Here is a 72,089-nt window from a genome sequence, read left to right on the forward strand (position 1 = left end):
GAAGAACGGATAAGTGACCTGGAAGACAAAATGGTGGAATTCACTGCTGCGGAACAGAATAAAGAAAAAAGAATGAAAAGAAATGAAGACAGCCTAAGAGACCTCTGGGACAACATTAAACACAACAACATTCATATTATAGGGGTTCCAGAAGGAGAAGAGAGAGAGAAAGGACCCGAGAAAATATTTGAAGAGATTATAGTCGAAAACTTCCCTAACATGGGAAAGGAAATAGCCACCCAAGTCCAGGAAGCACAGCGAGTCCCATACAGGATAAACCCAAGGAGAAACACACCGAGACACACAGTAATCAACTTGGCAAAAATTAAACAGAAAGGAAAATTATTGAAAGCAGCAAGGGAAAAACAACAAATAACATACAAGGGAACTCCCACATGGTTAACAGCTGATTTCTCAGCAGAAACTCTACAAGCCAGAAGGGAGGGGCATGATATACTTAAAGTGATGAAAGGGAAGAACCTACAACCAAGGTTACTCTACCCGGCAAGGATCTCATTCAGATTCGATGGAAAAATCAAAAGCTTTACAGAAAAGCAAAAGCTAACAGAATTCAGCACCACCGAACCAGCTCTACAACAAATGCTAAAGGGACTTCTCTAAGTGGGAAACACAAGAGAAGAAAAGGACCTACAGAAACAAATTCATAACAATTAAGAAAATGGTCATAGGAACATACATATCGATAATTACCTTAAACGTGAATGGATTAAATGCTCCAACCAAAAGACACAGGCTTGCTGAATGGATTCAAAAACAAGACCCATATATATGCTGTCTACAAGAGACCAACTTCAGATCTAGGGACACATACAGACTGAAAGTGAGGGGATGGAAAAAGATATTTCATGCAAATGGAAATCACAAGAAAGCTGGAGTAGCAATACTCATATCAGATAAAATAGACTTTAAAATAAAGAATGTTACAAGAGACAAGGGAGGACACTATATAATGATCAAGGGATCAATCTAAGAAGAAGATATAGCAATTGTAAATATCTATGCACCCAACAAAGGAGCACCTCAATACATAAGACAACTGCTAATAGCTATAAAAGAGGAAATTGACAGTAAAACAATTATAGTGTGGGACTTTAACACCTCACTTACACCAATGGACAGATCATCCAAACAGAAAATTAATAAGGAAACACAAGCTTTAAATGACACAATAGACCAGATAGATTTAATTGATATTTATAGGACATTCCATCCAAAAACAGCACATTACAACTTTCTTCTCAAGTGCGCATGTAACATTCTCCAGGATAGATCACATCTTGGGTCACATATCAAGCCTCAGTAAATTTAAGAAAATTGAAATCATATCAAGCATCTTTTCTGACAACAACACTATGAGATTAGAAATGAATTACAGGGAAAAAAACACAAACACATGGAGGCTAAACAATACGTTACTAAATAAAAAACACAAACACATGGAGGCTAAACAATACGTTACTAAATAAAAAACACAAACACATGGAGGCTAAACAATACGTTACTAAATAAGCAAGAGATCACTGAAGAAATCAAAGAGGAAATCAAAAAATACCTAGAGACAAATCAGTAAAAACACAATGATACAAAACCTATAGGCTGCAGCAAAAGCAGTTCTAAGAGGGAAGTTTATACAAATACAAGCCTACCTCAAGAAACAAGAAAAATCTCAAATAAACAATCTAACCTTACACCTAAAGGAACTAGAGAAAGAAGAACAAACAAAACCCAAAGTTAGCAGAAGAAAAGAAATCATAAAGATCACAGCAGAAATAAATGAAATAGAAACAAAGAAAACAATAGCAAAGATCAATGAAACTAAAAGCTGGTTCTTTGAGAAGAGAAACAAAATTGATAAACCATTAGCCAGACTCATCAAGAAGAAGAGGGACAGGACTCAAATCAATAAAATTAGAAATGAAAAAGAAGTTACAATAGACACTGCAGAAATATAAAGCATCCTAAGAGACTACTATAAGCAACTCTATGCCAATAAAATGGACAACCTGGAAGAAATGGACAAATTCTTAGAAAGGTATAACCTTCCAAGACTGAACCAGGAAGAAACAGAAAATATGAACAGACCAATCACAAGTAATGAAATTGAAACTGTGATTAGAAATCTTCCAGCAAACAAAAGTCCAGGACCAGATGGCTTCACAGGTGAATTCTATCAAACATTTAGAGAAGAGCTAACACCCATCGTTCTCAAACTCTTCCAAAAAATTGCAGAGGAAGAAACACTCCGAAACTCATTCTATGAGGCCACCATCACCCTGATACCAAAACCAGACAAAGATACTACAAAAAAAGAAAATTACAGACCAATATCACCGATGAATATAGATGCAAAAATCCTGAACAAAATACTAGCAAACAGGATCCAGCAACATATTAAAAGGATCATACACCATGATCAAGTGGGATTTATCCCAGGGATGCGAGGATTCTTCAGTATACGCAAATCAATCAATATGATATACCATATTAACAAATTGAAGAATAAAAACCATATGATCATCTCAATAGATTCAGAAAAAACTTTTGACAAAATTCAACACCCATTTATGATAAAACTCTCCAGAAAGTGGGCATAGAGGGAACCTACCTCAGCATAATAAAGGCCATATATGACAAACCCACAGCAAACATCACTCTCAATGGTGAAAAACTGAAAGCATTTCCTCTAAGATCAGGAACAAGACAGAGATGTCCACTCTCACCACTATTATTCAACATAGTGTTGGAAGTCCTAGTCACGGCAATCAGAGAAGAAAAAGAAAAGGAAGACAAATTGGAAAAGAAGAAGTAAAACTGTCACTGTTTGCAGATGACATGATACTATGCATAGAGAATCCTAAAGGTGCCACCAGAAAACTACTAGAGCTAATCAATGAATTTGGTAAAGTTGCAGGATACAAAATTAATGCACAGAAATCTCTTGCATTCCTATACACTAATGATGAAAAATCTGAAAGAGAAATTAAGGAAACAATGCCATTTACCATTGCAACAAAAAGAATAAAATACCTAGGAATAAACCTACCTACGGAGACAAAAGACCTGTATGCAGAAAACTATAAGACACTATAAGATGAAAGAAATTAAAGATGATACAAACAGATGGAGGGATAGACCATGTTCTTGGATTGGAAGAATCAATATTGTGAAAATGACTATACTCTCCAGAACAATCTACAGATTCAGTGCAATCTCTATCAAATTACCAATGGCATTTTTTACAGAATTAGAACAAAAAATCTTAAAATTTATATGGAGACACAAAAGACCCCGAATAGCCAAAGCAGTCTTGAGGGAAAAAAACAGAGCTGGAGGAATCAGACTCCCTGACTTGAGACTATACTACAAAGCTACAGTAATCAAGACAATATGATACTGGCACAAAAACAGAAATATAGATCAATGGAACAGGATAGAAAGCCCAGAAATAAACCCCTGTACCTATGGTCAACTAATCTATGACAAAGGAGGCAAGGATATACAATGGAGAAAAGACAGTCTCTTCAATAAGTGGTGCTGAGAAAACTGGACAGCTACATGTAAAAGAATGAAATTAGAACACTCCTTAACACCATCCACAAAAATAAACTCAAAATCGATTAGAGACCTAAATGTAAGACCAGACACTATAAAACTCTTAGAGGAAACATAGGAATAACACTCTTTGACATAAATCACAGCGAGATCTTTTTTCATCCCCCTCCTGGAGTAATGGAAATAAAAACAAAAATAAACAAATGAGACCTAATGAAACTTAAGAGCTTTTGCAAAGCAAAGGAAACTACAAACAAGACGAAAAGACAACCCTCAGAATGGGAGAAAATATCTGCAAACGAATCAACGGACAAAGGATTAATCTCTAAAATGTATAAACAGCTCATGCAGCTCAATATTAAAAAAACAAACAACCCAATCAAAAAATGGGCAGAAGATCTAAATAGACATTTCTCCAAAGAAGACATACAGATGGCCAAGTAGCACATGAAAAGCTGCTCAACATCACTAATTATTAGAGAAGTGCAAATCAAAACCACAATGAGGTATAACCTCACACCAGTTAGAATGGGCTTCATCAGAAAATCTACAAACAACAAATGCTGGAGAGGGTGTGGAGAAAAGGGAACCCTCTTGCACTGTTGGCAGGAATGTAAATTGATAACAGCCACTATGGAGAAGTATGGGGGTTCCTTAAAAAACGTAAAGTAGAATTACCATATGACCAGGCAACCCCACTACTGGGCATACACCTAGAGAAAACCATAATTCAAAAAGACACATGCACCCCAATGTTCATTGCAGCACTATTTACGATAGCCAGGTCATGGAAGCAACCTAAATGCCCATCGACAGATGAATGAATAAAGAAGATGTGGTATATATATACAATGGAATATTACTCAGCCATATAAAGGAATGAAATGGGGTTATTTGTAGAGACGTGGATGGATCTAGAGACTGTCATACAGAGTGAAGTAAGTCAGAAAGAGAAAAACAAATATATTAACGCTTGTATGTGGAACCTAGAAAAATGGTACAGATGAACCAGTTTGCAGGGCAGAAACTGAGACACAGATGTAGAGAACAAATGTACAGACACCAAGGGGGGAAAGCCGCAGAGGACAGCTGTGATGAACTGGGAGATTGGGATTGACATATATACACTAATATGTATAAAATGGAATACTAATAGGAACCTGCTGTATAAAAAAAAAAAAAAAAGAACCTTCATCTGAGGGCAGCCGTGGAAGCTACAATAGTTTTATATGTTAACTTGGCTAGGCTGTTATTCAACCAAACACTAATCTCCGTGTTGCTGTGGATGTATTTTATAGATGTGGATAATACCTCCAATCAGTTGACTTTAAGTAAAGGATATCACCCTAGACAATGTGAGTGAGCCTCATCCAGTCAATTGAAAGACCTTAAGAGCTAAAGTGAAGTTTCCCTGAGGAAGTAGAAATTCTGCCTCAAGACTGCAACACCAGCTCCTGCCTGAGTTTCCAGCCTGCCAGCCAGCCCTACAGGTTTCAGACTTGCTAGTGCGCACAATTGCATACGCCTATTCCTTGTTGTTTCTCTGAAGAACGCTGACTGATACAGAAGCCAAGGTGGGGTCAGAACTGATGGATCCATTCTGCACCTTTATGCGTTGGCTTTGGCATACATGAGTGAAAAAAAGAGGTCACTCCACACCCATGATGAGAACTCGGGAGAGGAGAAATTGAGAAAAGAGAGAAGAGGTCTGGGAGAGAGAGCACAGGAAGATTTCGAAAATGTGTGCCTGCCTGTGGAAATGAGGAGGGGCCAGGATAGGGGAAAATGGACAGACCAAGTCAGGATACAGGTGCCCAGCTGTCCCATGCTATCCCTGCTACCATTTGTGGACACTCAACACACCTTCAGTGTCATGTGAAGCAGTTTACACTCATTAACCCTCACCACAAATCTTCTGGAGGGAGCTTTCATCTTTATTTTACAAATGTGGCAACTGGATCTAAGAGGCACTAATTATACTAGATCCTTCACTAGTACACAGGGGAGCCCAGATCCAAACTCAGGCCCCTGTGGTTCCACAGTTCTGCTATTGACCACCAAGCTGTTATTTTGCAAGCTACTTGATGGAAATGTTAGGAGTATAGAAAATGGAGTTCTAATGCTGACTCTGCCCTGACTGGCTATAGGGCATCGACAAGCAGGTGGTGGGGCCTGGGAGTCGTCTGCTGCGATGGAACAGCCCAGCCTTTGGCATCAGACACCTGGGTCTGGATCTCAAGTCTACCATTTATTGGTTGGGTGGCCTTGGGCAGGTTTCTTACCCTCCCATGATTTAGCCTCATCTTGAAAACAAAGATTAGGGCTTCCCTGGTGGTGCCCTGGTTGAGAGTCCGCCTGCCGATGCAGGGGACACGGGTTCGAACCCTGGTCCGGGAAGATCCCACATGCCACGGAGCGGCTGGGCCCATGAGCCATGGCCGCTGAGCCTGCGCGTCCAGAGCCTGTGCTCCTCAACGGGAGAGGCCACAACAGTGAGAGGCCCGCGTACCACAAAAAAAAAAAGATTAATGATACCTACCTTTAAAAGACTGTAATTTCTGAGACAGCATACATAAAGCACATAGCACATAGTAAGTATTCAAGAAATGGGAGTTCCATTTCATTCTCAATCTTTCTCTGGTCCTCAGTTTTCTCACCCATTCCACCTCCTACAGGGGTTTGGGGCTGGTCAAATGAGATAACAAATGCAAATGTCCTTGATAAATTCAGGGCATCATCATTATGGGAGGACAGGATGAGAGCACTGCCCTTTGTACAAAACTCAACCACCAATTGTATTACCCTAGTAAGTCATGTAAACCCCCTGTACCTCAGTTTCCCCATTTTAAATGCAGGCATGGTGAACATTTAGGCTTATGAGGACAAATGAGTGCAATCTGTAATTATTTTAAATTGGATTTCAGGCCATATGGTTGTTTTGGACTTCTAAACAACCAGATGACATCCCCAGCTTCCCCCACCAATATACACGCCTCCCCTATCCTACGACGGAACAGCATCCCCCTCACACCAGCTCATTTGTCTCCTCAAGGACACGCTACCTCAAACTTCACAGAATTTTCTTTTTTTCCTTCAGCTCCTGACTCCATGCACATCTCATGCCTTGCTCTCCCAGAGTTGACACATGGCTGAGCCGATATCCTTCCTCTGTTTCCTTTCTTGTTACTACATGTCCAGTAGTATTGCATAAAAGTGCTCAACGGGAAGGGTCAAGCTCAGTTTCAAGACTGAGGTCTGGGATTACATCAAATCCGTAACGTTTATCTGCCCTTGCCATCAGCCAAATACTTCCCAATTTAGGTCTCACTCACATCAAGAGAAAACTGAATTGTCTGGGCTACAGCATGCCCTGCTCTCGCGTCCATTTTTCTTACTTAATTCCAAGGGTACAGCTTCCAAACCCACTTAGGCCTGTGTAATGGTCACAGACATTGTGGCTATTCGGGGCCAGGCAGCACTTCTACCTGAGGCAGCTGCAGGGCCTACCGTCAGAATGAAAGGACCACCTCTGTCGGGCTGGAGGGGGGGAAGGCCCACACAAAGGGCTTTTTGTTTCAATTAAGTAAGAAGTCAATTTGAGCCCCATTTCCAAAGTGCCTCGCTCTCCCTTGCCTTGGGCACACACTCAATGTTATTCTTCTGTGACAAAACTCCCCCATTATACCATGCACAGTCCTAACTTAGGGCTGGGGGGATACTGACTTGCCCCAAAAACCAGCATTTTTGTGGAATTCCACCTAGAAGATGCCCCTGCCAGCAGATGTGGTGTCTTCCTGTTCTCTCGCCTCTTTGTTCATAAATTCATTTTATTGCCACTATCTACAAGGAATAATTGGGTACATCCTCAGTGCCTAGGGTAGTGCCTGAAACCCAAAAGGCACTTTATAAATATTTGTGTAGTGAATAAACGCATGAATGATGCACAAATAAAAGGTTCAAGTGGGGGTGAGAAGGGAAAACAGAGTTTGGGGTTTGGTTTCCTTTTGGTTTCATTTTGTATTTAAATGAAAGAGGAGAGGAAAGAACTATAATTTGGGTTCTAAATTAGAAGGCAATTAAGCCCAGGAAAAAGTAAGTCATTTGTTTGACCATCTGGGGGCCTAATGGTAGACCAGCAGGTACCTGCTATTGACAGCTCAAGGTATGGCTCTAGAAATCTTCCGGGTGCAAGAAGTTCCATCCACCAGATTGGGGGCGTCGTCCCTGCAGCCTCTGGGCCGCACTTCTGCCTTGTTTTGCTCATCCTGCTCCATGTACACCACCTGAATGAGGTTCCTTAACCCTGACAGCTTTATCTAGAGAGCCATTAGAGCCTTTAAGATCTTACCCGTGTTTCACCAGAAGTCTTCTCATTAGTTACTTTAAATGTTCCCAGGGCCTAAGACATTAAGATTTAAAGGAAACAACTGACTGCTTTTTTCCATGCCAAATCAGACCATTGTTTAACATGGTGAGAGCTACCACTGAGGTTACTGAAGTAGAAAAAGGCGGGCATATGCTGCTGGAGAAAAGGAACTTAGCAGGGAAATTCAAACCAAGAAAGGCTCAGGGACCAAATGAGTCAATGCGATGTCTTTAAGAATCAGGCTTTGCAGGAGTCCTGCAGCCTGAAAGTCAGACCTGAACTGGCCTCTGGGACTCCCAGAGCATCTCTGTACTGTATCTCACCTCACAAAACAGTCAGACTGGAGCTACCAGAGAGGTGCATGCCATGGGCAGGAGGCTTCATGGAGAAGGAGGTCCTGGCCTGCCTTAAAGGATGTCAGGCCTAGCAGGGTCGGGAAGCAGAAAACAAAGCATAGTGCTATGTACAAGGCGGTGAGCGACAGCTGGGCTGGAAGCTTGTTTTGAAGCAGAAGATGAAGGTCTCCCTTCTGACCATGCCCCACCCTGCCGAGAGAATCTCGCCCTTCGTGGGAAAGTGCTTTGGAAAACACCAAAGTTATCTTTGTCTGAGTTATGTGGGGAATTCATTATTGAGTCATCTTGGAGTTCTGACTTGTGATAGTGGTTCCAATTTATTAAAAATTTATTCAAAATTTCTAAATGGGATTAGGTCAAATCAGAAAATGGAGGTGGATGTCATCCCCTTCAAACCTGAAATATATTAACTCAGGACAGAAAGAGGCCTTCTAAGTGGGCAGGGAAAGACCAACTCATCTGTTTGGCGTCCAGCTCAGGATAAATGGAAAACATCCCTGGATTCCTCTAAACACTTATGGGCTTCTATTTACCAGAACTTTCTCAGAAAGAATCTTCACTTTTCTGAGCTGTGAGTTTATGCAGGCATCAGGATAACTCAGTAATTAAGTCCCCATGCAAACCAAACTCAGATGATTTTTTGCTTTCCCATCATTTCCCATGAAGGCCTTTTTCTCTTTGCAGGGTAGGGTGCTGTCAGAAAGACCAAGGCAACATAAGCTTGCCTTGGGCTCCTTCCAGTTCCCAAGTGGCTGCTTCCATGCTCATGAGGACCCCACACCCAGCAGGCCCCACTGCCATGCCCTAGTAGACGCTGCCATCCTTGGTGATTACTCCATGACAAAGGCCACCTTCCTGGGCATCGTTCTTCCCAGGGGCCCAATAAGGTCATCTAGGCCTTTTGTTCTAAGTAAGATTCTAAATTTTAATAAGGGTCTTATGCAGACATTGCCTGCAGGAACACTGACCATATCTTTATCAATCCTTTCTATATCTGAAGAAATTCCCATGATATCACTCCTGCCTCCTCACTATCGTCACAACTCAAACTCCCACTTCCTTTTGCAACTGAGAGGCAGGCCTGTGACCTAGCTCAGTCATTATACACATCCACATAAGATTTTGTTCTAGAAATGAAGAAGAGAGCAACACAAGGAACCAGGCTCTGTCAAGGGCATCCCTTTGGCTGACTCCATTAGCAGCAGGGGCATCAGGCCTTGGGGCACCAGGTACGGATCCAGACACAGAAGCTGCCCTAATGCTAGAAACAGCAGTGCATGCAGTTGAGTTGAGATGATGGGTTCCTGGCATTGAGTTCTCAGCAGTTGCAATGGTGGTTTCATCTTCAAACTAACTTTACAGTGCTGGGGCACTTTTCCTGGAAGCTTAACCTTGAATCTGCTTCTCCCGCAACTCCCAATGATTTTGGGGGGTGGGAGGGAACGAAATATCATTTAATAAATACATTTTCTTCTTGAAACAGTCCAAGAGGTTTCTGTTGCCTACAATTAAGAACACTGACAATATGCATTTCAGAAGCCAAGGAGCAGGAGCCTGGGGCACACAGACATTTGACACCTGTCCATGCTCTAGGGGGGCACTCTCTTCCACTGGTGACAGGGTAGAGGAAAGGGGTCATCCCTTCCTGGGGATACAGGGAACTAATTCTTTCAGTGCAAGGCAACCTCCTAAGGTAAGGCAGTCCTTCCTTTGAATCAGTGATATCTGCAGATGTAAGTTCCTTTGACACCCACCTAAAGCTATGTGACACAGAAGAGCTTCAAAATGTGACCTCAGGCCAAGTTAAGCTTTGATGATCTCCCCTTTCCTGCCCTTCCCCAGTCCTAGCTTCATCTTTATTTCACCTCTTTCCAGACTCCCAGTTACCTCCTTTCTCAAAGCCCTCTCTTCCCACCAACCTCAGTCAAACTTGCAATCAACCCCTTTACAGTGTAACCACTAAAAATAGCTTAGAATATTATCCTTCGCCTGAAGTATTTGCATGATATAGGTATCAGAGCCTTAGACGAAAAGAGCAAGACCTCCTGGTGAAATTCCAAGCATCAGCCCAGTCAATAAGGGAAGTTTGTGTTTGACTTGCTTCCATTTTTATTTATTTGTTTGTTTGTTTGTTTTTACACTGAAGACTTCCTAGGATGACTAGAAAGCCATTAGAGAGGAAGGAAAGGGTCTAACATTTATTAAAAGTTCCCATGCTGGATGCTTTTCCCAGCAGTACCACATCTACCCCTTGCCTTCATGGCTTCAGCTACACTAACCACCTCCTGGCTCCTCCAACATTCCAAGCAGTCTCCAGCCTCAGGCCTGTGCATTCACCAGTCCCTCTGCCTGAAGCACACTTTGCCCAGATACCCAACAGGCTCACTCCCTACCTTGAGGTCTCTGCTCAAGTGTCCTTAATTAGAAACACCTTCTCTGACCACCTGCCCCTAACCCCCTTACTCCTGGTATTCTCACCTCCCCCTTACCATTTTATAAGTTCTCCATATCACTGATCACCATAGGACACGCTTACTAATTTACTGTCTAACCCCCTTCCCCGCCACCACCACCAGAAGGTAAGTTCATAAAGGCAAGGATTTTTTTCTTTGTTCCCAGCAACTAGAATAATCATTGGCGTGTAGTAAGTGCTCAATAAAATTTTTTGAATGAATTAAATTCATACAGAATGATGTAACCATCATTCTCATTTTCAGAAAAAAAAAAGGGCTATGTTCAGAAAAATTAAATCAATTGCTCAAGGTCTCCCAGCTAATCCATGGTGAAGCCTGCACCCAAGCCTAACTCTGTGCAACAACAAAGACCAAGCTTGCTCACCTCTACCATGCTAGGCAGGTTAATCATGGAAACCACAGGATCAAGGTCCACTCCCTCAGTTCCTTAGTGACTTCCCAACCCCTTCCTGGAGACTTATACTTGCATTGCTTAAGGTAACACTGGCTGTTTCATCCAATAAACCTTCATTTCTAAGGGGGTTAACACAATAAAAGAGTCTGACAACCGTGTTCCTTGTAGGAATGTTCTCCAACTGGTGAATCAGGGACCCAGGCTCTTTCTAACTTGTGGGTCCACCATCTTTGTGCCATGGCTAGCACTCAGTCACATGACTAACACAAATGCAAAGGAGTCTGGGAAATTTAGTGTGGTTGTGAGCCCAGGAAGAGGAGAAAAGCGTTATGGTGATCAATTACCAGCTTTAAGAAGGTCCAAGTGTCATCTTTTATTAGCAACTCAGGTTTTCGAATGCCCAACCACTGAGTGCAGACGCACCATGCTAAGAGGTGAACCACCTAGACCTAGAATTCAGGCAGCCTTGGGTTCAAATCCCAGGCCCACCACTGACCACTTGCTTGACCTTAGTGAGGTTACTTAGCTCTTTAAGTCTCAAGTTCCTCCATGATAAAATGGGAACAGTAATCTGTCTACTTCATCAGATTGTAGAGAGGAAAAGCTGAGATAATGCTGGGTATGTAGCACAGTCCTGACACATGGCTATTATTAGGGAGAAGATGTTCAGAAGAGGGGTCTCCAGCTTCTTTTCCCAGTACTTTTACCTCCAAGCTAGCCTGTGGTCCAGAGAGCTATTCTAGGTCTCAAAGCTTAAATGAGACAAGCTTTGTCTCCACTTGACAAGTGACCTGTGAGTCCTCTCTGTTGCATCCTACTCGTGGTTTCTGACAAATCTCCCAGTATGTGTTTGCATAAGTCAGTTTGAAATGCCCTTTCCATTAACAGAGGAGCTCTGCTATTAACTAATTACACTTTGGCTTTTCCTGTGTTTGCCTCTGTGCCAGGGAGAAGAGGCCAAGTGTGAAGTGGCCTCTGGCATGGAGAGAAGGCTTCTGCAGATTAGGATGGGTAGGGGCTGGGGTGGGTGACGGGGCTGCTGTTTTCTCTCCTTTCTTTTCTACAAATCCAGTTGTTGGGAGAGAGGCCTGCTGAAAAGAGGACCCCTGGAGGAGCTGCTCTGAATTCCCCAAAAGAATTGGGGAAACTCAGATTTTTAGAAAAATACTGATGTTCAAAAAAAATAGATTAAGTGCTCAAGGTCACCCATCAGATACAAGGTTTGCTTATAGTGGGGTCCTAATGGGAAAAGCTGGGTCTCGGACACTAGACCCCCACTGCTGGTTCTGATCCCGTGACCAACATCTGCAGGAGTGGTCTGCCCAGTCCCACCTTCTGCTGTGCCTTCCTCCATATTGGTAAAGAAAAATAAAAGCCTTGGTTTTGGAATGAGACAGTTGTGAGTTCAAATCCCAGCTCTGCCACTTAGGCAAGTTGTATAACATCTCTGAATCTCAGCTTCCCTAGGTGTAAAGTGAAAATATCTATCTCAAGGGGACACCACAGGATTAACTGTGAAAAAGGGTGACTCAAAGTAGATACTAATAGGTAAGAGTTTCCTACTGTGACCCCTACCCTTAGATCTCTCTCATGGCTGTAGAACTTGATGTCACCATCCTGAAAATGTTCTTAAGTTGTTGCCCCTCTTGAGGTATTCTCACTTTAACACAATGCAGTGTATAGCTGAGGGGTGGGGAAGTTTGTCACACTTTGAATGGTGAGATGCAAATACCTCTGTTACACTGATGGGGTGGGCCCAACAGAAACCCACTTAATGGGGTCTGAAGAGACTTTGGGGGGACAACTCTTCCTGAGTGAAGGAGTTGGGAATTACGAGCTTCACCCAATAGAAAGCCTTTGCCACAGAACAGGATAAGGGGTTTTGAGTTGGAGTCAATCAAATCTATCCCTATCCTAGCTACATGGATAGGTGTCTAGGTCCTGGGCATAGAAAGTAAATAAAATAGAAAGAACTGTGCTCCATTTCCAGTTAGAGTGCAGAAAATCACAAGAGACCGCTGCTACCACACTAACAACGAGAGCAAGACAGATAAGCGACAAAATCACAATTGTTTAAAAATCATCAGGGAACCGAAGATGCAAAGGGAAAATGAACTAAATTTCAGAAAGCAATAACCCCTTCCTGGCAAGAAGAGAGCCATGATGCTTTCATCATTGGTGAAGACACAGAGAAACAGAAATCTGCCATAGATGGAGGTAAGGAGAAACCTGCCAAACTTCTGACAAACTTATAGTGGTGAGTGGGTTAGCACAACAGATTAGGACCCTGAGGGGTCCCAGCCAGACGGTAAATATGTACCTACCCACCCACCCCACTCCCATTGTTTTCATCTATACCCAAAGTTAGTATGCTGAGGGGCTGGGGGGGGTAGGGAAAGAGGGATGAGACAGATCCTCCTGAGGTACCCAGGGCCTTCTCCAAGGGCAAGGCTGAAGCTGGGGGTGGAGCAGGAGATCTGAGAGAAATCCCTCCAAGGCACTTGGGGCCTCTACCAAGTGCACTACAGCCATTCTCCATAATGTGTGTGCAGGGCATCTGTGTGGAGAGAGAACTCTCAAGATGCAGAAAGATGGGGGTAAAATTGGAAAGCAAAGAGAATGTTTTTCCTATTAATATTTTATATTCCTAAAAGATGAAGACTTTTCTGAAATCTCACCAGTGCTCAGATCCCAAACCCTGCTAAAAGGAGCTCTGATTCTTTCCTCAGATTGTTTTAAGGCCGTGGCAAAATGACTCTAACTTCAGTAGCAGTCAAGCCCAGACTCAGCCGAGCTACTCAGATGAGACTGACTCACCTCCCAACACATGCCCTCAGAAAAAGATGATCTCCTCTGCTGGAGGTGACTATTACTTACCTAATTTCTACTGGTATTCTATACAAAATGTCCCATATATCAAAATATATGAAAGCTGCAAAGAAGCAAGAAAATGTTACCCATGTTCAAAAGAGGAAACGGACAACTGAATCATATCCAGAGATGGCCCAGGCAGGGACTTTGAAACAACAGTGATAAATATTTCAAAGAAACCAGTGGAAAAAATACATGCATGAACAGATTAGTAATTTCAAAAGAGAGAAAGAAACTATAAAAAAAGACCCAAAGGAAACAACAGAAATGAAAAATATGATATCAAAGCTGAAGAGTTTATTTAATGGACTTAACATCAAATTTGATATAGCAGAGGAACAGATTAGTGAACTTAAACACAAATCAATAAAAAGTATCCAAACAAAAACAAAGAGTGAAATAAAGAGAAAAAGAAAAAAGAACTCTGGGATAATAACAAACAGTCTAGAAAACATGTAATTGGAGTTCTAGAAGGAAAAAAAGAGGGATAACAGGGTAAATATATTTTTTATTATTTTTTTAAGATAAAACAGCCAAGTGCTTTCCAAAATAAACCCATAGATACAAGAAGCTCAATGAACCCAAGTAGGATAACTACAAAGAAAATCACACCTAGTCATACTTAAACTGCTGAGACTCAAAGATAAAAGAGGAAATTCATAAAAGTAGCCAGAGGAAAAATTACTTAACGGGGAACAACAATGAGAATGAGGCCAGAAAACTGGAACAACTTCTTTACAGTGCTATAAGGAAAAAAGAAAAAAACTATCAACTTAATGTTTCATATCTTGCAAAAACAGAGGCAATATACAGACATTTTCAAAGAGACAATTTGTCTCCAGCAGACCAGTACTACAAGAAATGTCCCCCTCAAAATGTTTTGTGTGTGTGTGTGTGTGTGTGTGTGTGCATGTGTGTAATACATATTTGTTTCTTTGTGTGTGGGGTGTGTGTGTGGGGGGAGAAAGATCTATCCAAACACTAACATAAAGAGATATATATACTTCTGTAGATAAATATATAGAAATACAAATAAACACTTCTGTGTGTGTATATATGTACATATATACACAGAAAGAGAGAGAGACAGAGAGATAAAGACAGAAACAGAGATGGAGAGAGAGAGACAGAGAGAGAATATATATACATATATCTAAAAAACTACTGACTTAAAAAAGACAACAACAATAACAATGAATTATGAGGTTTACAGCATAAATAGAAGTAAAATATATGAAAACAAAAGTACAAAGGACAAGAGGCAGGTAAGGTCCTTACACTATTCATAATGTATGAATGAATGTATTTGAAGGTAGATTGCGGTCACTTAAAGATACACAGTTTAATTCCTAAAGTGCATATGTTGTAAAAATAACACAAAAAGTAGCTAAAAGTCAATAGAGAAGACAAAAGAGAAAACTAAAAAATACTTGATTCATCCAAAAGAATACAGAAAAAAAAAAAAAGAAACAAAGAGCATATGGTGGAAATACCAAAATGGTAGACTTAAACCCACTCATGCATTTAGTTACATTAAATATAAATACATTGAACACACCAACTGTACGGCATAAATTGCCGGACTGGATACAAAAGTAAGACTTACCTATATGTTATTTTAAAATAACATACGTTAAATATAAAGACACAGAATGAAAAGAAGAACAGAAAAAGATATTCTAAGTAAACTGTAAGTATAAAAAACTAGTGTGCTGTATTTAAATCAGACAAAGTGGATTTAAGACAAAACATGTTACCAGAGACAAAGAGAGCATCTCATAATTATAAATAAGGTCAATTCATCAGGAACACCTAATAATCCTAGTATGTACTCAAAACAGAGTTTCAAAATTCACAGCACAGAAACTGACAGAACTAAAGAAAAAGAAGAGAGACATCCACATTTATAGTTGGAGATTTAACACCACTCTCTCAGCTACTGACATAAAAAATAGATCCAAAAAATCAGTAAGAATATGAGTTGGACACCACTTTTAAACAGCTTGACATAACTGGCATTTATAAAACACTGTTCCCAATACCTACAAATATTCATTAATTTCAACTGTACCTAAAACATTCACCAATAAAGACTACATGCTGGGACATAAAGCAAATCTCAAACATTTATCAAGGACTCAAAATCATATCAAAGTATCAAAATAACATTCTGTGATCACAAAAGAATTTAGATAGCAATTACAATAAGATAACCTAGAAAATACTGAATTATTTCAAAACTTAAATACCCATTTCTTTTTTTTATTGAAATATAATGACTTTCAATATCATATTAGCTTCAGGTGTACAGTATAGTGATTCGATATTTTTATACATTACAAAATGATCACCACAATAAGTCTAGTTACTGTTTGTCACTATAAAAAGTTATTATAATATTACTGACTATATTCCCTATGCTGTACATTACATCCCCAAGACCTATTCATTTTATAATGGCAAGTTTTTACCTCTTAATGTCCTTTACCTATTTCACTTATCCCCCCACCTCCTCCCCTTTGGCAACCACCAGTTTGTTCTCTGTATCTATGAGTTGTTTCTCTCTTGTTATGTTTGTTCACTTATTTTTTATGTTCCACACATAAGTGAAATCATGCAATATCTGTCTGACTTATTTCACTCAACATAATACCCTCTAGATCCATCCATGTTGTCACAAATGGCAAGATTTCATTCTTTTTTTATGGCTGGGTAATAGTGAATTGTGTATGTGTGTGAGTATATATATATATATACATATATATATGTATATACATATATATGTGTGTGTGTGTGTCTGTGTGTGTGTGTGTGTGTGTATATATATATACAATAGACTATATATATACACACACATCATATCTTCTTCATCCATTCATCTATTGGTGGACATTTGTGTCATTTCCATATCTTGGCTATTGTAAATAATGCTGTGATGAACCTTGGGGTGCATGAATCTTTTCAAATTATTATTTTCATTTTCTTTGGATAAATACTCAGAAGTAGAATTGCTGGATCATATGTAAGTTCTATTTTAATTCTTTGAGGAAGCTCCATACTGTTTTCCATAGTGGTTGTACCAACTGATACTCCCACTCACGGTGCACGAGGATTCCCTTTTCTCTGCATCTGCACCAACACTAGTTATTTCTCATGTTTTTGATCATAGCGATTCTGACAGGTGTGAGGTGATATTTCATTGTGGTTTTGATTTGCATTTCTCTGATGTCCAGTGATGCTGAGCACGAGTTCATGTGCCTGTTGGCTATCTTCATGTCTTCTCTGGAAAAAATGTCTATTCAGGTCCTCTGCTCATTTTTTTAATCAGATTGTTTTTGTTTTGATATTGAGTTGTATGAACTCTTTATCTATTTTGCATACTAACCCCATGTTTGATATATCATTTGCAAATATCTTCTCCCATTCAGTAGGTTACCTTTTCATTTTGTTTATGGTTTCCTTCTCTGTGCAAAAGGTTTTTACTCTGATGTAGTCTCATTTGTTTACTTTTGCTCTTGTTACCCTGGCCTAAGGAGACAAATCCAAAAAAGTATTGCTAAGACTAATGTCAAAGAGCTTACTGCCTAAGTTTTCTTCTGGGAGTTTAATGGTTTCAGGTCTTACATTTACATCTTTAATCCATTTTGAGTTTATTTTTGTACATGGTGTGAGAAAGTGGTCTAGTTCCATTCTTTCGCATGTAGCTATCCAGTTTTCCTAACACCATTTATTGAAGACTGTCTTTTCCCCATTATATGTTCCTGCCTCCTTTGCTGTAGATTAATTGACCATATAAGTGTGGATTTACTTCTGGGTTCTCTATTCTATTCCATTGATCTATGTGTCTTTTTATGCCAGTGCCATACTATTTTGATTACTATTGTTTTGTAGTATGGTTTGAAATCAGGGAGCATGATGCTTCCAGCTTTGTTCTCGTTCTCAAGATTACTTTGACTATTTGGGGTCTTTTGTGGTTCATACAAATTTTAGGATTATTTGTTCTAATTCTGTGAAAAATGCCATGGATATTTTGATACAGATTGCATTGAATCTGTAAACTGCTTTGCATAGTATGGATATTTTAAAATTAATTCTTCTAATCCAAGAGCATGGTATGCCTTTCCATTTATTTGTGTTGTCTTCAGTTTCTTTCATCAATGTCTTAGAGTTTTCAGAGTACAGGTCTTTCACCTCCTTGGTTAGATTTATTCCCAGTTTTTAAATTCTTTGTGATGCAATTGTAAATGGAATTGCTTTCTTAATTTCTCTTTCTGATAGTTCATTATTGGTGTATAGAGGTGCAACAGATTTCTGTATATTAATTTTACATCCTGCAATTCTACTGAATTTCTTTATTAGTTCTAATAGTTTTTTTGATGGAGTCTCCAACTTTCTATATATAGTATCATGTCACCTGCAAATAGGGACTGTTTTAGTCTTCCTGTCCAATTTGGATGCCTTTTACTTTATTTTTTTTTCTTTGTCTGATTGCTGTGTCAAGGACTTCAATACTATGTTGAATAAAAGTGGTGAGAGTGGGCATCCTTGTCTTGTTCCTGATCTTACTGGAAAAGCTTTCTGCTTTTCAGCATTGACTACGATGTTAACTGTAGGTTTTTCATATATGGCCTTTACATTTGTGTTGAGGTATGTTCCTTCAGTACCCATTCTGTTGAAAGTTTTTATCATAAATGGATGTTGAATTCTGTCAAAAGTTTTTTCTGCATCTAATGAGATAATCATATGATTTTTATCATTCGTTTTGTTAATGTGGTGTATCACGTTGGTTGATTTGCAGATATAGAACCATCCTTGCATTCCTGTAATAAATCCTATTTGATCATGGTGTATGATCCTTTTAACGTATTGTTGAATTAGGTTTGCTAATATTTTGTTGAGGGTTTTTGCATCTATATTCATCAGGGATACTGGCCTGTAATTTTCTTTTTTTGTAGTCTTTGATTTTGGTATCAGGGTAATGCTGGCCTTGTAGAATGAGTTCAGAAGCACTCCTTCCTCTTCAATTTTTTGGAATAGTTTGAGAAGTATAGGTATTAACTCTTCTTTGTATGTTTGGTAGAATTTACCTGTGAAGTCATCTACTCCTGCATTTTTTCTTGTTGGGAGGTTTTGATTACTGATTCAATTTCATTACTAGGATTGGTCTGTTCATATTTTCTATTTCTTCCTGATTCAGTCTTAGAAGATCACATGTTTCTAGGTACTTATCCATTTCTTCCAGTTTGTCCGATTTGTTGGCATATAATTGTTTATATATGATTATATATGTAGTTTCTAATGATTCTTTGTATTTCTGTGGTATTAGCTGCAACTTTTCCTTTTTCATTTCTGACTTATTAATTTGGGCCCTCTTTTCTTCTTGATGAGTCTGGCTAAAGGGTTTTCAATTTTGTTCATCTTTTCAAAGAACTAGCTCTTAGTCTCACTGATCTTTTCTATTGTTTTTTTAGTCTGTATTTCATTTCTTTCTACTCTGATCTTTTTTACTGCCTTCCTTCTGCTAACTTTGGGCTTTGTTTGTTCTTCCTTTCCTAGTTCCTTTAGGTGTAAAGTTAAGTTGTTTATTTGAGGGTCTTTTTCTTTACATTGTTTCTTTAGGTAGGCTTGTATCACTATGAACTTCCTTCTTAGAACTGCTTTTGCTGTGTCCCACAGATTTTGGAAAGTTGTGTTTCCATTTTCATTTATTTCAAGGAATCTTTTCTAATTTCTTCTTTGATTTCTCCATTGATCCATTGGTTGTTTTGTAACATGTTGTTTAGTCTCCATGTGACTGTGTTTTTTCCAGTTTTCTTCTTGTAATTGATTTCTAGTTTCACACTGTTGGTTGGAAAAGATGCTTGATATGATTTCAGTCTTCTTAAATTCATTGAGACTTATTTTTTGGCCTAACATGTGATCCATCTGGAGAATGTTCCAAGTGCACTTGAAAAGAATGTTTATTCTGCAGTTTTTGGATAAAATGTTCTGTATATATCTATTAAGTTCTTCTGATCTAATGTGTCATTTAAATCCAATGTTTCCTTATTGATTTTCTGTCTAGATGATCTACCCATTTATGTAAATGGAGTACTAAAGTCCCCTACTATTATTGTTTTACTGTCAATTTCTTCCTTCATGTCTGTTAATATGTGCTTTATATTTTTAGATGCTCCTATGTTGGGTGCATAAATATTTGCAAATGTTATCTCGCATTGACCCCTTTATCATTATATAATGCCCTTCTTTTTCTCTTGTTACAGTCTATTTAGTCCAATATGAGTACTGCTATTCCAGTTTTCTTTTTGTTTCCATTTACATGGGATAGCCTTTTCCACCCTTCACTTTCAGTCTATGTGTGTCTTTAGATCTTAAGTGAGTTTCCTGTAGGCAGCATATATATGGGCCTTATTTTTCTATCCATTCAGGCACCATATGTCTTTTTTAAAACTTATTTATTTTTGGCTGTACTGGGTCTTTGCTGCTGCACGCAGGCTTTCTCTAGTTGTGGCAAGCGGGAGCTACTCTTTGTTGTGGTGCATGGGCTTCTCATTGCAGTGGCTTCTCTTGTTGCAGAGCATGGGCTCTAGGCATGCAGGCTTCAGTAGTTTTGGCACATGAGCTCAGTAGTTGTGGCTCATGGGCTCTAGAGCACAGGCTCAGTAGTTGTGGCGTACGGGCTTAGTTGCTCTGCGGCATGTGGCATCTTCCTGGACCAGGGCTCAAACCCGTGTCCCCTGCATTGGCAGTCAGATTCTTAACCACTGCACCACCAGGGAAGTCCCACCATATGTCTTTTGATTGCAGCATTTGGTCCATTCACATTTAAAGTGATTATTGATAGGTATTTACTTAATGACATTTTTAAAATTGTTTTCTGGTGTTTTTGCAGTTCTCTGTTCCTTTCTTCTTCTCTTGGTCTCTTTCCTTGTGGTTTGATAATTTTCTTTAGTGTTATGTTTGGGTTTCTTTCTCTTTATTTTTTCGTATATATTAAAGGTTTTTGGTTTGGGGTTGCCATGAGGTTCATATATATTGACATATATATGAGATATAAACCAGTTTAAGTCTGAATGCATTCTAAAAGCATTACATTTTTATTACCCCAAACAAAGTTTTTTTTTTTTTTTTCGTATGCGGGCCTCTCACTGTTGTGGCCTCTCCCGTTGCGGAGCAACAGGCTCTGGACACGCAGGCTCAGCAGCCATGGCTCACGGGCGCAGCCGTTCTGTGGCATGTGGGATCTTCCCGGACCAGGGCACGAACCCATGTCCCCTGCATCACCAGGCAGACTCTCAACCACTGCGCCACCAGGGAAGCCCCACACTAAGTTTTTGATATCACATTTTACTTCTTTTTATTTTGTGGATCCCTTAACTACTTATTGTAATTATAGTTGATTTTACTAATTTTGTCTTTTAACCTTTATACTAGCTTTTTAAGTGTCTGATTCACTGCTTTTATATATATATATTGGCCTTTACCAGTGAGATTTTTTCTTTCATATTTTTTTTTTATTTCTAGTTGTGGCCTTTTCCTTTCTGCTTAAAGAAGACCCTTTAACATTTCTTGTAAGGCCAGTTTAGTGTTAACGAACTCCTTTAATTTTTACTTGTCTGTGAAACTCTTTACAGCCTCTTCAGTTTGAATGATAACCTAGACAGGTAGAGTATTCTTGGCTGTAATATTGTTGCTTTTCAGCACTTCAAATATATCCTGCGACTCCCTTTTGGCCTGAAAAGTTTCTACTGAAAAATAAACTGATAGTATTATGAGAGTTTCCTTGTATTTGAGTAGTTATTTTTCTCTTACTGCCTTTAAAATTCTCTCATTATCCTCAAATTTGGCATTTTAATTATGATCTGTCTTGGTGTAGATCTCTTTGTGTTCATATTGTTGGAAACACTCTGTGCTTCTTGGACCTAGATACTTGTTTCTTTCTCCAGGTTAGGGAAATTTTTAACCATTATTTCTTCAAATAAGTTTTCTACCCCTTTCCTTCTTTTCTCCCTCTGAGACCCCCTATAATGCAAATGCTAGTATACTTGATGTTACCCCAGAGGTCCCTTAAACTATACTCACTCTTTTAAATTCTTTTTTTCTTTTTGTTTTTCTGATTGGGTGATCTCCACTATTCTGTCTTCCACATCACTGACCCATTCTTCTGTATCATCTAATCTGCTGTTGACTGCTTCTAGTGTTTTTCATTTCAGTTATTGCATCCTTCAGCTCTGACTGATTCTTTCTTATATTTCCTAACTCTTTGTTGAAGATCTCACTGTGTTCCTCCGTTCTTCAGCCAAGTTCAGTGAACATCTTTATGACTATTACTTTGATCTCTTTATTAGGTAAACTACTTATCTCAGTTTCATTAGGCTTTTTTTGGGGGGGGTTATTTTGTTCTTTTGTTTGGAAAATATTTCTCTGCCTTCTCGTTTTGTTTGACTCTTTGTGACTGCATGTGCAAAGCAGTTTTGGCTGGCCAGCTAGAACTGGGGCAGTGATGGGCCAGGGGGGCTCCAGGGCTCAACACAATAGGGCAGCCCTGGCAGAACAGCTGGAATGGGACAGGGTGTCCCAGTGTGCACCACACTGGGGTTGCTCTCATGGGAGAACTAGAGTTGGTGTAGGTCAGGGGCATGCTGAGGCAGCTTTGACAGGCTGGCTAAAGTTCCTGCCCATGCTATCAAGGTGGAGGGGGAATGCAAAAAAATGGTGCTCTCCAGTGCCTCCAACCCTGAAGAGAGTTCCAGCAATTCCCCACCCATTTGGCAGATGCTTTAGGGTTATTAAATGGATTTCCTTCACATAATCTAGGTGCCTTTTAGACCAGTTTTTTCTCTGTGCTCCAGGGTGGCTGATTCCACATGCAGGCCCTCCTCAGTGATGTCCCTCGCTCTGCCGGTTGTCAATACCATGTCTCCATCTCTCCTATCCATCTCTATGTTGTCCCTCTATTGTTTCTTGTGCAGAAGGTCATGTCTATCAGCCCTCAGTTCTTCTTTAAGAGGAATTTCTGAATATATAGGTGAAATTCAGTAGGTCCATGGGAGGAAGTGACCTCAGGGTCTTCCCATGCTGCCATCTTGGACCAAATTACCACTTGTAAATAATCCAGAACTCAAAAAAGAAAGCATAAGGAAAATTAGAAAATATCTCTAACTGAATAATAAAGAAAACACAACATAACAAAATTTGTAGTCCTATATCTATTAAAGAAATTAAACTTGGACTTCCCTGATGGTGCAGTGGTTAAGAATCTGCCTGCCAGTGCAGGGAATATGGGTTCAATTCCTGGTCCAGGAAGATACCACATGCCGTGGATGAGCTAAGCCTGTGAACCACAACTACTGAGCCTGTGCTCTAGAGCCCACAAGCCACAACTACTGAGCCTGCATACCACAACTACTGAAGCCCACATGCCTAGAGCCCATGCTCTGCAACAAGAGAAGTCACCACAATGAGAAGTCCACACACCACAATGAAGAGTAGCCCCTGATCACTGCAACTAGAGAAAGCCTGTGCACAGCAACAGAGACCCAATGCAGCCAAAAATAAATAAAATTTTTTAAAAGAAGAAATTAAACTTATAATATCATACCTACTAAAAAGGAAACCTCCAGGCTCAGATGGCCTCACCAATTAATTATGTAAACATTTAAGGAAGAATTAGTGCCAATTTTACACAAGCACTTTCAGAAATTAGAGAAGGAAACACTTCCCCACTTGTTATATGAAGCTCATATAACTCTTATATCAAAACCTGAAAAAGACATTACAAGAAAATACAAATATCCTTCATGAGCATAAATACAAAAATCTTTAAGCAAATATTAGCCAAAAATTTAGCTTTATATACACATAGAAAGATAGGAAGAGAAGGGAACTTCCTTAATCTGATAAACGGGATCTCCAGAAACCTACTGCTAATGTCATACTTATATCCACTCTTACCACTTCTATTCAGTATTATATGAGAAGTCCTAGCCAGTACAATAAGGCAAGAAAAAAAATACAACACAAGAATATTAGAAAAGAAGTAAAACCATTGTTATCTGTAGACAATATGATTGCATAGGTGGAAAATCCTATGGAACGACAAAAGAATTAGTAGAATTAATACACAAGTTTAGGAAGGTCACAGGATACAAGGCCAATGTACAAAAAACAATTTAATTTCTATTAGTTCTATTGGAATAATTGGAAAATAACGAATAATTGGAAAATAATTTTTAAATTCCATTTACAGTATCAGAAACATTAAATATTGATAAATAAAACTATTTTAAAATGTGCAAGTGACAAAATTTTTGCAGAAAGAAATTAAAGAGATAAATAAATGGAAAGGTACTATGCTCATGAATTGGAAGACAAAATATTGTTAAATGTCCACTCTGTCTAAATGATCTATAGATTCAATGCCATTCCAATAAAAATTTTAGTAGAGCTTTTTGAAAAATTCACAAGCTAAGTCTAAAAGTTATATGGGCATAGAATATCCAAAATATTTGAAAAAGAATAACAAATTTGGAGGACTTATATACTACATGATTTCAAGCCTTATCAGAAAGTTATAATTTGATATTGATGTAAAAATAGACAAATAGATCAATAGAACATGATAATCTATTAATTAACATATATATATATAGTTAATTGATTTCAACTTCAGTTACAAAGGAAAGTCTTTCTAACATATGGTGCTAGATCAGCTTGATATCTGTGTTAAAAACAAAGTGAACCTCAACACCTATCTCACTCTTTACACAACAATTAATTCAAGAAAGAGGGATCATAGTCCTAAATGTAAAAATTAGAGCTATATACCTTCTGGAAGAGAACATAGAATATCTTTGCGATCCTGGGATAGGCAAAGATCTTTTAGGATGGTTGCAAAAAGCACTAACCAATACAAAATAAACTCATGTATTAGAATTAGTCTAGGGAGGAATACCCTGGTGGTCCAATGGTTAGGACTCCACGCTTTCACTGCTGAGGGTGCGGGTTCAATCCCTGGTCAGAGAACTAAGCTGCAAAGCATGGCCAAAAAAAAAATTAGTCTGGGGAAGATTTTATTCTCCAAAAATGGCTACAGCAGTCCCACATGCTCTTCCAAAACTTTGTCACTCCCCTACCAAGAAGCTGAGTTGATTAACCCTTCCCTGAAACCTGGGTGAGCTTGTAGCTGCTTGATTCCTAAAGTAGAAGTGATGATATATGACTTCTGAAACTAGGTCAGAAAAAGAAAACAGCTGCCATCTAACTCTCTCTTTCCTCTCTCTCTTTCTGGAGGTGCTCTCACCCTTGGAACCCAGCCACATGGAGAGGTCATAGTATTTATTCCTGCCAACAGTCCCATCTAAGATCTAAGCTGACAGTATCAATGGCCAGACATGTGAGTAATCAAGCCTTCAGATGACTTCAAGTCCCACTCTTTAAGCCACCTCAGCTGACACCTAAGGGAGGAGAGACAAGCTATCCCTACTGAGTCTTACCAAAATTATAGATTCATGAGCAAAATAAATGCTGTCATTATTTTAAGTTAAAAAAAAAATTGGGGGATAGCTTATTATGTAATAATAGTATCTGGAGCATTCTGAAAATAAGAATAATTCTGTGATCAGAAGACACCATAAAGAAAATAAATAGGCTATCCACAGACTGGGAAAAAACATTTATAATACATATATTCAACAGAGGATGTGTATCCAGCATACATAGAGAATACCTACAAATCAAGCTTTTAAAAAATAACAGCCGTATTTTTTTTAAAATAGGCAAAATAAAATCTCACAAAATAAGATATGGCAAATTAAACATGAAAAGTTGCTCAACATCATCTTTAAGTGCAAATTAAAACCATAATTTCACACCTACTAGCACAATTAAAATAAAAACCCTAGCAATGCCAAATATTGGAGACAATGTGGAGCAACATTTGGAGCATGTATAAAATAGTACAATCCCTTTGCAGACCTGTTTGGCTGTTTCTTATAAAGTTAAATACACATCTATCCTATGGTGCAGCATTTCACTACTAGGTATTTACACAAAAGAAATAAAAACACACTTCAACAAAAAGACTTATACAAGAATGTTAATAGCAGCTTTATTCATAATAGTAAAAAACTGGAAACAGCCCAAATATCCATCTATAGGAGAATAGAAAAATAAATTGTGGCACATCCATACAATGGAATATAAATCAACAGCATAAAGAATGAACAAAAATTTATATGCATGCAACACCATGGATAAATCTTGAAATCATTCTTTTAAGAGGAAAAAGCCAGACACAAAAGAGTACATATTTATTGTTCCAGTTAGATGAAGTTAAAACTAAAGTAAAATGATAAAAATTAGAAAGTGGTTTCCTCTGGGGACAAGGAAATTGACTCTAAAGGGATACAAGAGCAATTTCTGAGATGTTCTATATCTTTTTTGATTACATAGGCATACACAATTGTCGATACTCATTGAACGGAATACTAAAGATCTGTGTACTTTACTGAGTATAAATTATACTCAATCAAAAATCAGAAAGCAATGTTTCCCTAAACTCTGTGACACATTGATGCTCAAGCAGCCCTCTGTAAGACCCCCTCTAACAAATGCCTCTTACAAAGAAGAGGAACATTCCCCTGTCCAACTCCCTCCCCACACTTTACCACAGACCAACAACCTCCAATACAGCAGCATATTGGAGCACAGAGGCACTGAGCAGGACATGGGAAGAGCAGAAAGACATAACAAATATCTAGGGTCCATCAGCAGTTACAAACTTTTTTATACACAATACCTCTTAGAGTGTCCCAGGAGTACTAGTGTTAAGTAGGAAATTTTGCAGGAAGACCCAAGGTCATGAGTTACACAGGTAGGAATAATGAGCCAATCAAATGTGTGACTTTATTCATACCCACAGGCTGGTGGGTCAGGTTACACCAGAGACCTGAAAATTCTCACTCACTCCAATGAGACTGCTTGACTTACTGTACTTCCCAAGCCACCACTTTCTCCCACCTAACTTACTATACTACCTCTTCCACCCAATGGATGAGTTCTAAAACTCATTCCTGCCAGGTCTGGCACATATACATACTATTATTTTTCAAATATGTTATTTCCCAAAATGTATGTAGACACTGATTATCCAAATACAAATTCACCTAAAGGTATTACTGAGTTCACTGTATCTTCTCAAACAGTAAATGTCAAAAGTAGAACTCCTATTGAGAGTTAATTATTTTTAATAAATAATTTTGAGGGTTTCTTATACCTGAACAGATACTTAGAGAGACCTGGATTCAAATTCTGGCTTTGCAACTTCCTAGTCATGTGACACTGGGAAAGTTACTTCATCTCTCTGACTTTCCATTTCTCATCTGAAGAGATAGGGATAATGATAGGGTCATTGGGGGATTAAATAATGATACTGAAGTTTTAACACAGTGTATGACACATAGTAGGTGCTCAGTAAATATTAGCATTATTCAACAGAAACTGTAAGGTATGCTAAAAAAAAAAAAATGTCCAGGACTTGGAGTCAAAAGACATAATTCTGCTCCCATGTCCCCACTTCTCTCTCTGGTTTGAGCATGTTCCTTTAAATCTCCGAACCTCTAAACACTTACATGCAAAAAGAGAATGTTGAGTCTAGTTGTATTAGCGATGTCCCACCACCATTGAGCAACTTTTTCTAAGTTGCTGGGAAGAAGATGCCCAAGATGTAAATGTTTATCCCACCATCAACACAATCCAAATTGCAGCAAAGTGCCAATGAACAGCAGGGCTGGGGTAAACATGGCTGCCACTCCCTGCCAGTGGTGAAATGACCCAGGAAAACAGCTGGTAAACAGAGAGCTTGGAGTGTTCAGCTAAGAATGATCTCTTCCCTCAGGACTGGCAAATGAGCTAAATCCAAGCAAAGAGGACCTTATGGATAGGAGAGGAAAAGGTCTTTCCAGTGTGTCTGACTTTTTCCATTCCCATTACTGCCACCTAAGTCACGCCTTCAGTGTCCTGCCTTGAGACTGAGAAGGCTTCCTCACCAATCACCCTGCTTCAGGTAATCCTTCCCCATTCTATCCTAAATAGCACAGCCAGACCTGTCTTTCCAATGCACAGCATCAACATGCTCTCTCATGGGCAAAGTCCTTCAGTGGTGACCATCAACACTGGACTCATGCTCTTCCCCGCCTCAAGAATGAATACTCTCTAAATTCTACTGATCCTTGAAGGTCCAGCTCAATTCCTACTGCTTCCAGGAAGCTTCTCCTCATGGATTCTTGGATGAAGTAGAGAGTACTCACTTATTAGAGAATCTCAAAAATAAGCACATGCCCATAAATCTTTATTGGTTCCCCACTTTTTACTGAATTTTAATAAAAACACCTCAGACTGGCACTCAGTACAGTCCACAACATTAGCCCAACCCAAATTTCCATCCCACTATTCCACCACACATGGGCTATTCTCTAGCCAATCCTGAGAATTCCTGAACTCATGAATTCACATTCTCCCTCCCTGGTATTCCTGCCCTCGGACTGTCAAAATGGGATCCATCCTTGGTTATTTCAAATACTATATTAACTCTGCTGCTTTCCCTGATTTCATCCTCCTTCCAAGCCCCTTAGCACCTTGTTTATTCCCCTGGGACTCAAAATCTTCTTGCATTTCAATTAAAGGTGCACTTTGGGAGCATAAGATCATTAAGGACAGATGCCTCTTTGTGCATTGTGATCCCTGGATTAGCACTGTCCATGCATGTCATGGGACTTAGGAATTATCGGGTGAGGGACACTGGAACGTCTATGCCTTGGTAGTTGTACGAGACATGCCAGCATTGAGCGGGAAGTCAGATAAAATGGCACGTAGAGTCCCTTCCAGTTCTAATCTTCCAGGAGCCCTAGAAGGCTCTAGGAGACCCCCTGAGCTCTGCTTTTTCTGAATTCCTTTGGCCACCAGTCACTCAATTCAGCATGTGACTGATTGGTTTTGGTGTTGTCGTTTACACCTAATTTTTTGCAAAGATAATACATTCACATAGTCCAAAATATTTTTTATAATCAAAAGGTACACAGGACAACACCTTACCCCCCCCTCCTGTCAGGTGACTGCTCATTAAGCACTTTTATTAGCTTTTTGTATCCTTCCAGATTTTCTTTATGCAAATGTAAATATATGTTCTTCTATTTTATAACACAAACAGGAGCTTGCATTTAGGTGTTTTTGCAATTAATTTGGGAGTTAAATTTGCCTTGCCAGCTGCAGTGAAACTGCCATGTGAGGTGTATACCTTAAAGCTCCTCCATGCTGTACTATGACTAGCTCAAGGCTGGGCACACACAAATGTTTAAATAAGTGCTTCTTGGTTGGCTGCCCTTCCACAACTTTCTCTGCCCTGCCTGGAGCTGAGAGCACGTGCCCCACCTACAACTCCAACGTGTGAAGAGAGGCCCTGCATTCTCACTTCCTCTGACACATTTTTAGAGAATGGTCTGAGCCTCAGGGGGGTCAGTGCAAGTTTTATTCTGTGGTATGCCAAGCCTCCTTCCACCTTGCAATTTGGTGGAAGAGAAAGCACAATTGCCTGGGAGTCAGGAGACTTGGAGTCAGCTGCAACTGTATCCCCAAGTGGCTGCACAACTCTGGACAAGTCATCTGTCCTCTCCGGGCCTCACTCTTCGAAGAGGCTTCCAGCATCAGGGCAGTCCTTGGCCAGGGTCTTCCAGCCTTGGCTCTGCAGATGTCATGTGCTGTGGGCATAAGGGCATGTTTGCACCCAGGAGTTCATGGGAGGCACCTGGGGCATTTCCCCTGGACCTGTGTCTGCTGATTCTGGCCATGATGACACAGCCCTTGCTGCAGTCACAAGGCAGTGAGTGAGCATCTCAGGGAACAGTTTCCTCCCCGGGACCACAGGCAGCTGTATACCCAAAGACTGAACTTTCCCTGATAAGTCAAGAATGGCCTAAGCAAGGGTTCCACAGTTGTCCACATATGGACCCCAAGAAGCCTACGGGCACATCTGAGGAGGCCAAGCTACCCATCCATGGAGCCTTCAAGGCCAGCACCCTTCTTACCCGCAACCTCCGAGCAGGTGGCACTAGAATGGGGAACTGTGTGGTTCCCGAGAGCCTGGCTGGGGAATTCCTCTCGATTTCTCTCTGCTCCACTGCCCTCCCCACCTGCCTCCATCTGCCTTTAGGGACAGGAGAGAGCTGACCTGGAAGGGACCTCCAAAGCCATCTGGTCCACCCTCTCAGTCTACAGATTCAGAAACTGAGTCTAGAGAGAGGAACTCACTCACCCAGGGCAAACAGCTGCCTGAGGGGGAACAGTCATCAATGATAAGCCACCCAACCTGTCTCAGGAAAGCCAGCAGGGGCTCTCTCCTTCCGGAGGCCTTGTCCACATGTCCGCAGTGAGGCAGGTGCCACACCAAGGCTCTCCTCTCAGGGAACAGGGTGAGAAAGTGTCTCAGAGGATGCAGCCAGACAGATACTCCCCATGGTTTCCTGTTCTGGCGGGAACCCCGGTTGGTTGATTTGGTTCTCTGCACCAGTGGCGAAGGCCAACTACCTGCCTGCCTGCCTCTGGGGGCACAATGTTGGTTATAAACTTATCATGACTGTCATGAGCAGAACAGGAAGGAGGAGAGTGAAGTGGCAGTGTCTTCTTCAGCTGACCAGCATTCAGACTGAAATTGGGACTCAGGCCTCAACTCAGACCAAAAAGCTATCCCTAGGAGCCCTGTTCCCTACAGGGCTAGAGATCCTCAGGGCTTCTGGAATCTCCTCCTTCTACTGAGTTATACCCACTTCTCTCTGCCTGTCTAAACTCCTCTCTCTCCTTTGAAAAGCAGCTCAGGGCTGCCTCTTCCTTGAAGCCTTCCCTGACTATACTCCCCCATCCCAACCCCCCACCCCCTGCCCCTCCCACGCCCCCCCCACACACACACACACTCAAGGTCTCCATCCTCTGAACTGGGTACCCATGACGTGTCCTGGGCTGCTCTTTAGAATGCACATACATCTGCAATCATCTGACCAAAGACTCTGAGTGTCCTCCACAGCCCCTAGCCCAGCAGAACACATAAAAAAGTGTACCATAGTGACTTGCTGGTCAACTGATTCCAGTTCCTCCCACTGAAGGAAAGGGAAACCAACATGTGTGCCCCACACCAGCACCCCAGGAGGTTCTGCCGAAAGTTCATGGCAAGTTGCCTCCAGGGTGCGACGACCAGAAGTCAACCGGTTTTGGCGGGCTCCACACTAACTCAGGCCAGCTGCAGTGTGGCAGACCAGGACCGGTAAGTCCCACCTTCCAGCCTCCTTCCAGACATTGCAACACACACACGCGCGCGCGCGCGCGATGTCCTTGCATTCTGCGTCCTTTGCTACCCCTCAAGTCTCATTTCACCCAATTCCTCCTGTGGATAAGTTAAGACTGGTGTGGTCACGGGGCTCATAGGGACTTGCGTATAAGTCACGCCCCGGTCTCTGTGCATTACCCACCACCCAACTCTCCCCCAGGACTCCTTCCAGCTCTAGGAAAAACCAGTGAGAGCACTTCTCCATACTTGCTCTGACAGGGCTCAGACAAGTAAAACCAGAAATGGAGAAATGGCAGCAGTAAAAGCAAACACCACCGCAGAGCTGGACCTCACGCAGGTCCCTGCCGACAGTTAGAAGGACCCTACGATTTCCAGACTGCTCCAGGCAGTCATAATCTGGGGAAGCCCTTAATGCTTGATTTCTCTTTTCCTGCGATTTGTAGCTTGTGGCATTCAAAATCCTTGAGTCCCAAACAGTGTTCTTCCCCTTTAGGCAAAGTTTCTGGGCCAGGCAACAGTGGCTCTCTCCAGCCCGGCCCCGCCTGGCCCCAGCCTAAGGCTGAAGAAACCTCCTCAGCGAAAGCTAAGGGTGTCATGGTGACATTAATTCAGCCACATTCCACATGTATAATATTCCTGAGGAGTAGTTAGGCCTGTAAATCCATTATTTATGATGCAGAATTGCCCATGCAATGCAATGCAAGTATGTTAGTATTGCTGTGAGAAACAACTTTTCAACGTCCTTGTTTTGAGAGGTACAAATTTTACAACTTCAGCAATGCGTCACCAAACACTGCTTACATAGCTACTTCCATACCTGGTTCAAAGTGGCTGCTTATATTCAAATATAGAATTTCCCCTACCTGAATATACCGAACAAATTAAAAATGGTTCATGATTTGCATCCAAGTTCTGGGTTTCTTACCATTGCCCTCGTTTCCTTTGTAGCATTGAAATCAGACCTTAACTGTGCTTGTGAAACAAAAACACGGAGGCCATTTCCATTGCAGAACAGAAAGTCATAGACAAGCACCTGCATATCTTTCTTTGTTGGTTGGGGGTGGGGTGAGGAGGGAGAAGGAAGAGGGACACTTCATCTCCACCTCTCAACTTCAAGCCAGAGACTGGGGGTTCAACCTCTGTGTGTCCAGGGCACCCACACACCTTTTCTGGGCTGTGATTGTCTGCTCTTGAAAACAGCTATACCACCAGTATGCTTTAGCACTGACAGAAGAGAAGAGCTAATCAAAGTGACTAAGGCAAATATACCAGATTATCACAAGCCCTAGTCCCTTTCTGACTTGCAGCTGATCTGGAAACATATTTCATCACCTTCCAGCGCCATGTTCCATGGAGGTGAGAATTTTAAGTTCAAACCTCTTCCAGGTCATTATGAAGATTCATGTGTCAAGGCAGAAGAAATGAATATGTTTTAGCAATTTATTAGTTTTATTTGTAATTTTAAAACATTTAGTCATGGGACAGGTAGGCTTCTGTTTTTACTCTAATCCTGCTCTTTTCTTGGCAATAGGCTGGCTTGCCATTTTCCAACACACATCCTTCGCTTCAGTCGGAACCACAATCCCACCAACACACTGCCTCATCCTTAAACTACACCAGCTCCTCCCCCAGCGCTGTTCTTCTCCAACCCTCACCAGGACTGCTCCCCACCCCATCCCTTCCAAATCCTTCCAAGCTTCCTGCAGCCCATCTGAAGCCTCTGCTGAAACCTTCTGTCACTCACAGACCTCCCTTCTCCCTGCACCCCGGTACTGCTCCCAGCTATACCACCAGACTTGCCCTATGTAAAGTCTATTTGAATCACCTGATGACTTGTACCGCTTGTCTCTCTTCCCTTGCAGACCTCCAGGAGGGCCCTAATCTTACGTGCTTCTGCACTGCAAACAATCCCTAACACAATGTTGAATTGAAAGTTGACACTCAATAAATACTTGCTCTTTTTTGGGAGGAAAAGTTGGCAGATGTAATCAAAATTTTAAATGTTCTTGGACTCTAACCTAGCATCCTGACTTCCAGGCATCTAACCCGCAGAAATACTTGGAAAAGAGCTTAGAACAGGACCCTGCCCATAGTAAGCATACTATTCAGAATTAATGGTAGCTAGCTGTTGCTGCTGCTACTGTTGTTAGAATGTTCCCTGCAATATTGTTTATAATAGCAAAATCTGGAAAGAAAACAAATGGCCAGCAATAAGAGAATCATTAAATAATTGGTGGTACGTCAATTAGATTCTATGCAGATTTTTAAAAGAATGATTTTATTTTTTTAAGAACTAAATATATAATTTTGTGTATGTATATTATACACATTCAGGGAGGCAGCATAAACTCATAATTAAGAGCATAGATTCAGGACTCAGACTGCTTGAGTATCAATCCTGGCTTCATCGCCTACTACCTATGTGAACTTAAGCAAATTATTTAACTTCTCTGTGCCTCAGTTTCCTTAACTGTCAAATGAAGAAAATAATAATACCTGCCCCATAGGACTAATGTATGGACTGAATGAGTTCCTATGGGTAAAGCACTAGAAAAGTATCTGGCACATATTAAAAGTTAGTTGTCATCAGTATTATTATCTGCAAAAAAGACAAAAGATAAATACCAAACTGTTAACAGTAGTTTCCTCTGGAGAGAGATACTGGAGAAAAGGAAATGTTCTGGTTTTGGGGTTTTTTTTTTTTTAACCACAAGCAGGTATAGCTTACATAATATAAAGATGCAACCTACTTGCTAATAGGTTGCAGGTTTGACTCATAAGGACAACTGCTACCTGAGATGCAGTGTGAGATGTCAGGATGCAGGACCACAAGCCACGGCTTCCTCATTTCTAAATCCTGATTCTAACTCCAACCCACAGCCAGAAAATAAAAAATAAAAGATGTTATCACCAGCTGCTGCCCCACACACACACTCTGCAACCCCACAACGTGCTAAAAAATTGAGAACATCTGTTTGGGGGGAAAAAGCACCAATTACTATTTTGAACGGGAAGAAAGGGAACAAGTAAATTTGGCAACCAATATATTTTTACTCATACGTTTTGAATGCCAAGGTAGGATCTAGTGCTGCTTTAATAATCATCTTCCTGTGATAAAAGGTGACTCTAAGTACTACCTAGGACCACACCCTCCATGTCACAAAACCCTCCTCTCTTCCTAGACACCTTCCCAGCCACCCCCAGTCTGCAGCATCGTCTACCTCGCGCTACGTGGAACCATGCTTTGGCCCCTGCCTCTAGGAAGCTCTGGCTCTGGTGACCCACGTTGTGATATGACACGTGCGCCACCCAAGGCCCAAGAACACTGAGAACAGAAGCCCTCTACCTTGGGCTTCATTCTTCTCCACCACTTCCCAGCACATCCCCTCCTACCAGCCACACCACAAATCTAAACTCCTTGACCCCACCTCAAGGCCTCGCCCAGCCTAGCCCCGGGGCTGTTTCAGCCCTGTCTCCGGCAATTCCACGATCCCCTCTCCTTCTGGGGGTGCAGTCAAGCTGGCCAAGTCCCTGCCCTCCAGCTTGACCTTTTGCTTTGCACTTCTTTCTTCTGTGGAGGCTGCTCCTCTCATATTCACCATCTTTGTGCTACTGTCAGCATCTCCTCCCTTGCTCTTCATGTAACCACTTCCCACTACCCTTCAGACCAACTTAACAACACCCCGCATCCTGGCCCCTGACCAGTGCATAACGACCTCTCTGCCCTCTCCACTCTGCACCCTCATCTTGTGCTCAGCAAATAACCCAAATCACACAGGCTACCCTCTGAATGGGTAGAGCCTGTCTCCTTAACCAGACTGCAAATTCCTGGAAGACAGGACACCTGCCAAGGTTCTTTTCCTTTCTCATATTGGGCATGGGAAGAGCAGTGTAGAGGGAAGGCTGGGAATTGGAAGAAAGGGAGGTGGAACTCTTCCCCCAAAAAGCTGAAGTGGAGTTTCATTTAGTAGCGAAATCTCCATTGACAGCTTGCTAACTTCTCATGGCAACCTTTTCTTATTTGTCTTTTTGTTCACTTAGAAAGCTAGGAAAGAAAAAAAATTGTTAAAAATTAAATCCAAAACTTTCAGCTCTGATAAGATGAATTTTCTCAAACGCCAATAATTCCACATGGCTTGTCTAAAATTAGAGAGAGAGAGAGAAGTGACCAGGATTTTTAATGGATTGGCTTCCATAGTAGATGCAAGATAGTCAAGTTTTATTTAAATGACTTTCTTAGGAAATTGGAGCAGCAGGCAATGCATCAGATGCCAGAAGTCCATTTAAATATTATACTAAGGGAAGGGAATTCATTTGGTCAAGCTGCTAAAATGAACAGGCAGGGACAGAAATGCCCTGGAGAAGTGCTGGGTGTTTCATCTTGAATCCATTTGTAAAATAAACACATTTATTTACCAAGTTTAGCACTTTGACTACTTCCTGGAATCAGTGTTTGCACAAATCCAGGCTGAGATGGCCAACTGGAATTAAAAAGTGACCAAGACTACAAAATTAATTTGACACTCCTCAATTTTCTTGTTTAAAAACACAAGACAAAATCCTAATCAAATTGGAAGTTTATACAGTTATTTCAGTCTACAGCTTGGAAATTGCCACAGCGCACTGGCAAACGGCCGCCCTTAGCGCCTCCAGCCCCAATGTGCTTGTGATGATGGTCCAAACTACAGCTGTTTATGAGCTTAAAATGCAAACATACTAACTCCTTTCTTCTGTAGGAAGAACTTGCATTCCCACTGACACCTACCGCTGCCTTACAGATGGGCCTAGCCCTGAGATTTCAAACATACTATAGGAAACACACTGACACACACACACCCTGCCCAGGGCCCACACTGCCCAGACACTTAAAATTACTTCTCCAGTAGGATCCCAGGAAAAGGTTCTGTTTAGCTACCACCTGCACATGGCCAGGTTATGACTGGTTTGACAACCTATAGCCTCTCCGGTTCTGCAGGGGTCCTTGGGGTAACTCTGCCCTCTGCCGAGTTAATGACTCCTTTTGGACTTTGGATCAGGTGTTTGGTATCCTGAGTTTCCTGTATCCAGCAGAGGCAGGAAGACCACACAGTATCAGACTTAACATCCCACAAGATGAGGTGTGGTACAGCAGACCTACTCTACTGTGCTGGCAACTGGGGCTGGAGGGTGAGGTTGTTGTTTACTGGCTCAGTAGCGCACCAGCCAGTTTCATTACTGCACTCCTCCCCTCCTTGCCCCTGAGTAACGGAACTCCTGCAGGGAGGCCTGGCTCTTCCCCGTAGCTCTCAAAGATTTCAGAAGCCCCTTCTTCCCTGGCAAACTTTTTCAGCAATAGCCTGCCCTGCTCTCCCCATATTGTCAACAGTTCATAGCTGAAGCCTCAGCGGAATATCCCATCCAATTTCCCATAAAGTGGGACATGAAAATAAACACACATATTGTATGTTGGTTTACATTTCCTGCACAGACCCAGCAGGGGCAACAGGAAAGACATTAAGGAAACTATTTCTAAAGCAATGGGCTACATTTTAGCAAGAATACTCTCACTGACCCTAAAAAGGAAGCCATTAAGATGGCTAAAATCCCATATAATTCTTCAAAAACGTTCTTGAACATTCCCATTTTAATTTCCAAAGTCAATATGGTTTGCTAGTGCCGCATGCTCTATGACAACAATTCATATTGATGGGGAGGGAAGTATGAACATTTTTCTACTGAATGGAAAATTTGGTTATTTTTAAGGACATTATTCCAAGAGAGAAAAAGGTCTTAAGTCCATAGCACCTGACAGAATATTGTTTTGTTCCTAGAAGGCTGGTTTCTCTTGACATCTCTGCCCTTATTTAAAAAGCATATCACAGTTGTCACCTTTATATTTTCAGTCACGCGATTTCAAACCCCAAAACAGAATGTTGCCATTTATTTTTCTTCTGAAGAAAAGGAACCCTGCTTGCATGCACGCTCAATGCCCCAAATCCAAGAGAACATTCCCGTCGCACCTCTCTAGTTCAGAGCACGTGGCAAGTCTGAGTTAGTGAGATGTCTGAACTAGAGAACAGAGAAGGCTATTTTATTTCTTTCAGGTGAACTCACTAGTAATAATCACTTGCCATTAGCACATTAAAATTGTATGTAAGTGGTGTGCTGAAGTGCTAGAAAAGTTTGTTCTCAGGCAGATAAACGGTCTCTCCTGTAGTCTTGTTCCCACTGCTAATCTGGTCAGCAAAGCCTTTCCTCGTGGATCGTGTGAGCATTAGCACCAGGTGCCCTGCCAGGGAAGCACCACACAATCCAAAGCCGCCTTGAGAACACAATGCATTTTCCACCACAACGGAGCCATTTTACCACACCTAAGAGCCTGAAAAATAAACAAAAAATAAAGCCGTGTGTCAGATCACCGCCTCTGTCCGCAGGGGCCTTCTTGTGGTGGGGGACAAAATGGCAGTCCCACACTCCAGCCATCAGGAGAAACCTGACAGCTCCTTCCATTGAACTTTCCTCCGTATCCTGCTCCTCACTAGCCGGCCTTGGTGCCCTAATTCTTCCCCTTCTCCCACTCCCAAGCTTCTCCCTGTGAGGAGAGAAGGGTGAAAAAGTGTGGAGTGTCTGGGTCCGGTGCTTTTTCCGGTCTCATCTACTCATACTCCTCTCTTAGTATTCCTGTGCCACTGAACCTGGGATTATTACTTTTGTGGGTTGGCGAAGGTGGGCGTCTTAGATCCATGCTAGCCTTAAAGAGCAATGTCCTCTTCACTGGCTCTTCCTTGAAGACCTGCACTTTGTCTCATCTCAAGAGGCAAAACTGAAAGACTCAGCTCAGGGTGTGGGGCTACAGGACTAAAGGGATCACTAGACCGCTTTGGAGCCAGGCCCTCAGCCAGAAGGGCTAAAGGAGCCCTGTGACCCATGCTAGTGCAGATTTCAGCAGGAACAGAAGTTTCACACCAGGGCATGGGACCAAAGCCATGATGAAATCAATAGGATGCCTTTGCCAAGAGTGCCCACTCTGCATATCTCCCTTAAGCCTGATCTAAGAGTTGACGTTTAGGACCTGGTTAAATAGCTTTCCAACTCATCACAACTGGCTGAACGAGCAGATAAATGGAAATTTGGAACATAAGAAGCTGAGATAATCCACACACAAATGTCATGTCCCCAGATGACTGTGGGTTGAATATATGCACAGCAAGACATTTTCATAAACCAAGAAGAGATTAAATTGCCCAAAGTCCTTCACCCTTCTTACACTTGCCTATAACACAGCTGCTAATATCTAGCACCATTATTAGGGGTTACTGAATTGACGTTATATATACAATAAGATTCATGCTCCAAAGATATTAAGATCCACTGTCAGACAAATCAGTCTTTCTCAGCTCTGATAAGAAGCCCAGTTGGGTGATTGGCTCAAGGGTCATGCAACTTCCAACCCCTCATACCGAGAACAGTGAAATCACACTTCTGGGGGCCCAACATAGAGGATAACATAGAGAATCTAAAGCAGAAGTTTGAAGTTTCCTTATTTTAAAATTAATGCAAATTTTGTATTCAACTTTATAATGTAATAATAATCTTTCCATTAATTAACAATTCCTCAAAAATCCTTCAATAAAATAAATGCTCTGGGGAAATTGCCACGTTTATCCTACAGCCCCAAGGTTTGGCCAGCATACCACCACCTCACCCCACATACCCCAGCTTGAAAAGAAAAGCAACGAGGGAACCAAAGCAGAATTCTGAATCTTGGAAAGAGAAGTGAAAACAATGCTTACCAAAGTAGGGGGAGACTGATTATATTTTTTCCATAACCATTTTCCATAGCCACTGCTAGAAAATGATTAAAGTCTTATGCTGGCTTGTCATGAGGTTTCACACTGAACTGTGTTCATTGAAAAGTTTTCTCCCCTAGGGACCATCAGGACTTGGCTTAGGAACAGCCTCTGAGAACACCTTGAGAACTTCATACATATAGGCCAAACTCCTTAATCCCTTAATACACCTAAATTCTGATGAAGTCACTGAAGGTGTCAGAGCAAGACGCAAAATCCTCGAGAGACTATCACCAATTTAGCATTTCCAGTTCAGGTGGAGACATTAATTCCACTTATCAAAGAGAAGTACAGAAAGGCATTCATTATGAAAAGCAGAAACCCGAAATGAAGAATATTGTGGGTTGGTCTCAGCTGGGTTTCCCTGAATTTATTACCTTGGAAAGTTCAACACAGATCTAAGCCTTCCACCCGAGACGGTAGCTAGTGGGAAGCAGCATCTGGGAGCAAATCACCAGGATCATGGTGGCCTCCTCATTGGGTACCAGCTGTGCAAACCCCCCAACGTGAAGGAAGGAAGAAGAAGCAGCTGGGGAAGAAGGTTAAGGAAATTGTGTGTTTAAAGGCAAGACCATTTTAAATTTTAATATTACTCCTATATAATTTGATATATGATCGGATGAGATCGGGAGGAAAAGATTGAGACATACGGGAGAAAGAGGAAGTAAGGAGATCAGGTGAAGGAGTAGGGAATAGTAGGAATGATACAAAGGCCAGAAGACAGAGAACAGAAAACAAAAGAGGCCAGATGGTGGGAATGGAGAAGAACAGCCACCAAAATCCTGTCCTCTGGAGGCATGCTTGTGCCATTTGGAGGAATAACTTTAATTTGTTTTGTCTTTTTCTTACTGTTTCAGAACATCGGTGGCTTAGACAGACAAACTTCTCATTTGCAAGGAGGAAAAGAGATCTCGCCTTCAACTCAACATAACTTAAATTTGGCTCTGACTTTAAAAGTTAACCAGTTTTGGAAAAAAAATTAACCTAAGCCTGAAGCTTCAGAAAATGGAGCTTAAATTTTACCTGTAGTTAAATCCACCTTCTTGCAATGAAACAGTAATTAATATATTTCCATCTTCCTTCATGATTAAATTCAGGAGAAGAGTCTACAAAAGCATGATTGTACCTAGGGAAAGTTACAGTCAATGGATTTACTGACTAGAATTAGGGGCACTGTTTTCTCTATTTCACCCCAAAGTCAGACATCAAAGTAACCTCTCTCTCACTCTCTCTCTCTCTCTCTCTCACACACACACACACACACACACACACACACACACACACACGAGCACGTATACACTCCACCTCACTCTCCCTCACTCTGAATGTATTCCTGCTGATAGAGAATCCCAAAGTCTCGTTCCCATGCTCCACCGTCTTTTTTCCTTATAAGCTTAGAGTCATGTATGCGGCATATCAATTCAGTTCTCACTTGTCAGGTCAAGAACAGGGCCAATACACTGGCTTAATTTAAAGAGTTTCTGAGTTGTTAGAATTTCAGGATTCAAACAAAAATGAAATTTGACTTAGAGGGTTTTTTTCCCTTCCACTTCCTGGTGAAGATACAAGAAAATAGCCAAATGGTAGTTAGACGATGGAGAACAGGTGCAAAGGGCTGGAAAATGCTCTGCTCTTGAATAATTGAAAGCAGACTAGAGATCCTTCTGTTCTATGAACTCTCCACAACCGGAGAGAGCAGGTTCCCTGAAAAGGTCTGAGCACTGGTCAGGGAATTCCAAATTACAAGGGGGAGAAATCACTTGAATGAAGAGTTCAACAAGAGATCCCCATCTATTTAAATTGTAAAGACACCAAAACATGAAAATCTGCCTGCCAGTCCTGCTCTCATTCGCTTGAGCCAACTACATGCATGTGCTTGGATGCAGAAAATAAAAATGGCCCTGCAGTCCCTTGAAAAACTTTCCTTAATCTTGATGTTACTTTAAAGCCATCATAAATCACACAACCTGCCAATCTTGCCATGTTTTATATACCGTGGCGAGAGGTAGAGTATTTCTGGCCCAACGATCTCCCAGTAACAAATGCCAGTTCTAATGCTGCAGCATTTCCTCAATACCACTCGACCTCTTAAACAAGGCTCTACAAGTATATTAACTGTCATATTCTCAATTTTTTTTTACAATGGGAAGTGATATCCTCTTATGACTAGCTCGATGGAGCCAAGGGCAGCGGCTGTCTGGGGACTGATGAAAACACCCAATTGTGGTGGGCAAGGCTTTCCGCCCACCAATCATTGTCCCTAACATACCTATGGGTTCCCTGATCCCTACAAGATCCCCCAAGGTCACACCCCACTGACTCATCAGGTTCCAGCCTGCCCCTGTAACTCACTGTCATCCAAATGGGTGCCAAAATCAACCTCCACAGGGCCACACTCTGCATGGCCTTCAGGATCAATCGAAAAGGCTGAACCCAGGCAAGCCCATGGCCTGGCTTGCCTTCAGGAAATTCCGGGCTGTCTGCAGCAGCTGTGGTTTGAGTAGTACAACAAATTCACTTACTGAATGACAACAGCTTTATTGGCAAGCCAATTCAATTAAAGCCCCTGCATCCAACAAAGTCTCCGGCAGCCCTCTCTGCATAAAGAACATGGAATCATGCCTACATTTCCCTGAGTGCCCTCAGCCCTAGCTGTCCCTCTACATGAGAGGGAGAGGGATGAATGAATTAGATGCGGATGATGGTAATTAATGGCTGGCTGTCAGAGAGTCATTTTGGAGGCTCGGCCCGTTGAAGGCTCCGTATTAAAGACCAAATCCCAGCACAAACTGACCAGGACAGGCTAGAACTCGCTTTCTAAATAGTAGGAGTGTCACAGGCACCTGCAGCAAGAAGGGAGGGGGAAGCAGGGTAAGGTAAAGGAGGGTTGGAGGGGAAATAGAGAAGCAAAACATCAGGCTGCTTACATTGATCAATGCTTCTTACACTACTGATATATAAATAATATGTTCATTTTTCATTCTTACAAAATATGTCCTTTAGGCTACCATTATGGTGAACTTACTTCAGAGTTCTGACATGAGCTTATTAGGAGGGGGAAAGGGAGGGCTGACTGTAGAGCTACAAACAAAACACATTTTCTTATAAAATACATATAACAGATCATTTTTGCCTTCAGTAACAAAGATAAAATAAGAGTTTTTCAGATCCCCGGCACAGTCTTGCCAACCAGTCCTTTGGCACTCAAAGAGAACGTGGGGGGAAGAATATCAGAGGGGGCAGGAAGGGAAAGAAAACAATTAACAAATCAGCTCCGACTGGCTCATTTATATGGAGATAGCTCTCACTCTGCCTTTAGCCAATGCCACCAACACAGCCAAGTCAGGTTAACTACCTAGCAGGAGATAACTTGGGTCGATTGGGCTTAATTATTCCTGATAGTAACAGGTTACCATATGCACTGTTTGGAGCATAAACAAAAGCCAGATATCGAGGGGCTAAAATGATCCTTCTCCAACAACTGGAGTCGTGTGAAAAGCCAGATTCCTGGTTCGTTCCACCTGTCTAAAGTCCTAGTCTTAGAGGTGTCAGGGCCTGAGTTGCCACCCATGAAATGTAAGAAATTCCATGACTATACTGGAATGAGTCTTTTGTCTCACTCCCAGAAAGAGAAGAGAGTTCCAGGTGGGAAATTTCATTTAGGGAGTTTGTTTCTCTGCTCACAGAATGTTTGCCTAGAACCTGAATGTTTGCCTAGAACCTGACTTCAAAATTCCAAGTTTGGAGAAAATGTCACCTCCACCAGGAAGCCTCCCCAGATTCTCTCAATAATAAAATACTTCCTCTGCTACACTCCTAGAGAACCCTGAATGTCCTCTATCATGGTCTTTAATTCAATCTTCTCTACAACATAGTTTGTTGTCCCCTTGTCTTCCTTCCCCAAAAGACATGGATTTTCTGAGGGCTGAGCTCTGGGCTTTGTATATAACTGGCACTCAATAAATCTAAGTGGAGTTGAATTAAATGGCCCTTAGGAAATGGATACAACTTGGCAAAGCCTCAGTCTTAAAGAATTATGTGGAACCTTGTTATGACCCTACAGGCATCAAGATTTCACTGCTGTTTTCTTCACTATAGCCACTAAATTGGTTGCCCACTTTAATTAGAACAGAGGCCAGATGTCTGGCCAGCTCTGCTAGAACCGGAAGAGCTAGCAAGCTGGTGGAGTTTCCCAGCTGGGGGCTCAAGAGGCTGGCTTCGTGTGGTTGGGTCACCTTCCCTTGCATACTTCCTTCCCTCTTACTTGACTCCCCTTCCCCCCCACCACCACCACCCCATCCCGAGGGCAGCTGTCCCTTTTATCAGCAAAAGCCCTTTCCTGACAACACATCTGTCCAGCACAATGTTTCACCCTGTCCAGTGATTCGGTTACCTGAAGCATTTGCATCCTTGATCAGTGCAAGGGCCTGAAACATACGTGTCCGTAAAGAGCCAGCAGAGGCAGAATATCTCCTTTCAGAAGACTACTATCCACTAAGAATGAAATCTAATATTTAAAGGGCATGACACCCCGTTCATACTAGATTTCATTAATCAGTGTTTTCGTGGAAAGGATAAATCCTTTATGCATGCCTTTTTCCTGATTTTTTCCCCCATTTAAAAACTGCAATGCTTATTTTTCTTCCCTGCTATTAGCTCACAGAGACCCACTACCGTGAACCCTGCTTCCTTGCCTCCCAAAACTCACCCTTACTCATTCACACTGAGGGAATGAAGTTCAGTCAAGAAAAGAGGGGTAGAAAGAGAGACAGAAAAGTGTTCTAGTTAGTTTTAAGCATGTTTCATTAAATAAAACCTTTGCAACCCTTGAAAAAAATAGAGACTGTCACTATAATTACGAGCCTGTACTTGGCATGTGAGTGACCAATACGTTCAATGCCTCAAGAATATTAAGTAGGAGATCACAGCCTTCGCTTGGACACTCACTAAGGACTATATTACTGACATGGAACATGATGAGAATGGCATTGCTACGACAGCCACAAAACCCACACTTTTAGGTGAAGTTCAGAAAAGAGGAATCACTGGTATCCTTCCTGAGAGATGCTGACCAAAGAATATGCTGATTTTTTTTTACCTTTTCACATAGACTCTTATGCATCTGCATATGGCATTGAAATTGCAATGAAGCAATGAAGATGAGCACCAAAGTACTTCATCATGTCGCTAAGGACCTCGGAATGAACCAGAGGCACTTTTCAGATGTCTAAACACCTATGATTGTGCTAATACTTTTCTGCTGCATGTTCCCTTCAATTTATGGAATAGTGAAGACCCAACAAATGGTTAAATAATGCCCCATTTCCTCATTAGCTTCAAATGTAATTCCCATTGTTGAGTAAATATCTTGGTTCCTGAATAACACTTTTTAAAATATGCAACAAATAACACAAATATGGGAAAACAATATGTACAAAGATGCTTATCACAATATGCTTTATAACAGTGGGAAACTGGAAGCAATCAAAATGATAACAATAGGTAAGTTGTTAAGTGAATACACTGCAATGGACCATCACGCAGCCATTAGGAGGATAAAGACCATATAGCAACATGGAAAAATGCAAGTGACACATGCTAAGTGGGAAAGGGACTGGAAATAGTATTGCACTGTGATTACAACTAGATAAAAGCATACATACAAAAAGAGACCGGAAGGGAATAAACAAAACTAACAATTGTGTTAGGGATTATAAATGATTATTTTCCCTTATCTTTACTTCTCAAACTATCAGTAATGTTACGTGTCTTTTATAATTTAAAAAATAAATGGAAAACCCAGCAACTTTTTAAGAACTATTATTTTTTAAAGTAGCTATAATTTTGAAATTAAAAAAACAGTAATATGCAAAATATTCTAACTATATGAAGCCCTAATTAAGATGTTCCACATGGAAACAGCAGCCCTGGCAGGGTGAGCATCACCCCACACTGCTGCTCCCACCACTAACACACATCTCAGGGAGAATTCCCTTCTGCAGACTCTTCCACTGACTCAGATTTACAGGCCTCTTTCTAGATATTTTCACTCCACCTGAACAGTTTATTTCAATATAATCATTGGATGGGAGAAAGCAGCAGTAGCTGAAACTGAGGGCTGGAAAGTCAGAATTCTGCTTAACCACAGACGCTGGCGTCCAGCTGGCTGGCTGCAATGAAGCTGCTTAGGGGTGGACACTGGAATAGCCACACAGGAGAGATAAGAGGCTGGGAAGAATGAGCCTAGCAATTTAAAATAAACCTGAATCTCCTTAGCTCTGTTGAATAAGATCCCAGGATACTGAAACAACCTGCAGCTTTGGCCTTGGATCTGCCGTGTATGATCTTTGAAGAATTAAAGAATGAGAATAAAAGGGTCAGAACTCTGGTAGGGGCCAATTTTACATCCTTGCTCCAAACAGCACCTCTTAATGTTCTAGTGGATCATGCCCACTTCTTGACCAGAATTCATTTCCAAACTACAGCCTTCTGCACCCCACAGAAAAGAGTATACCTAAAATTTATCTCATGGGCAGCTAATAATAATCTACAGGCATTAGCTAACAGTAATAGATTCTGAGTTACATAAAGAGACAATAGATAACCAAAAGCTTACCTAGCAAGATGTCCCACTCACTTGGCAGCACCTCTTGTACTTCACGTTAAATCGTACAGGTCACATGTTGCTGCATCAAAGAAACCATAATTTCTGTAGTCTTAGGTGAGTAAGACTTACGTCCCCACATAAGCTGTAAATGCTAACCACTTTTTAAGACGATGGCCTCCCTTTAGGATTTGACTTCTTGCCATGACACTTTTGATAACTTTATCAACCCCAGCGTATTAAAATATTCAAGCTTGTAAGCATCAACTATCTAACACTGATTCGTGAGTCTAATCCTAAAACTAGCTCTTTAGGCTGTTTTAGCTACTTTTATATGCAACCTGAGTACATGACAATATCACATTCAGTTTGGAAGGCAGACCTTATAAAGTGTGAAATCTTTTAAGACACCACAGGAGTGCACAAAACAATTATTAATAAGCATTGCACATATTTTTAAATGTGACTCTTTTGCTGGCCTTCTTCCTCATCTCAGTGCTCCTGGTATCACTTCTTTAGTCAATACAGTAAGTCGTTTCAGCCATGTCTGCCCAGGGAAATGGAAGGAAGAATTCAGGTCTTCCTTTTTGGGTGCAAACCCCAGACAGCCCCTAAATTAAGACAGAGAGGCAGAGGACAGCAAGAGGCATCTCCCCAGAAGAGTAATTTATTTTGGCTTTAATGAGAGGCAAGACAGTCCCCACACACTTGCTTGGCATGAGCAGAGTTTAAGAACTTAGAGCAGTTCCTGAAATAAGCACGAAGGACATCTTCTCATACCACACCTGAACCACCTGTTTGCTAACTTCCTCCTTAGACTCTCAAGTTTTTGCAAGTCTTTGCCTGAAACAGCTTCTTAAATCTTCAGTTAAATCAAGTGCCACCTTCTCCCTATAGAAACCTCAGCCCGTCCAGGGTCAAGGCAAAGGGTTCCTGCTGAAAGGAGGCACCAAGTTGGAAGGACACTTGGGGACTCTTCAGTCTAGTGGTAGCCACCAAATCACCAGAGGAGCCTGTGACCCAGCCCCAGAGATTCTACTGCAGTGGGACTGAAAGCCCCCCAGGCGCTTGCGCACACACAACGTCTCTGTCACAGGTGGCCCAAGCACAGCACTTTGAGAAACAAGGATGTACTCCAATATCCTCTGAGGCTCAGAGAAGTTGCCAAAGGCACATAACCTGTTGGCAATGGAGTTAGGAGCAGTATTCAGATCTGTAGACTCTTGCCACATCCTACTGCCCCAGGGAGCGAGAGGAAAAGCAATTACAGCTGGAGGCCGGGCAGGAGCAGGTAGCACTACCCTCCCCAGGGGATACCAACATGCGCTGTGGAGTTTGGAACCTGGAGCAGGCACTTGGTGCCAAGGGGTCATAATACCACCTTTAATGATGCCTATGGCTAACCTTCCCCACAGGAGCCACAGCAACAAAACTCTTTTCTAGGCACCTGCATTTGATCTAATATCTGGATAGAAGCGGCCATCTGGGGCTGGCTTAGCAGAACCATAAAATCCAGTCCCAGCTTCACCGGGTGTCAGCCATGTACCACAAGCAAGTCACTTACCTTCTCTTCGGCTTCTGTTTGCCCATCTGAAAAATGAGCCTAATGCCTACTTTTCTGATTCGTTGTGAGAATCAAATGAGGTCACGATATGTCCTCTGAAAATTAAAATCTTCTGGAAGCATAACGTCCTATCTAGTATTCTCATACTCTTATGGATCCTGTGCAAAACTAGAAGGAATATACCCTCTTCTACAACAAGAATTGGATAGGATAGAGCTTCCCCAAAACACCAGAATTGCTCATATTTTCTAGGAAGCCTAAAGGCTATAGCCAGTGTACACAGTATCAGTGCAGACCCGTGGTAAGCAGAACAGAAAGGATGAAGCCTTTAGAAGGCACTTGGGATGCATTCAAACTTGGACCCCAAGGCTTTGTTGACTTCCTATATCCAAGAGTCACAGCCGCAGGACTGGGGTTTATCTGGTCCTCTTAGCCCTGATCAGAGCCAACAGTCGTAATGATTCTGGGGTCCTTCGATGGCTCTCCTCCCCAGCTATATAAACACATGGTTCTGAGGCACTTCCTTTGCCTCCTAAACCAGCACTCACAAACGCATTCCATGCAGGATTCCAATTCATCAATTTTCTGCCTGCATTTGCATGTTTGAAATGAGGAAAATATTTTAGATCTCTGTTTTTTATTCCAGATGGAATCTGTTTGTAAAAACCCAGAACTCCTTTCAGAGGCCATTGAGAGGTAGAAGAAGGTGAGGGGGTGGGGCTTCTGGGAAGGCTCTGGGGCCCCAACTTCCTCTTCAAGTAGAGCAGCTGTACTTCTACCTAATCGGGCTCCCACAGAAGGCTTCGTTTTGTTAATTTTTTTTAAAAGTCATGAAAACCAGTCATCTTATCCAGTCCCCTGGTTTAAAGGGGAGGAAATCACATTGGAGAAAGGTTAACTGATATTCCAACCTTCTCCCTTAGTCACTTGCCCAGGCAGGAGAATAATGGGAAATTCTGCTTCCAATGGAAGGGCTTCCTGCCAGGGTCTTCGGTCTCAGTGCAAGCTGCTATGCGTGGCAGCAGCTGGGTGGCTTCTCCTGTCTGTCCCCACATCTGGTAGCTCTTAACAGTGGCCACCTCCAGTTCCAGCTCATCAGTGCCTCCCCAGGGCCTCTCCTGGGACACTCCAGTTAACAGCTGGGATATGCGGCATCTCCAGAGTTCCTCATCTCCTCTGCCAGCTCGTCTGGCCCTCTGGTTTCTGGGTAGCACCATCTTTACAGAATCAGCCCCTCTCTAGGACTCTTTCAAAGGACAGTTCTCAAAACAACATGAAAATAAAAAACAAAAAACACCCACAAAACTTATTAATGACTCTGTGAAGTGAATCCAGGGAAGCAAGTCCACATAAGGAACGCTGGCTGTCACAATTAGTTGCCCCCTCAGGGCCCAGGCCTGCTGACTCTCCTTAGCTCAGGGTGTGTACCAAGGTCTCCAAAGCTGTCCTCCCAAGGGTTGTAGGGGGAAACTTTATACTATTATATCTATGTTACATTTGTTGAGCATGGTAATAGTATTGTGATTATGTAGGAACATGTCCTTATTCCTAGAATATGTAGTCTGAAGTGTGTTTGTGTGTATGTGTTTAGATGGGGAAGGCGGGGAGATATAGGCTGAGAAAGAAAGAGGTAAAGCAAATGTAGAAAAATGTCAGTTGGTGAATCGTGGTGAATGGTATATAAATGTTTATTGTACAAGTCTTTTAACTTTTTCTTAGGTTTGACATTTTTCCAAATAAATGCTTGGGGATAGGGGAAGGAGGTCTTATACAAAGGCACATTTACCCTGAAGTGGATGAAGCCTAAGTGTCAGGGTCCCTCGCTATATGGAGCCCTTCCAAGACACTGGTAGGTTAGTGAGGGTCATCAATGTAAAGAGTAGGTAAGATGAATTACTATACCAGAAAACCTGAAACACCCTGAAATCTTACAGCTTACATACAAAGCAAACTGGATAGAGGTTGTTCCAAGTTTGTCAACAACCTAAAAAGTTATGACATTACCAATTACAAGCAGCAAAGCTGACATTTTCTTAATTGTCAATAATAAAAGACAAATTTCTATCAGCCATGTTAGAGAAAGACTAAATTATCTTTCTATTCTCTCTGTAGAAAATATTACAAAATTGTTGTGTACAAAGAGGTGAACAAAGAATATAGAAGGAAAAGTATCATAGAAGTATGTCAAGTAATTAATTCAAAATATTGTTAGTTTTCTAGATATTTGTCAGCATGTTTAATAATTATATAATTTGATTTATTTTTTCCTTCTGTATATGAATTCACTGTTAGAGCCTCCCTCCTTCTAAAGTGCATGCTTTGTTTCCCAAACATGTTGATCACACAAATATATACACACAGACAAATATCAATACATGCAGCCTTTTTTCAAAGCAACATCTTTTGCGTTTAGGGTTCCTTGGAACACATTTGGAAACACTGCCCCAGAGCAAAGTTGCTTCTTTTTATCCACATCTATCTATCATGGTAGCTGCACTGTAGCATTTGATTTCCAGAAAGACATTTATTTCAAGAGTTTACTTAAAGCAAATAAACTATATTTTTCATTGATCTTATATTTACATACAATCTGCTTTATATAGCCACATTCATTAACCCAGCCAATTAAGGTCCAAACAGCACTGTGAGGGAGGCCAGACAGGTAATAAGAAAGGATTTGCCCCAGGTCCCACTTCACAAACATCCACCTCCATCTCTCCAGCCTCTGTATGGCTACTTCAATGTTCCACAGGAGTAAACTGAGGCAAGGGGGCTGGAGGTAACTTTTCTTAGAACAACAAGGCATAGGATCTGGGTTTCCATTTTGTGGATTACTGTCGAATTGGTAAATTATTTTAACAGGCTCGATTTCTGTGGCCTGCTTGTCCTTTGACAACTTGTGTTCAGTGCCACCTGGGGGAGAGACACAGAAGACTAGGGCTCACATATGGGAGAGAGGGGAGTGAGTATGAGGGTTCACCCTTCTTTGCCCTCCCCAAAGTGAGGACAATTCATCCTTTTCCCCCAATGGAAAAGGATCAGTCTTTGACATTTTGCATTATAGATAACGCCAAAGAGGTAGCCCTAAATGCTAAAGGAAACTTTCAGAAAGAAGTGCAGCTTTCTATGGGTCCCTCTTCCTAACCATCCTGCATCAGCAGAACAGAGACCAGACACAGCTTCCAGGCCCATGAAAGAACTGGAGGGACAGAGCCCCATCACAGTGCTCACTTTGCATTAAATTCTCCTGCTTTGACATGGAATTCCAGGGGCGGGAAGGGGAACCCTTCTGGTAAAAAAACTCCAGAGCTGGGCTTCCCTGGTGGCTCAGTGGTTGAAAGTCCGCCTGCCGATGCAGGGGACACGGGTTCGTGCCCTGGTCCGGGAAGATCCCATGTGCCGCAGAGCGGCTGGGCCCGTGAGCCATGGCCACTGAGCCTGCGCGTCCGGAGCTGCAACGGGAGAGGCCACAATGAGAGGCCCATGTACCGCAAAAAAAAAAAAAAAAAAAAAAAAAAAAAACCTCCAGAGCTAATGTTCTAATACAAAACCCAGTAACAACAACAACAACATAATAATAATAATGGTAAAATAACCATCATTTATTAAGCATTTTCCCAGCCACCTTAGATACTTTCCATGAATTATGTCATTCCCTATAAAAAAAAAACTAGCAAACACTTCTTCAAACACTAGGGTAAGATGGTTCCATTCATGTGGTAAAGGGTACAGAGCATTGCTCTGCTTTGACTCATGTCAATAAGTAGGTAGAGCACTCCCCTGGTTGCACAGTGGTTAGGAATCTACCTGTCAATGCAGGGGACACGAGTTCGAGCCCTGGTCCAGGAAGATCCCACATGCCGCGGAGCAACTAAGCCCGTGTGCCATGACTACTGAGCCTGCGTTCTAGAGCCCGCGAGCCACAACTACTGAGCCAGTGTGCCACAGCTACTGCGGCCCACGCACCTAGAGCCCGTGCTCCGCAACAAGAGAAGCCACCGCAATGAGGAGCCCGCGCACCGCAACAAAGAGTAGCCCCCAGTCGCCCCAACTAGAGAAAGCTTGCACGCAGCAACACCCAGTGCAGCCAAAAGTAAAATAAATAAATTTTTTTTAAAAATAAGGAGGTAGAGGAAGCTGACCCCTATGGTTGGGAGTCATCCCCACTCCCCCACCCCTCACCCCACCATGGCCTCTCCACTAAACACTCAGAGGACCAGCGATGGTGAATACATAGGCTGTGCACTGGTCACACTCAGATATTAAAGTCGACTAATAAGTAAGAAATATAATAATTATACAGTTGATACATTATGCATGTTTATTTTACTATTTAGACAATTCTGAAGTTTATACAGGTAAAATAGAAATTCACTCCTCACTTCCTCTCCTACTGTTAACAGCTCAGTGGGTATCCTTCCAGATTTTCCATATATATGCATGGAAATAATAATGGCCTAGACCGGCTCAGAAACCCTGCCTCCAAGATCATTTTTAGGAAAGAATGACTAGGAAACATTTCTGGAAAAGATAAAAAGGGTCAGAGACCAGTGTCACCACTTCATCCCTAATCATGGCTCCAAGGGATCTACCTCAGATCATATTTCCTAGAAACAGACTCCGTGACAGAGATTTGGGTGCAGAGCACATTGGGGAGCATGCTTGGAAATAATACCTGTGACAGAGAGGGGGAAACAGAAAAGGACAGGTGGGAGAGTTGAACTGTGTGATGTAGCTGTCGCCTCTGTGACAATCCCGTAGGGAACTCAGGAGTTGAGATGCCCTTCTGAGTTGCCCCAGTTAAAGCAAGGGAACCAGGCTTTCCTATTCTCAAGTAACTAATAATTGGATGCAGGGAGCCCTTGGGAGAAGGAGTAAGATTGGGCAAGGCAGCTTCCTTCTTCCAGGGCTGGTTCCAGAGAGAGTACAGCTGTGAATCAGCAGGAGCCAACATCTCTTGGTTTTGAAGGGGGAGCTGGGAAGCCTACCGCAGCATATACTACAAGACCCTCAGATATTCCAAAACATTCTCTTCTAGAAAAAATGTTTCTCTTCTAGAAAGGATGAGGAGTAAACAGGAGGGAAAAAAACCTTGCTGAGTGAACAGATAAGAGAATGCTACAGCCCAAATGTTGACACAGCTCCTGAATCCAAAATGCCAAGGCTCATACCTAATGTTCCCACGATTTCCAAGAATATTGCACTATGCCATACCCTGCATAACAACACACACCGGACCTAACTACAGTTGCCAATAAGGAATGGCTAGGATGGCATTTTCCTCTCCTTTGGCCCAGAGCACTGGATTCCACTGGACAAGTTTCACCTGTATGATTGGAAATGAAAAAAAAAAAAAAAAAAAAAAACTCTTTTCTTTATGAACAATAATAAAAACAATTCTAGGAGGGGAGATAGAGCAATGCAAAGCTTTCTTGGAAATCTCATTGCTGCACCAGGAGCAGATGTCCTGGGGCACAAGTTCAGTCCTGTTCTATCCCAAATAGCACTTCGGCACACGTGGATCCAGAGCTCCTGGTGATCCTGCTCGCCCAGCTGTTTTCTTTCCTTCTAGCCTCAGCAAGGACACCCAAACCTTCTGAGGGCAGGACCAGCTACAACACAGAGCTGGGACCCCAGTCAGCTGGACAGTGTTTTGTGTCCAACTACATCAACACTGGTATTCTTTGGGTGATGCTATATCAGAAATGTCTTGCTGATTGCATTTTTCTACAAACACTCATAATGAATGACAACTAACCCTTCCTAAACCAGGCCTAGGCCGGCATGCTTTCCGATGAAACACTCCAAAGTTCCTTCAAGTGGGATTTCTATCCTGTAAGAAGTGTCCAAAATTGTCACGACTGGTGTCAAAATAACACAACCATTATCAGCATTCGTGGTAAAAGTGGCCAGTAAATGTGCCTCTGGGTCTTAGGCTCATGGTCTACAAAACGGGCAGCTGTGTGCCTGCACTGAACTTGGAATAACAGGTCAGAGAACAGACAGCATTCCTTTCAGCATTTGGGAAGACGGACTCTACAAATAAAAGGTAGAATTAACTGATCAACTTTGTAGCATGACCTTGTCCATCAGTTCTAGAACATGAGAGATTTCCATTGTGATGGTACAACTACCACTGAACAACTCATTGCATGCATTAATTCAGCCACTAAAGGCCTCCTTCCCCATAAGTTCATGTAAATACAAATCTGCTCCTGGGGCTCTAGGACAGTCAGGGAGAGGTTAATATTTGGAGATTTATCTTTAAACATTTTTAATCCACTTTTTTACAAAGATTGGCAGAGCACTTGGCAAACTGTCCCCTTACCAGTGACTTATGAGGGACGATACTACAAAAAAATAGGGACCAACGTGTCTCAGACATCCCTGACTGATTTCTTCTGCAGCAATCTTACCTTCCAAGGGGACAAAGGACAGGCCCTACTCTACTGCAGTTAACAAGTGCAGAGCACCCACCTGGACCAGGCACCATTTGAAGCCGTTCAGCATTAAACCCTCACGACAATCCCAACTTACTACTGTTATCCCCAATTTTCAGATGAGAAAATTGAGGAACAGAGAAGTTAAGGGACCTAGTAGTCAGTGTCAGAGCTATGATTCAGAGATAAGCATCTGACTCAGGAGTCTGTGCACATAAACTCGATGCTATCCTGCCTCCAGAATGGAAGCATCTTCCAAGAAGTGCTTTTACTTTCAATCCTTTAGTTGCCTTTACTTTCCAAATTCCCTTTGAAACAGGCAGAGCCGAGGTTACCCACTTCGTGGAGACACCAGACCTACATGACTTAACTGAGTCACAGAATTAATCAGTGATTGGACAGAGAATGGAACCTAATACAACACACAGCACAGATCTTTACAATTCAACCAAGCAGACAAAAAACCAACAGACTCAAATCTGTTCCCGATCAGCAGACACCTGGACATGCTGGACAAGTGCGGGAGGTGATTGCTAAGCTCAGACCCATTATAGCCCCAAGGCACATCGCCTCCTCCCTCTAATTCATCCTGAGCAAGGCATTGAACCCATCTGGCCCTCCTTCTAGTTGCAATGACATGAGTCAATTCATTTCGAGGTTAAAACAATAATAAATATTTGCATTATCCTTAATCATTGCCAAAACATTTCAAACACATCATCTCCTTTAGTCCTCCTAACAGCACTACGAAGGAAGTTTTGTAGTGTTCATTCTAGAGATGGAGAAACCAAGACTCACAAAATTTGTCATCTATCCAGTCCCATGCATAACTCAGTCTTAATGTTTGATCCTGCGCTCTCTCCACTGTGCTCCTGCAACTGTATTCTGGTTCAAGATCCAGCAGTTGAAGACCACGGTCAAAGAGAAGGCTGGGGAAATCTGAACCTGCCATCAAACCAGGGACTGTTCATCCCCAACACTTCAACGCTTCATTGTCAAATAAAAAGAATGTTGATTTCCATTATTTAACCAAATAGGATCCTTTCCATGAACATTCCAACTGCAAATCAGACTTGATGAATGACAAAAGGACATTGTTTTCCACATTTTTAATCTGTTCTGCTGGACTCCCAACCCACTGGTGAAAACTCTGAGGGACCCCAAGATGCCAGTGGTCAACTTGTGCAAATCACGTATTTTGTGATCAAAAGACTGAACTACTCTAATATCCAACTTTTTCTTGTAACTGAAACACCATTGGCCACCAAAATCTAATGGTTCTTTATATTATTAGGTCATTTATTCTCCCCAGCAACCCTGTGAGGTGGATACTATTGTTATCCCCATCTTTCTTACAGATAAGAAAACTGAGGCACAGAGAGATTAAGTGACCTGCTAGTCAGTGTCAGAGCTGTAATTCAGGACTCTGATTTGGTGGACTCTGGAATGCTCAGTTAGACAGAACTTCTTCAGTACAATTCTCTAGGATTTGAGTTGGTTTGGGGATAGAGAATGTTTTGTTCTACTTTTTAAGTTTCACTATTTATCAATAGAGTTTATCACCATCTCTTATCACTATAGTGGCTCATAAGGAGACCTCTCCCCACTACCATTAAAATAGAAATCTTCTTGGAAGGGCCAATGTCGAAAACCCTTATCAGTTATGAAGTAATAAAAAATAAGAGAAATAAGGAAAAATATAGCCTCTGGAGAGACTTGGCAATGCCCGGAGGTGACAAAAGGAAGAGAAAGAATAGATAGTAGAGGTGAAAGTTTTCCAAAAACAAATGTTACCTCTATTCTCTACCCCAGCTCTTTACAGCATAGCACATACCTCTATGAATGAACATTCTACTTACCAACTAGAAAAACACAGAAGCTGTGACTGAGTGAGTCCAAAGATGCAAAGTCCAAAGACCTGACTCTCTCTTCCCCTCCAAGCCAGGTGAGTTGCTATCCTTCTAAACTCTGGGCCTCCACAAGATCATCCCCTACCCCTGATGTAAAGACGTGTCACCATGCCTCCGGTGGCAGCCCTCCCAATCTTAGATGGCCAGGCCCAATCTTGCAGCCCACCCCTCAGCAGACCTGGTCTTCCTGGAGAACCCCACAAAGAGGGCATCCCATGTTTTCAGCTGCTGCTGCCAATTACCCAATACTTCTTTTTCTACTTCTTGGTAGTTTATTTTATCAGGCTATCTTATTTCCATGTACGTGGGCCACTCAAATACTTTTTTGAACAAGGCAAAATGTTAGTAAGTATAAAAGTTAAGGCTGCCGAAGAACTGACAAGACGGCAGAAGTAGGGCACAAGAAGCAGACCTTCCGCAAGTTCACCTACCGCAGCGTGGACCTTGATCAGATATCGGATGTGTTCTACCAGCAGCTTATGCAGCTGCACAGCACATGACAGCATCAGATGCTGAACAGAGGCCTGTGGAGGAAGCAGCATCCCTGCAGAAGTGCCTGCGCAAGGCCCAGAAGGAGGCGCCGCCCAAGGAGAAGCTGGCAGTGGTGAACACACACCTGCGGGTCATGATCATTCTGCCTGAGAAGGTGGCCAGCATGGTGGGCATCTACAACCACAAGACTTTCAACCAGGTGGAAATTAAGCTTGAGATGATCGGTCACTACCTAGGCATGCTCTGAATCACCTATAAACATGTGAAGCAGGGCCGGAAGCCACTCACTCCTCCTGCTTCATCCCCCTCAAGTAGCCTGCTTGGCCAACCAAGGCACAGATTTCTCTTTTTAAAAAAAAAAAAAAAGGTAAATAGGTAAGTAAATCACACCACCAATAAAGGCAGAAGTAATAATAATAGCAATAATCACAACAACAACCATTTATTAAGTGCTCCCTGCATGCCCTGTACTTCCATACCTGATTGCATTTCATCTTCTCAACATGCCTTCAAGGTAAGTATATTTTACAGATGGGAAAACCGAGGCTTAAAGGCATTAAGTAACATGCCCACGTCAATCAAGAACTACGAATGCCCAGTTCCACCTGCAGGTCTGTCTCTCTCCAAAGCCCAGGCTCTTTACTAATATCCTAGACTCCTTGATCCACTCTACAGCCAGGTAGGCTTTGCATATAGGAGTACATTTCTCTGTTTTGTTTCTACCGTATTATACTGGTGGGGTCTAGAGAGGTTTGCTCCCTTGCCCAAGGTCTCATGGTGGTGTGGACAGAAACAGAGCCTCACATCCTCTGATTTCTACTAAAAACACTCATTCCCCTCTACCCTGCCTATCGAACTGGCCCTGCCTGCACGCGTCTCTCAATAGACAACATGCTCAAAGTGCCCTCCCTTCCCACGCCCCTTTGAAGCCCTGGAAGGAACACATAGTGATCCACTCCTATCCAGATTCCCAGCTGCTGAGGCCCACGGGCTCATGTCAAGAGCTCTGGGGATCTACATCTACCCAGAGCATCTGAGAAAGAGCCCCTGCTCCAAGATTCCAGGTGTGGTCACAGGAGAGTATTTTCTGCTAGGACCCACCCAGACCTTCCAGCAGTGCCCATGCTGGGCAGCAACCACTCTAAGGACAAGAAGGATCAAGTCTCTACTCTGCCTTAACAAGCTCTTTCAAGTCTCTGGGCCTCCCTTTTATCCTTCGTAAGGCTTAGCAGGCTACTCCAGGGGCAGTCCAGTAATCAGCCCCAGGGCATTACCAGGGAGCTTTTTAGAATTGCAGACTTTCCAGCCCCAGGCCAGGACTGCTGCATTCAATTGTGCACTTTTAATAAGATCTCTAGGTGATTCGTGTGAACAGTAAAGTGTGAGATACACCAGCTGAGACCATCTCCATGTCCTTCCCAAGACCTAAATTCTGATCTCAAAAGGTGGCTCGTGGCTCAATTTCCAGACCTCAGGGTTGAGATGCCTCTTGGAACTGGGGGAATCCAAGCTTCTAATCAGGAGTGGTCAGAAGCAGAGTCACAGAAGGCGTCTGTGAAACCCAAGCTCTTGGACAGGCAATGCGGGACCACGGGGCGGGCGAAGGAGCCGGTTCATGTTTTCCATAGGCGCGCTGTGAGTGCCAGCTGAGGTCTTTAATGTAAACCCTCCCGTGCTCCGACCTAAACAATGAGCATAATTATGGGCTCGCTTACCCCCTTCAGATGCAGGGCTTGGGTCGGCCCTCCACAGGGTCCTGCAGGAGGTCCTATTTCTGAGTCGGGGGGGCAGGGGGGCTCTGGTTAACCAGAGCAGACCCGACTCTGAGGGGCAAAGTTGACATACCAGCATAATTACACGTAGGTTGACCATATTTACTGCAACTCTGTTGTTCTAGAATTTCAAACAAAGACTGAATCCTAGGAAAACACACCACTAAAGAGAAGCAGATTGTCCTGAGTGATTTATTGAAGAACAAAAGCGAGGGGAAGAAAGAGAAGAGGATTATCAGAGACTCGCACATACTTCCCTTTCCCCTGCCTGGTCTAAGGAGAACACGCAGTGACCACTGCTTTCCCACCCTCCCCAACGGAAAGGCCTCAAAACACTGACATTTTGCTTTTTCTAAGTCATGCTTTCACGTGGCCACATCAAATCCCTTAAACCCATCTAGACTCATCAGAAGAGAGCGGGCAAGTAGCACTGTCAGGACAGAGATCCCCCTCTTCTCTTCTGACTCACTTGACTCTCCCCCCACACCCTCCTACAGGACATACACTTACATCTCATACGGATCTATTTCAAATGAACAGAAAATCAACCAAGGCTGGAATTTGGCTTTAGAGAAGCCAAAACATCAGGTCAGGCGTGTGACTGGCCTTTAACTTTGGGAGGTTATGGAAGGCTTTGAAGAGCTGCCAGCACTGTTTGGCCTCAGCTCTGTCCCATGTAAATACATAACTGTTATGGAAAGCAGTGGCATTTCCAACGCACAATTCAGAGCTTTCACTGACCCAGCAATGACGGGAGGGGGCAGTTGGAAATCTGCACCGTTAGGAAACAGCACCTCCCTCCCAAAATTAAAACCTCTATATATGCAATTTAGGTGACTCTGAGATCAGGGCCACAAGGATCTCAGGGCCCTTGCTTGTAGTTGCCACCCGGTTAGGGACTGAATTTTCACGCATTGAAGCCCTAGCCCCCAGTGTGACTGAATCTGGAGGTAGGGCCTTTAGGAAGGTAATTAAGGTTCAATGAGGTCATAAACATGGGACCCTAATCCAGTAGGATTTATGTCTTTATAAGAAGAACAAGAGATCTCTTTTTCTCCATGTACACACAGAGAAGAAGCCATGTGATGACACAGTGAGAAGGCATCTACCAATCCAGGAAGAGAGGTCTCACTAGAAATCAGCTCTGACAGCACCTTCATCTTAGACTTCCAGCCTCCAGAACTGTGAGAAAATAAACTTCTGTTGTTTAGGCCTCCCAGTCTGTGATACTTGATTATGGCAGCGCTAGCGAACTAATACATACACCACCCCCACGCCAACACATACACACACACAATTACAATTATAACTCCTCAGCCAGGGAAGGCTTACCAAGTGCCTACCAAGCGCCCGACAAAAGAAACAGGAGAGGGCTTCCCTGGTGGCGCAGTGGTTGAGAGTCTGCCTGCCGATGCAGGGGACACGGTTTCGTGCCCCGGTCCGGGAGGATCCCACATGCCGCGGAGCGGCTGGGCCCATGAGCCATGGCCGCTGAGCCTGCGCGTCCGGAGCCTGTGCTCTGCAGCAGGAGAGGCCATGGCAGTGAGAAGCCCACATACCACCAAAAAAAAAAAAAAAAAAACACAAAATAAAGAAACAGGAGATAGGTTTCCTGTCCTCATAGAGCTCAGGACATCTTCGGCTAGACAAGATCAACCCTGAAAAACAAATTGCAACAATGCAAGAGGGGATTTGGGTGGAGCAGAGCAGCTGATAGACCATTATGTACGAGGGTCACCAGGTAGGAAGCAGAGAATCATTCATTACAAAGGTACATGATAGTTACTGGAAGTTTCTTTGTTTTCTTTTTTTAAGTTGCTCTAAGATATTTTGCTCAGAAAGTCCCCAAACCTTCATCCTTGCCCATCAAGAAGAAAGAGTGGGTTTCCTGGCCAAAGTTCCAGGGCAGGGTCTTGAAATTCCTAATCCTGTACCCTGTCAAGATGGTTGTTTGCCACGTCTCACTGCCTGGAGCTCAAAAGGGGTTACATGCTCCTGGGCCAGGTGGTGCCACACAGATGAACAAATAGCGAGTGACTGGGCTAATTAACCTATTTACACACACTCATAAAACTGTGAAAGCCTTTTGCAAAACTACACATGTTGTTACTGTTCAAATGTCAGAAAAAGAACACACAATCAGGATGGGATTCAGTTCCTACCAGATGTTCACAAAGGTTAAGCTCTGCTGAATGGCAAATTCCAAACTTGGTCAGTTAGAAACTCTATGGGCTTAACTCCCTCTCTAATCCTGCACTCCTCCTAGTGACACCACTTGAAATCTCCAAGCCTGAGCAAAGGGCAGGGTCTGACGTCAGAAGCCCTAAGATAGAATATGGACACCTACCACAAAAGACACCCCTGGTGGGATGGGGCACCCAGGATTGCTCTGAGCAGGGAAAGAACAAGCGGGATTTTTCACAAGTTCACCAGAGATTTATGCCGCAACTTCAACGTGGGCTGGACATATTATAGCCCAGACAAAGGAGGGAGGCATGGGATGGAAGAAAAGCAATAGAAAAGATCCTGGACATTTACCAAATTGTCTTGAAGAACAGCAACTTTCTTTTTTGTGGGCCCCATCCACCCCAACTTTGGTTCTGTGGTTCCAGCAGCCCATCACAGTCACTTATCCTCTTGCCAGAGAAGTGGGCTTATGACCAGGATTGAGCCAATCAGTTTCCCCATCCCGTTCATTGATCCGAGGATTGGCATTGGACTGACCAGGGAAATCAGGATTCATCCCCAAGAGGAAGAAAACACATTTTCTGCTCTGGTTACATGAACCAATAAACATCCTACACGTCCTTTCTTCTCAAGCTGGTCCCAGTGCTGATTCTGTTACTTACAATCAGAGGACTCATAACTAACGCAGAAAGCATTTGAACTCTCACCAGTTGCTTTCTGGTTTGTATCAGACCACCATCCTGTGTCTAGTCCTAGAGGACACCCTAAGGGAAGAGGGGACCTTGGCTGCAGGGTGACGAAACAGGATGGGGGGGGGGATTTCTGCTGGTGGTGACAGTGACATTGTACAAAACATCATAAACAGTTGTGAGGAACTGTCCCAATATGCTGCCCAGCAAGGTGGGTGTTCTGGCCCTGGGGCACTCCATAAACAGAGCCAGTGACACCAGATTCTCTCCATGAACGCCTCCCACTGGGAGCTGCCAAATCTCTCCCAGCCACCTGCCTTCCAGCAGAGCTGGAAGGAGAACCCACAACCCCTCAGCACCTCCAACAAGTACTAAAAAGGAGTTCAGTGTAGCAGTCAAGTGCATGAGATCTGTATTCGGGACACTTGCATTTTAATTCCACTCCCTACCAACCGTGGGACCTTGGTTAAATAAAACCTCTTGAACCTCTCTTTACTCATCTGTATAATGGAAGTGGAATATAGCGCATAGGATTGTAGCGAGAGTTAAATGTGATCACGTATATAAAGCACTTAGCGGTACCAGGCACTGCTGGAACTACCATCATCATTATTGTGGCTGTTACTATTAGGAAATGCTCTGAAAACTGTTCTCTGTGAAATAAGTCAGGATCTGACCTTGTAAAATCAAAAAGTTCATTCTCACTGGGAAATAGCTAGCAGCTCCTTCCAGCCTAGAGTGGCAAATTCCAGGCTTGGGTCTATTTCTTGCCTTTATATCCTTTCTCATTTATTTTTTGATTTATGAAAACGCATCCATCATTTTCTAAGGAAAGCCTCCAGACACATGAACAAAAATGATAAAAATGCACAACAAAAACAAATAAAACCATTCAGCATGGCTAACAAGTCAGGCATTTAGCCCCAGTGGGGTAGATAAATCCGGGCTCGGCACTGGGACCCAAAGGTCAATAGGCTGGGACTTTGCTGAAGGAATCGAAGAAAGGAGATTCTGAAGCTTCAACTAACAGTCTACCTCAAATCTACCAAGAGCTTAAGAGCAAATTTTCTAGAGACAACATCCAAATGGGTCTCTAAGAAGCCAGTCTAGAAAACAATGAGACAGCTACTCGTTCCCTGCCCATTCACTAGGGGATGTTTTCAGAGAGCCAGCAGACTTCTAAAGCTATGCCAAGCACCCCTTTTACCTACAATTCCCATTTCCATGAGGGAGGGGTCATCTCGGAGAAGGACACTTAGTTAAGTGACTTGGGGCTCCCTAGGAAATGTGACAAGGCCAGCCCTCTGTCCTCATCTCTTTAGTCCATGGACAGTGCTCTAAGGGGACCCTCTCTGAAAAGTTTGCTTTGGAACCCAACATTTCTAGCTTTCAATATAGATATTTCATTTTTGCTTTAAGCTGAGAATATGTGAGAGGAAAAGTGAAAATGGAAGCCCAGTAGAGGCAGGGAGGGACGCTTATGGTGTGAGATGGAGACAGGGCCTTCAACTGCAGAGCACAAGTGCCCTCATATAATCTGGGCAGGGCTCCTGATGGGTAAATGAGTTCCCAGAGTGTCTCATTGGATAAGCTCTGCAAAATGCCTTCCTGCCCACAGTCTGAGGGGGTCTTCAGTCATGGGTTGTCCTGGCCACTTCTGACTGAACAAGGGATTTATTCATAGGCTGCCAGGAGGCCAATGAGATGGCCTAGTGTGAAAACTGTGCCCAGCAGGACTGCTGAATAATGGATAACATCTGGCAGAGCTATCAGATCTTCTCCCGGGACATCTGGCTGTGACAGGGGAGCCACCGTCGGCAAGCAATGATAGATGCAGCAGAACAGAAAAATGTAACTGAATCACTCCAACTACCCAGCACTGGAGTAAACACTCATTGATAACTACCTCTGTCGGCAGAACCTGTTAATAACAAGTATTAACAACAACACAATTAACGGAGCCACTGTCAACAGCAACCATACTGGTCGAACATAACTTTGTGCCTGGCACTTTTAAGCCCTTACACATGTGACCACACTGAATCTTCACAAGGACCCTATTCGGTCAGTGCTATTATTGTCATGATTTTGCAGGTGGGGAAACTGAGGCTAGAGAAGGGACACAGCCTGGTAACTAGCAGAGCTGGAATCTGAACCAGGCAGTTTGATTATGGAACATGAGATTTCATTCACCAGGTTTCACACGCTCCTGTTAAATCACACCATGTGGCCACGAGTGATGTTCTGGTTCTCAGTGAAGCCTGCTCTGTGACCACTCTGAAGATTTTCTGTTCATCCTCACCTCCTTGTGTGTCCTTCTGATAATCCCCCATCTCCTAAAGTGATGGAATTATGTCATCGTTCCTTAAACTGGAAGCATCTAACTTATACAGAGACATTGAATTTCCCATCAAGTGGCTCGTGGGGACAGCAGGTCCTCTAAAGGAGGTGAACTGGCCCTCATTTGCCCTTCTGAGCCTTAAAGGATGAAGCACAACCTAAAGTATTCAGCACAGACAGCCAGTGCTGGTAACACTTTCAAAGTACACTTGATCTATTAACCTCCTTCTTCCAGTCATCATAAAGAGCCTTCCCTGAAGCCAGCTAAATCCTTGGTCTAGACCAGGGGTCAGCAAACTGTGGCTCAGGGGTCAAACCTGATCTGCCACCTGTTTTGTAAATAAAGTTGTGCTAGAACATTTGGACCACACTCATTTGTTTATGATCTACGGCTGCTTTCTCCCTACAACTGCAAAGTTGAGAAGCTGTGACAGAGATTTTATGGCCCCAAAAGCCTAAAAGTTGTCATCTGGCCCTTTACAGAAAAATTTGCCAAACTCTGGTCTAGGGTGACCAGCAGGCAAGGAGGACACCCCACCACACTTAGGGCCTCTACTCAGCAGAACGGATTTGCTCAATGACAGTGACTCAAGCCACAGAAACTAGGTGCCATGAATATCAACATCAATCAAGTAAATCAACAGGTATGTAGTGACCATGGCTGTGGGCCAGTCCCCAAGACTTCCATGAGCTGCTCTAGGGCTGGATTGGACAGGAGTCTGGTGAGGGGGCCAGTAACAAGATAGGAAGAAAGTCCAAGCTGGTGGGACTCCAGGCTCCTCATTCCACCAGAACACTTCTGCTTGTTCTTTTTATATGTTTTAGTTTCCACTGAAGACTCCATTTGAATAAATGCAGTTCTGTTGCATTTTTTTTTAAATCTCAATCAACAAGTACCTCTTCAGCTTCTACTATGGGCCCAACATTAGGGTGAGTTCTAGGATGGGGGGAGGCTGGGGAAGGAGAAACCGTGACCCCTACCCTCCCACAGTTTAGCCCAGTAGTAAGAATACATGGGGGGGTACACGTAAACTGAGAAAAACATGGAAAAATAAGAATCAGGCAGTACAGATAAGAAATGCTTTTGAAGTTCAGATTATGAAGGAAGTCAGACTTGCAGCTGTAAAGGATGGGAAGGATTTTCAAAGACAGGAGGGAGAAGGAAATGACAGGGCTGGGGATGGAAGGAAGGATTGAGGATGAAGTATCCTCTCAGCCACCATGTGAGGAGCTGGGACTCTGCTAACCAGTGTTCTAGAAAAAGGAAGAGCTGCATTAGCCATCACGCAGGAAATGAGGAAGCTGTGGAAGCTGCCCTGTAAAAGGAAAACACTTCTAGCTTACTCCAAGGGGACTCCAGGTGGACATGCCACAGTTAGGGGAAAGGCTTCCAGCCAGGCATAAAGGAAGGACACGAAAGACTTTCCACAGCCTCAGAGCAAGATTTGCAAAGATTCTGCAAGACATTTTTCTAGAAAACGAATGGACTTGCCTTTTGATCCTGGGCCCTCCAAACTGGAGTAGCCAGTGAGACTTGAGCCACATGTGTGGACTCTACCCTGTAACTAAAGATCCCCCAAAGTCAGTTCTTGAACCCCAATTTAGTATCTTTCATATTCATGCAAAGGACCAGCTCCATTCCCTGTGGAAGGTAAAAGGAAAGGAGAAGATTTACCAGAGGATGGCCACAGCTTTTCCCCAGAGCAGCCCGTCTACACTGCCAAGTGAAGTTGGGTTTCTCCCCAGGGCCTAGAGAGGCAGTCTGTCCCCAAGGAACGTGGGTTCAGGCTCTAGGGAAAACCATACATTTTCTAGGTCCCTGTGGGCACAGCCCTGATGTACCGGGGGTGGGAGGTCAGACTTTCTTTACATTCACAAGCAAAACTGAAGTTAGAAATCATCCCCTAGGGAGGGCGGGAGGGAGGGAGACGCAAGAGGGAAGAGATATGGGAACATATGTATATGTATAACTGACTCACTTTGTTATAAAGCAGAAACTAACACACCACTGTAAAGCAATTATACTCCAATAAAGATGTTAAAAAAAAAAAAAAAAAGAAATCATCCCCAACTCAGCCAAAAAGAGATAGCAGGGCAAGGAGGCCTCAGAGAGTAACTGAGAGTATAAGTGTACCTCATGCAGGACACAGCAGATTTTCTTGTTCTAAGTTCCCAGTGTTACAGATTCTTCCCATTTCCCTCTTTAAAAACAGCTTTAAAAATATGTACACATTTGTATTTTCTAGTTTATGTAGACGAGACTAAGGCAAAATAAGAGGGAATGTGCTAACCACCAAAATCATCCTTATTTTCATGGTGAGGTGACAAAAAGGACCTGAAGCCCCTGCTGCCCTGTACTGTGGAGTAAATATCTCTTCTCCTAACAGTGACCCAGGCCCCGTCAGCCAGACCCCCACAAAGTCTACTGGCATCATACAGAAAGACTGTATCTTCCCATCTCAGCTAACAGTTTGTGAGTTTGGGGCTGCCTGTATCAGAGAAATGTCTGAGAGATGGAGAGTGAGACGGAATCCTGACAACCTTGTGAAATACCCAGCTCCAGCCGTACCTGCATCCCATGTTCCTCTGCACTCGCAGATACATGAGTCAACAACTGCTCTTTTTTTTTTTATGGCTAGTTTGAGCTGAGTTTTTGTCACCTGCAACCTAAAGTGGTCTACCTGCAAATTCCAGCCAAAGTGTTTACCTTAGGTCAAGCCCCTTCAAAGAACCTGCAGCCACTGCTTTTGAACACTAAGCTCCTTGCTCCATGTGAACACTGACTACCAAAAACAATGAGAATGAAAACTCCTGGACCACTTGGGCACAGCAAGTACTCCATCTCTCAGTGCCTCTCCTGCCTCTCTTTGCCAGCCCCCTTGGTCTGGCCTGTCAGCCTCTGAACTATGCCAATCCCATCTCACTCTGCGGCACCCACCATCAACTCTTCACTCCAGTGCCTCTCCCCACCCATCTCTGTTACAAGTACCTCACCAGGGAAAGAAAAGTAGCCCTGCTTCAGAAAAGAATAACTGCCATGAATTGTGTACCACGTGAAAGGAAACCACACCCACTTTGATAAGTGCCCAGCAACCGCCACTTGGTCATGGTTGTCCTGCCCTGATGGTTGGGACACTCAGGTTCCTGATGTTTACAGAGTAAAAGCAGGCAGGTCCCAGTGCCTGGAACGTGGGGCACTCGTGCCCACACACAAAGCAGAGACAGGCCCTTGCTCTCTGAGACTGTTTCCTTACGGTTACACTGGGAATCACATAGTATTACCGACCACCAGGGTTTTGTCAAAGACCACTCATCCTGAACATGGCCAAGTCTTAACAGCGATAAAGAGAACTGTGGGGAGGAATTCTATACTGAATTTGATTAATAATAAAACAAAAACAATACAGTAGGTGGTGCGGAGGGAGCCTCACAACGGGCCTATGCAGCAGGAACTAATTATTGTCTCCATTTTATAGATGTGGCTCTTGAGTCTTGGAGAGAATGCAGGTCTTGCCCAAGGTCACTCAGCTGGGCGACCACGGGGGCTTGGAGTCAGACCCCAGCATCCGAGCTCCTGACCGAGCCTCAGCAATGTTAAAGAACTGAGCCCTGCTCAGAATGTCCCTTTAAGCATCTCCATGATGCAGACAAGAACAACGGCCTTGCTTCCAACCGGGGTTCCTGAGTGAGTCTGTAGAAACAGCCTGCAGAAACAGAAAGTTCTGTAAAATATTGGGTATTGTGACTATTTAGGCAATCCAGTCCCAGTTGACGCTGCAGATGATGGCCTGTCCGCCGCACTCCTCTCAGCCTCAGACGAAGCCAATGAGGTGGGTGGAAGATTTCAAACAACAGCTGTCTTCTGGAGGCAAATGTTCACTCCAGACTAGCTCCGCTTTAAGTCGCTTCTCCCCAGCTGGCCTGCAGACCCTGGTGGGCAGCACAGGCTAGTGCTTTGGAAGCTCCAGGTCAGACATTCCTGAGTTCACTCCTCTTACAGCATTTACTCTGTGCCAGCTCCAAGTCTTGCTTTCTCATCTATGAACTAGGAAGGGTAAGGGGACCAATTACAGGAGGGGTTTTCAGTGGGTGGGAGGAAGCATTGTGTTTTACCTCTTGACTATTATGAAATACTTCAGATATTGAAAATATAATAATATACAACCATCAGCAGCTTGAAAGGTAAAATGTTATCACTGACACCCCTCTTGTGCCCCTCTCCATTCCATTCCTCTTCCTCCCTTACCAGAGGTAAGCATTCCCCCGAATTTAATATAGAGCCAGAGCTGGCAAACTTTTTCTGTAAAGGGCCAGATAGTGAACATTTCCAACTTCGTCGATCATATGGTCCCTGTCACAAGTATTCAACCAGGCCTGTGGAACACAAAAGCAGGAATGAGTGTGGTGGTGTTCCAATAAGTTTTATTTGTGGGCATTGGAATTTGAATTTCATATAATTTTTAGGTGTCATGAAATATTGTTCTTCTTTTGATTTTATTACCAGCTACTTTTTTCTTACATTTTTTTCCAACTTTATTGAGATATAATTGACATATAATTTTTATCAACTACTGAAAACTACAAAAACCATTCTTAGTTCACAGGCCATACAAAAAGCAAGTGGCAGGCTGGACATGGCCAGTGGGTGTAGTTTGCCAACCCCTGGTCTATATCATTCCCATACACACTTTCATACTGCAACTCCACATGTGTATGTCCAAATACAGTGTTGTTTGGTGTGTCTTAATTTCATATAAATGGTATTATATAGTACATTTGCTTCCACAACTGGTCACTCCTTTTTTAAAGTTATGTTTGCTAAGATTTGTCTGAGCCATTACATGGAACCTTTAGTTAATTCATTTTTACTACTGTATAGGATTTCATTATATGAATTTACCACAACTTATTTATAAGGTTTCACTACATGAACTTCACACAGCTTATATACCTTGATGGACATTCAGGGTGCTCTTTACTATTACAAACAAGGCTGCAGAGACACCCTGACACCCACCTCCTGTGCACGTGCACCAGATTTTTTCTAGGGCTGCTCCTCCAAGCAGAATTGCCTGTTCATGGGGTGTTTGTTCATCATGATCACATAAAGCCAGAATCATGAAGAACTCAGCACCACACCTGACACCTACTAAGTGTCCAATCACTGGCAGCCCATGTTCCTCTGGATCCCCCTTAAGTACCAGGCAGAAGACTTACTAGTAATTTTTAAAGTGTTTTTTCTGTGTGTTCAAAATAAATACTTTTAAATTTAATTCAAAAAGACTATCATGGGCAAAATGTGTGGGACAAACAATGGGACTTGTGGGTGATCAAGGAGGGAAACGGCCAGTTGGGTCAGAATTATCAGGAATGGCTTTTTTAAAAGCAAGATTTGAAGTTGGGAGGGACACAGAGAAAAATGGATGCTTGTGAAAAAGGGGATGACAAAGTAGCTCAGAATCGGGAATGGGTGTGATGTGTGCAGGGGAAATTCAGGCGCCCAACCTGGCTGGGGCACAGGAGCCGTATGGGAGAGGGGAGAGAGAAAATTTGCAAAGTCCTTTTGGCAGGCTTTGAATGCCAGGCAGAGGGTATGGGGCTTGACTTGCTGGGCACTGGGGGTGCAGGAAAGGTCAGTCCCCCTGAGAAGGGTGAAGGCTACCTGCTGGGGTATTAACTCAGCCAGTCCTGTTCAGTGTAAGCTCGAGAGCAGACGGAGCCGAGCCAGAGGCAATCAGCCTCACGGCCCAGAGTGAGTCTTCAGAACTAGCCTGTACGTGCAGGTTTGAGGTCCAACGCCGCCATCACTCAGCAGCTAGACTGGGCCTTTAGAAAGTCTATTGGGAACCAGGCTGAGAGCTGGTTTTTAATAACACATTCCACTATCTGGTCCTGGTTGGGGATGGCGGGTGGGGGGACCAAAGCTATTGCCTGAAATCAGACACAACACGGAAACAGATGAGTTGGTGTTGTGGCTCTTTCCAAGGCTAAGCCCAATCGAATCCAGCCCGCCTTCTTTACACAGTGCCTTTAAACTGATTCAGCGTTTGTGTTTCAGGCAGAGATGGGTATACTCTCACTAACCCAGCTGGGACTGCAGGGACTTATAGTCTCCATTTTAACCTATACATAAGTCAAATAATTATTGTTATTAAAGGGGACACTGTTTAAGACATGAAAGCAGACAGAATGAAAGAACAAAGGAAATGAAATCATCTCACTTATTCATTCATTCATTCAACATATACATATTTATTAAGCCCCCACTGCACCAGGTAGGGTAGGGCCACAGCAGTGTATAAAGCAGGGCACGTAAGGTCCATCTCAACAGTCAAAATAGCAGCTGTTTTTTTAATAGTGATACAAAGCAGCATATGGTAAGTTCCAGAATTAGTCTTTTGAACAATTAACACAATGGGAATTCAAGGGAATAAAGAAAGGCAAGGGAAAGCCTGGGAGAGGCATTTCAGGATGGCTTTTTGAAGGATGGAGAGGCTGAGAGAAAGTAGGAGGGGATCCCAAATATACAGACTGGGACAAGCAGTCTTATGGTGGTGAAAATGAGTGAGACATTTGGGCTGGGTGAGGCCTAGTGCCACAGGCTCTTCCACTTTCTGTAACAGAGCTGCACACATCCTCAAGTCAGTCCTGGCTGGGGGATGCTCATTCCCCCACGTGTCAATGTTCTCTCTTCCCCAGTGTCCTGGTGTTGTAGGCCCTGGTCCCTCGTCCAGACCCCTGTTGGATCCGGGCGCCCTGAGTATGTTCAGTCTGTGGCTTACTGCCTTGTTGCCTTGGGCAGATCACTTGCCCCCTCTGAGCTTATTTGGTGCTCGTGCCCTCACTCTTCTGGTTGTTGTAAATATCCAAGAGATAGCCCACACTGAGCCACTGTAAGTAGGAAAGGGTCCTGCAGATCAGGGCCACCACACCATTTCTGTGCTCACAGAACAGAAGCTGCCATGCAAATATAACCAGCTACAAAATCTGAAAGGATACGAGCAGGCCATGAGCAAGAGTGACATTCCACTCAAAATGAAGCTCCAGCCACAGGGCCCCGACAGCTGGGACCTGGTTCTCATCACTCCTTCTCTCTCACTGCTATGAGGACGTTTGGAGAGTTGATACAGTTGTTAACGTTGTTACATCCAGAATTTACCGTCATGCTGCTTGGCACTTGGGCAGGCCACATCTTCTCTCTAGGTTTGTTGTGAATGGCTCAGAAATACAGTCTAAAAGTTATATCTGGGTCTTTTCCCAGGTAGGGGCTAGAATCCTAGATGACAGTGGTTTCAAGGGGTTTCCCCACACCTCAAGGGGGGCACAAGTTGAACCAATGGGGTGAGGGAAGGAAATATTAGAGCTTCTACTTACAGTTGGTTTTTTTTCTTTTTTTTTTAACATATTTATTGGAGTATAATTGCTTTACAATGTTGTTACTTTTTGCTGTATAACAAAGTGAATCAGCTATACGTATACATATATCCCCATATCCCCTCCCTCTTGCGTCACCTTCCCACCCTCCCCATCCCACCCCTCTAGGTGGTCACAAAGCACCGAGCTGACCTCCCTGTGCTATGCAGCTGCTTCCCACTAGCTAGCTATTTTACGTTTGGTAGTGTATATATATCCATGCCACTCTCTCACTTTGCCCCAGCTTACCCTTCTCCCTCCCCATGTCCTCAAGTCCATTCTCTACATCTGCCCCTAGGTTCCTCAGAACCATATTTTTTGTTTAAGATTCCATATATATGTGTTAGCATATGGTATTTGTTTTTCTCTTTCTGACTTACTTCACTCTGTATGACAGACCCTAGGTCCATCACCTCATTACAAATAACTCAGTTTCATTTCTTTTTATGGCTGAGTAATATTCCATTGTATATATGTGCCACATCTTCTTTACCCATTCATCTGTCGATGGACACTTAGGTTGCATCCATGTCCTGGCTATACTTACAGTTTTTCTAATGTTTAATTGCATTAGTTTTCTATTGCTACCAAAACAAATTACCACAAACTTAGCAGCCTGAAACAACACAAATGTATGATCTCACAGTTCCTGTAGGTCAGAAGTCCAGCTGGACTTGATTGGGTCCTCTCTTTAATGTCTCACAAGGGCAAAACCAAAGTGTGGCCAAGGCCATATTCCTTACTGAAAGCCCTGGGGAAGGATCCATTTCCAAGCTGATTCAGGTTGCTGGCAGAATTCAGTTCCTTGCGGCTGTAGGACTGAAGTCACTGTTTCCTTGCTGGCTGTCACCTGGGGGCCAGCTGTCTCATTCTTAAAGGCTACCTGCATTGCTACCCATCTTCCCATGGGGACTCCTCCAGCCACTGTGGGCCGAGTCCTCACATTTCAAATTGCTCTGAACTGACCTCCCCTTTGGTCACATCTCTCTGATTCCAGTCAGAGAAAGTTCTCTGCTTTTAAGGTCTCAGGGATTAGATTGGGTACACCTGGATATTCTAAAATAATCTTTCTATTTTAAGGTCCTTAACCTTAATCACACCTGCAAAGTCTCCTTTGCCACGTAAGGTCACATGTTCATAGTTTCCAGGAATTAGGCGTGAACACCTTTGGAGAACATTCTTCCTACACAATAATAAAGAAAATAAGCTTTACTAATATTTGATAGACAGATTGCTGCTGTGTTACAGAGGATCACTGTCATATAAGGCACTGGATGTGTCTTGAGAGAAAGGCAGGAATCCCATACAAAGAGGGATTGACAGCGGCACCTTCACTTGTTTGTTTGCTGTAGCACATTGGGACAGATTAAAATTTATGCCTTCACAGAGGCTGGGATTCAGAAATGAGAGCCCCAGTGCCCTTCCTCCATTTGGGCTTATGTATCTTATATATTTTTTTAGCTATTACAGCCCAGGTTTT

At 42.7% G+C, this 72,089-nt stretch overlaps 1 pseudogene; it reads left to right on the forward strand.

Moving 5' to 3' along the window:
• The first annotated feature begins 31,202 nt into the window (after positions 1 to 31,202).
• On the forward strand, positions 31,203 to 56,523 carry LOC113633470 (40S ribosomal protein S15 pseudogene; annotated as a pseudogene).
• Positions 56,524 to 72,089: the final 15,566 nt, after the last annotated feature.

Source organism: Aethalodelphis obliquidens, unplaced genomic scaffold (genome assembly GCF_003676395.1).
Source record: "Aethalodelphis obliquidens isolate GAN/ISIS:26980383/991018 unplaced genomic scaffold, ASM367639v1 scaffold40, whole genome shotgun sequence".
NCBI lineage: Eukaryota > Metazoa > Chordata > Mammalia > Artiodactyla > Delphinidae > Aethalodelphis > Aethalodelphis obliquidens.